Consider the following 72,089-nt stretch of genomic DNA (forward strand, 5'->3'; position numbering starts at 1 on the left):
TAGCTGAAAATTCTTTCCCAGTCTGTAGGTGGTCTTTTTACTCTTTTGGTGAAGTCTTTAGATGAGCATAGGTGTTTGATTTTTAGGAGCTCCCAGTTATCTGGTTTCTCTTCATCATTTTTGTTAATGTTTTGTATTCTGTTTATGCCCTGTATTAGGGCTCCTAAGGTAGATCCTATTTTTTCTTCCATGATTTTTATCGTTTTAGTCTTTATGTTTAGGTCTTTGATCCACTTGGAGTTAGTTTTTGTGCATGGAGTGAGGTATGGGTCCTGTTTCATTCTTTTGCAAATGGATATCCAGGTATGCCAGCACCATTTGTTAAAAAGACTATTATTTCCCCAATTGACTGACACTGGTCCTTTGTCAAATATCAGCTGCTCATACATGGATGGATTTATATCTGGATTCTCAATTCTGTTCCATTGGTCTATGTGCCTGTTGTTGTACCAGTACCAGGCTGTTTTGAATACTGTAGCTATATAATAGGTTCTGAAATCAGGTAGGGTGAGGCCTCCCACTTTCTTCTTCTTTTTCAGTAATGTTTTGCTTATCCGGGGGTTCTTTCCTTTCCATATGAAATTAGTGATTTGTTTCTCTATTCCCTTAAAGTATGACAATGGTATTTGGATTGGAAGTGCGTTGTATGTATAAATGGCTTTTGGTAGAATAGACATTCTTACTATGTTAAGTCTTCCTATCCATGAGCAGGGTATGTTTTTCCATTTAAGTGTGTCCTTTTGAGTTTCTTGTAGCAGAGTTTTATAGTTTTCTTTGTATAGGTCTTTTACATCCTTGGTAAGATTTATTCCTAAGTATTTTATCTTCTTGGGGGCTACTGTGAATGGTATTGATTTGGTTATTTCCTCTTCGGTGTTCTTTTTGTTGATGTAGAGGAATCCAAGTGATTTTTGTATGTTTATTTTATATCCTGAGACTCTTCCAAACTCTTCTATTAGTTTCAGTAGTTTTCTGGAGGATTTCTTAGGGTTTTCCATGTATACTATCATGTCATCTGCAAATAGTGATAGCTTTACTTCCTCCTTACCAATCTGGATACCCTTTATTTCTTTGTCTAGCCTAATTGCCCTGGCTAGGACTTCAAGTACGATGTTGAATAAGAGCGGTGATAAAGGGCATCCTTGTCTGGTTCCCGTTCTCAAGGGAAATGCTTTCAGGTTCTCTCCATTTAGAGTGATATTGGCCGTTGGCTTTGCATATATGCCCTTTATTATGTTGAGGAGTTTTCCTTCAATTCCTATTTTGGTGAGAGTTTTTATCATAAATGGGTGTTGGACTTTGTCAAATGCCTTTTCTGCATCACTTGATAAGATCATGTGGTTTTTGTCTTTTGTTTTATTTATGTGATGGATTACATTAATGGTTTTTCTGATATTAAACCAGCCTTGCATACCTGGTATAAATCCCACTTGATCAGGGTGAATTATTTTTTTGATGTGTTGTTGGATTCTATTGGCTAGAATTTTATTGAGGATTTTTGCATCTATGTTCATGAGGGATATAGGTCTATAATTTTCTTTTTTTGTAATGTCTTTACCTGGTTTTGGTATCAGGGAGATGGTAGCTTCATAGAATGAGTTGGGTAGTAATCCGTCTTTTTCTATACTTTGAAATACCTTCAATAGTAATGGTGTTAAGTCTTCTCTGAAGGTTTGGTAGAACTCTGCAGTGAAGCCATCTGGGCCAGGACTTTTTTTTGTTGGGAGTTTTTTGATTACCGTTTCAATCTCTTTTTTTGTTATGGGTCTATTTAGTTGTTCTACTTCTGAATGTGTTAGTTTAGGTAAGTAGTATTGTTCCAAGAATTTATCCATTTCTTCTAGGTTTTCAAATTTGTTAGAGTACAATTTTATGTAGTAATCTGATATGATTCTTTTGATTTCATTTGGTTCTGTTGTGATGTGGTCCTTCTCGTTTCTTATTCGGGTTATTTGTTTCCTTTCCTGTTTTTCTTTAGTCAGTCTAGCCGATGGTTCATCAATTTTGTTAATTTTTTCAAAGAACCAGCTTTTGGCTTTGTTAATTCTTTCGATTGTTTTTCTGTTCTCTAATTCATTTAGTTCAGCTCTAATTTTTATTATTTGTTTTCTTCGGGTGCCTGATGGATTCTTTTGTTGCTCACTTTCTATTTGTTCAAGTTGTAGGGACAGTTCTCTGATTTGGGCTCTTTCTTCTTTTTGTATGTGTGCATTTATCGATATAAATTGGCCTCTGAGCACTGCTTTTGCTGTGTCCCAGAGGTTTTGATAGGAAGTATTTTCATTCTCGTTGCTTTCTAAGAATTTCCTTATTCCCTCCTTGATGTCTTCTATAACCCAGTCTTTTTTCAGGAGGGTATTGTTCATTTTCCAAGTATTTGATTTCTTTTCCCTAGTTTTTCTGTTATTGATTTCTAGCTTCATTGCCTTGTGGTCTGAGAAGATGCATTGTAATATTTCGATGTTTCGGATTCTGGAAAGATTTGTTTTATGCCCTAATATGTGGTCTATTCTAGAGAATGTTCCATGTGCGCTAGAAAAAAAAGTATATTTTGCAGCAGTTGGGTGGAGAGTTCTGTATAAGTCAATGAGGTCAAGTTGGTTGATTGTTGTAAGTAGGTCTTCCGTGTCTCTATTGAGCTTCTTACTGGATGTCCTGTCCTTCTCCGAAAGTGGTGTGTTGAAGTCTCCTACTATATATGTGGAGGTGTCTATCTCACTTTTCAATTCTGTTAAAATTTGATTTATGTATCTTGCAGCCCTGTCATTAGGTGCGTAAATATTTAATATGGTTATGTCTTCCTGATCAATTGTCCCTTTTATCATTACATAGTGTCCTTCTTTATCCTTTGTGGCGGATTTAAGTCTAAAGTCTATTTTGTCAGAAATTAATATTGCTACTCCTCTTCTTTTTTGCTTATTGTTTGCTTGATATATTTTTTTCCATCCTTTGAGTTTTAGTTTGTTTGTGTCTCTAAGTCTAACGTGTGTCTCTTGTAGGCAGCATATAGATGGATCGTGTTTTTTTATCCAGTCCGTGACTCTCTGTCTCTTTATTGGTGCATTTAGTCCATTTACATTCAGCGTAATTATAGATAAGTAAGTTTTTAGTGCTGTCATTTTGATGCCTTTTCATGTGTGTTGTTGGCCATTTCATTTTTCCACATGCTTTTTTGTGCTGAGACGTTTTTCTTAGTAGCTTGTGAGATCCTCATTTTCTTAATGTTTAACTTTGTGTTTATTGAGTCGTTACGTTTTTCTTGGCTTTTTTCTTGAGTTATGGAATTGATATTCCTTTTTGTGGTTACTTTTTTATTTACCCCTATTTTTCTAAGTAAAAACCTAACTTGTATCCTTCTATTTCACCTTGTATCACTCTCCATCTGGCAGTTCAATGCCTCCTATATTTAGTCCCTCTTTTTGATTATTTTGATCGTTTATCTATTGATTTCCACGATTTCCTGTTGTGTGTATTATTTTGTTTATTTATTTATTTTTTAGAATTAGTCTTAATTTGTTTGTTTTTGTGCTTTCCCTGTTTGAGTTGCGTTGATATCAGGACTTTCTGTTTTGTGACCTTGTATTGTGCTGGTACCTGATATTATTGGTCATCTGGCCAAACAATCTCCTTTAGCATTTCTTGCAGTCTTGGTTTAGTTTTTGCAAATTCTCTAAACTTGTGTTTATCTGTAAATATCTTAATTTCTCCTTCATATTTCAGAGAGAGTTTTGCTGGATATATGATCCTTGGTTGGCAGTTTTTCTCCTTCGGTGTTCTGTATATGTCGTCCCATTCCCTTCTTGCCTGCATGGTTTCTGCTGAGTAGTCTGAACTTATTCTTATTGATTCTCCCTTGAAGGAAACCTTTCTTTTCTCCCTGGCTGCTTTTAAAATTTTCTGTTTGTCTTTGGTTTTGGCAAGTTTGATGATGATATGTCTTGGTGTTTTTCTTTTTGGATCAATCTTAAATGGGGTTCGATGAGCATCTTGGATAGATATCCTTTCTTCTTTCATGATGTCAGGGAAGTTTTGTGTCAGGAGTTCTTCAACTATTTTCTCTGTGTTTTCTGTCCCCCCTCCCTGTTCTGGGACTCCAATCACTCGCAAGTTATCCTTCTTGATAGAGTCCCACATAATTCTTAGGGTTTCTTCATTTTTTTTAATTCTTTTATCTGATTTTTTTTCAGCTATGTTGGTGTTGTTTCCCTGGTCCTCCAGAAGTCCCAGTCTACATTCTAATTGCTCGAGTCTGCTCCTCTGACTTTCTATTGCGTTGTCTAATTCTGTAATTTTATTGTTAATCTTTTGGATTTCTACATGCTGTCTCTCTATGGATTCTTGCAACTTGTTAATGTTTCCACTGTGTTCTTGAATAATCTTTTTGAGTTCTTCAACAGTTTTATCAGTGTGTTCCTTGGCTTTTTCTGCATTTATCCTAATTTCATTTGTGATATCTTTAAGCATTCTGTAAATTAGTTTTTTATATTCTGTATCTGATAATTCCAGGATTGTATCTTCATTTGGGAAAGATTTTGATTCTTTTGTTTGGGGGGTTGGAGAAGCTGTCATGGTCTGTTTCTTTATGTGGTTTGATATGGACTGCTGTCTCCGAGCCATCACTGGGAAACTAGATTTTCCAAGTAGTCAGCTAAAAAAAAATGCAGTCAGATCCCTATCTGAATTCTCTCTCTGGCTCCGGGTATTCGGATGTTAATGGGGTCGCCTGGGGAGGGTGGGGGAGGGATCTGAGAGCTAGGAGTGTAGCACCACAGAATATAGAGCTGAACACCACGTTCACGCTCCGCCCCCGTTCGCCAAAATCCGGGCTGGACGGGTCCCTGGCTAGGACACTGCTTTCCTTGCTCGGAAACCAGTCACTTCCTCCTGGGGACTTCCTCCGGTGCGCGGCACCGCTCGTGGGCACTGGCTGGGCATTTCCCGCACGAACGGGTGGGCCCGCCCCCAGGGTCTATTCAGGCGATTATAATTAGGTCCTGCGGTCACGCCCCACCTGTGCGCGTGCCCAAATCCCAGCGGGATGACTTCCGGGTTGAGACCCTGCTTTCCTTGTTCGGGCACCAGTCACTTCCTCCCCGGGACTTCTCCTTCCGGAGCGCCACACCTCTCGCGCAAACTGGTTTGGCGTCACCTGCACGGCCAGGTGGGCCTGCCCCCTGGGTCAATTCAGGGCAATAAAAATGGACTCCGCGCTCACGCCCCGCTCGTGCATGCGCCCAAGCCCCGGCAGGACGGCACCCCGTCTGGGACGCTACTTTCTGCGCTTCGGGACCAATCAGTTCCTCCCGGGGACTTCTCCTTCCGGTGTGCCACACCTCTCGCGCAAACTGGGAGGGCGTCAGTCGCACGACCAGGTGGTCCCGCCCCCTGGGTCAATTCAGGGTGATAAAAATGGACCCCGTGCTCATGCCCCGCCCACGCGCGTGCGCGCACGCCCAGATCCCAGCGGAATGGCTCCCCGTCTGGGATGCTGCTTTCCCTGTTTTGAGACCAGACACTTCCGGGGATTTCTCCCTCTGGTGTGCCGTGCCACACGCGCGGACTGGGTGTGTGTCCTCCCGCACGAACGTGTGGGCCCCGCCCTGGGGTCACTTTAGGGAAATATAGTTGACCCCCCCCCGCTCGCGCCCCGTCGGCTTCTCGCCTGACTCCCGGCGGGATGGCACCCCAGCTGGGACGCTGTTCTCCCCCCTCCCAGATCAGTCACTGCCTCCCGGGTGCTTCTCCCTCCGGCTGCACCCCTACGCCGCCCGCGTCAACCTGCTAGACTTCCTCCCGGGATGGGTTCGGGGGGGAAGGGGTGGGCCCCCTTTCTGTGCCATCTGCCCCCCTGGGCTCTGCCCCAGATCGAGCTCCGAAGGTCACCTGCCTGGTGCGCTGGCTCCTAGTTCTGAAAACAGTCGCTGTCTGCCCGTATTTGTTTGTTTTCCATCTCTAAGTCTGTGCTTGTTGTTCAGAGTTCGTAGATTGTTATGTATGTGATCGATTCCCTTGTTTTTCCGAGTCTTTGTTGCAAGAGGGATCCGCGGTAGCATCCACCTAGTCCGCCATCTTGGCCCCCGACTCCATCTTTTGATTTCTTGACTGCTGCTTCCATGGCTGTTGATTGTGGATCCAAGTAAAATGAAATCCTTGACAACTTCAATCTTTTCTCCGTTTATCATGATGTTACTCATTGGTCCAGTTGTGAGGATTTTTGTTTTCTTTATGTTGAGGTGCAATCCATACTGAAGGCTGTGGTCTTTGATCTTCATTAGTAAGCACTTCAAGTCCTTTTCACTTTCAGCAAGCAAGGTTGTGTCATCTGCATAACGCAGGTTATTAATGAGTCTTCCTCCAATCCTGATACCCCGTTCTTCTTCATATAGCCCAGCTTCTCCTATTATTTGCTCAGCATACGGATTGGATAGGTATGGTGAAAGAATACAACCCTGACACACACCCTTCCTGACTTTAAAACAATCAGTAACCTCTTCTTCTGTCTGACCAAGCCTCTTGATCTATGTAAAGGTTCCCCATGAGCATAATTAAGTGTTCTGGAATTCCCATTCTTCGCAATGTTATCCATAGTTTGTTATGATCCATACAGTCAAATGCCTTTGCATAGTCAATAAAACACAGGTAAACATCTTTCTGGTATTCTCTGCTTTCAGCCATCTGGCACCAATGATGATATTCCTTCTTCTACATCCTTTTCTGAATCCAGCTTGAACTTCTGGCAATCAGAATTACACTGAATTACACTGCAACCGGGGGTAGTGAATTCACATACATTTTCGAATGATATTTTTGAAATGTTTGTTGGTTTTCCGTACATATTTTCTTATAATTTTTTTGATCTCCTTCCAGGTAACGTCTTTCATAAATTGCCTCACGGTTTTATAAGAAAAACAGTAAAAGAGGCATTGAATTTTCAAAGGCCTATGTTTTTGATTTTCAAAGATTTAGGGAGTGTAAAAAAAAATGTTTTTGATTTTCAAAGACTTAGGGAGTGTTAGGGAGTGTAAGTAATACTAATTCTTGGGGAAAAATGATGTTTTAAGAATGTTGTCTGCACTTAATATTAGATAAAGAATCACCGATTGTTGTCATAAAAGGAGGTACAGAGGGGAATTTAAAAGGAAGAAATTTGGATTATACATTGGTATGACCCTGAGAACAGGAAGTAGGAAGTAGCATGGTATGACCCTGAGAACAGGAAGTAGCATCTTTCCACATTGCGTTGCTTATACCCCTGAGTTTGCAGACTTGTGTTACTCTTATAAACATAATTATGATCATGTAATCTTTAAAACCATCAATTATAAAATGTTTGGATTAAAAAAAAAACATAATTCTTATCATGACCTACAATGCATTCGTAATATGGCATCTGGTTCCTTCTACAGTCTAATTTTGTCCTAATATATCCCTGACCTCAGGGGCCCTAGCCAGACTCCCTTCATGGTACAAATGGTTAATGCCCTCTGCTACTAACTGAAAGGCTGGAAGCTCATGTCTACCCAGAGGCTCCTTGAAAGAAAGGTCTGGCAATCCACTTTGGAAAAATGAGCCATTGAAAACCCAATGGAGTAGCGTTCTACTCTGACACGTACAGTCTCACCATGAGTCAGAATCAATTCTGTGTGTATCCTTGGCCTCGATGTTCCAGAGTGTAACATGAGAGTAATTTCTTTGGCTGGCCCAGATCTGAATAACCTCTCAGAAGCTTCTAATAATAAGCAAATTCTCAAAAATTTTGTCTAAATTTTTTATTTGTGGATTTAGCAGAGTATTTTCCCTTGAGAGAAATTGACTTAACATTTTTCTCCAATCCATTCCTTCCTTAAGTGTACATTTGTGAAATCGTGATACTCTTTAGATTTACTCATTATGTTTAAATTTCATTACTTCAACTCTTAGTTTTTTGTTTTTCTTGCCCATTAGTTAGATGCCCTTGAGTCAGTTATGACTCATAGTGATTCTATGTACTACAGATAGAAACAATGCCCAGTCCCATGTCATACTCACAGTGCTTGCTGTGTTTGAACCCATCATTTCAACAACTGTGTCAATCCATCTCGTGGAGGGTCTTCCTTTTTTTTATTGACCCTCTACTTTACCAAGCATCATGTGCTTTTCCAGGAACTTGTTCCTCCTGATAACATGTCCAAAGTACGTGAGATGAAGTCTCACCATCCACTCTTCTAATGAGCAGCCTGATTTTACTTCCTCCCAGACAGATTTATTTGCTCTTCTCACAGTCAATGGTATATTTAATATTCTTCACCAACACCTTGATTCAAAAGTAACAATTCTTCTTTGAACTTCCTTATTCATTGCCCAGCTTTCCCATGCGTATGAGGTGATTGAAAATGTCGTGGCTTGGGTCAAGCACACATTAGTCTTCCAAGTGATATCTTTGCTTTTTAATACTTTAAAGAGGTATTTTGCACCAGATTTGCCCAAAGAAATACCTCATTTGAATTCTTGACTGCTGCTTCCATGAGTGGTGACTGTGGATCTAAGTAAAATGAAATCCTTGACAAATTCAAACTTTTCTCCATTTTTCAGGATATCGCTTATTGGTCCAGTTGTGAGAATTTTTGTATTTTCTTTTTTTTTATGCTGAGGTGTAAATCATACTGAAGGCTGTGGTCTTTGATCTTCATCAGTAAGTGCTTCACGTCTTCACTTTCAGCAAGCAAGGTTGAGTCAGGTGCATATCACAGGTTGTTAATGAGTCTCCAATCCTGATGCTGAGTTCTTCATATATTCCAGCTTCTAGGTTTATTTGCTCAGTATGCAGATTGAATAAGGATGGTGGAAGAATACAAACTCTATGCAAACCTTTCCTGATTTTAAACCACGCAGTATCCTCTTGTTCTCTTTGAATGACTGCCTCTTTGTCTATGTACAGTTTCCTCAGGAGCACAATTAAGTGTTCTGGAATTCTCATTCTTTGTAACGTTACCCATAATTTGTTATGATCTACACAGTCGAATGTCTTTGCATAGCCAATTGAACACAGGTAAACATCTTTCTGGTATTCTCTGCTTTCAGCCATCTGACACCAATGATGATATCCCTTCTTCTACATCCTTTTCTGAATTCAGCTTGAACTTCTGGCAATCAGTGTATTGCTGCAACCACTTTTGAATGTTCTCAAAATTTTACTTGCACGGGGTATTAATGATACTGTTAGATAATTTCTTCATTCTGTTGAATCACCTTTCTTTGGAGTGGGCAAAAATATTGATCTCTGTCAGTTGAGAAGGTAGCTGTCTTTCAAATTTCTTGGCAGAGATGAGTGAGGACCTCCAGCGCTGCATCTGTTTGTCGAAACATCTCATTTGGTATTCTGCCTTTTTCTTTGCCAAAGCCTTTAAGGAAGGTTGGATTTCTTCCTTCAACACCTCCAGAAATGGTTGAATGTCAACCAGTTCTTTTTGGTACAGTGACTTTGTGTATTCTTTCCACATTCTTTTGATGCTTCCTTCATCGTTCAATATTTTGCTCATAGAACCCTTCCATATTGCATCTTAAGGCTTTAATTTTTTCTTCGGTTCTTTCAGCTTGAGAAATGCCGAGCCTGTTCTTCCCATATATATTTCTAACTCCAGGTTTTGTACATTCTCACTATAATACTTTACTTTGTATCCTCAAGCTTCCTTTTGAAATCTTCTATTCAGCTCTCTTAGGCCATCATTTCTTCCATTCACTTAAGCTGCTGTACATTACAGAGCAAATTTCAGAGTCTCGTTCATTTTGGTCATCCATCTTAGTCTTTCCTTTCTTTCCTATCATGTTAATGACCTTTTGTTTTCTTCACATGTAATGTCCTTGATGTCATCTCTCAACTCAGCTGGACTTCAGACATCAGTGGTCAGTGTCTCAAATTTGTTTTTGAGGTGGTTTCCAATCAGGTGGGATACACTCAAGTTTGTATATTGGGTCTCATGGACGTGTTTTAATTTTCTTCAGCTTCAACATGAACTTGAATATGAGCGATTGATGGCCTGTTCCACAGTCAGCCCTGGCCTTGTTCTTACTGATATTGAGTTTCTCTACCATCTCTTTCCACAGAAGTAGTCAATTTGATTCCTGTGTATTCCATCCAGCAAGGCCCATGTGTATAGTAGCCGTTTAGTCGTTGAAAAAAGGTATTTGTTATGAATAAGTCTTTAGTCTTGCAATGTTCCATCATGTAGTCTCCAGTATTGTTTCTATTTTCAAGGCCATATTTTCCAGCTACTGATCCTGCATCTCTGATTTCAACTTTGACATTCCAATCACCAGTCATTTTTTCAATGCCTCTTTATTGCAAGTTGGATCAATTTCAGACTGCAGAAGTTGGTAAAAATCTTCAATTTCTTCATCTTTGACATTAGTGGTTGGTGTGTAAATTTGAATAATAGTTGTATTAACTGCTTGTCCTTGTAGGAATATGGATATTGTCTTATCACTGACAGTGCTGTTCTTTAGGATAGATTTTGAATTTTTTTTTTTGACAGTAAATGTGACTCCATTCCTCTTCAATTTGTGATTCCTGGCATAGTAGACCATAGGATTGTTCCATTCAAAATGACCTATGTCAGTACACCTCAGCTCAGTAATTCCTAGGATATTGATCTTTATGTGTTTCCTTTCCTTTTTGATGACTTCCAGTATTCCTAGATTTCAACTTTGTACATTCCACATTCCAGTTATTAATGGATGTTTGCAGCTGTTTCTCCTCATTTTGAGTTGTGCCACATCAGCAAATGAAGACCCCGAAAGATTTACTCTTTCATTCATTAAGGTTGACTCTAATTTGAGGATGCTACTTTTTTCCAGTCCATTTCTGAGTGCCTTCAACCTGAGGGGCTCATCCTCTGGCACTGTATCAGACAATATTCTGATGCTTTCGTAAGGTTTTAACTGGCCAGTTTTTTCAGAAGTAGACCACCCCATCTTTCTTCTTACTCTGTGTTAGTCTGGAAGGTCCAGTGAAACCTGTCCAAATACCAGTAGCATAATTTCCAGCACTGCAAAAACATGCAAGGCACTATAGTATGACAAACTGACAGACAAGTGGTGGCTTGATGGTGTTCCAGGTGAAGAGCTCCATATGCATATAAGGAGGCCATTTTGATTTCAGAAAAAGCAAATGGCTAGAAGATGCTATGCACAATGAGGCTTATAAAGAGAAGAGGAAGCAGAAATACCAAAGATCGACCACTGAATAATCTTAACATGAATGATGTAACCCTGCTGTCTCTCTTTACTGAGATCTATTGGTATCAGTTTACTTCTGGCCTGGCTGCTAATAATTTTGCCCTCTATCCTCCAGTAGCCAAGACATTTTGAGATTTAAATTAGGAGGTAATGGTTTATTGACTATTCTTTTCTAGCAAGATAAGTTTACATTGCTGTAGAGCAGTTTCTAGGATGCTTTTTATGGGTAGTATTTAGTTTCATGGATACGGAAAAACCTTAAAACCATGGTAAGATGCTTGTTATTAATTTTCCTCTTAAGCAGGGGTTAGTATTCCAGCACATATTTTTGTAGGACACAATTCAATCCATAGCAAGTATTCATTTTAAATAACCTATAAAATGAATTTCCTTTTAGTTTTATCTTCTTTATTATTTTTATTTTTCCTCAGCATTTAAGTGAATAAACAAGCAAAATCTCATTTTGTGCTTAGAGTAAGAAATTAAAAGGATAAAAACACGGCATTAAGATGTAAATTTATTTTCTTCTCCTTTGGGGGCAAATTACATGGGATGCTAATTGTAGAAGTGTTATGCCAGTGACCTTTGCGGGTCTTCCAACACCCGCTCTTTTTATCAGGAAAAACAATATATCAATTCTGCAGCTTTCCACTTTCTATTCAAATGCTAACATTAATCAATCATGTCAATTTGAACACATTCAAATTATACTGAGAATGAACAGCATTTGAATTTCAAATGATATCAGTGGCACACACAGAAAATGGAATTTATTTTGATTTCAACTGATAGTAGGGTCAGGATCAAACATTCTGCCAGGAAGGAATAGGATCTTCAGTTTTATGAAATCCTCTGTATTTTTTAGTGTATGGGGGACTCATTTACTTCTGGAAGGGATTGAATATACAGCCTTTTGCAATGGTTGAAAGGAGCCCTGTTTATACAGTGGTTAGCGGTTTGAAATCACCCAGCATCTCTGTTGGAGAAAGATGTGGCGATCTGCTTCTGTAAAGATTACAGCATTGGAAACCCTATGGAGCATTTCTACTCTGTCTTATACGGTCCTTACAAGTGGGAATCAACTCAATGGCAAGGGATTTTCTTAATGGTTGGAGTTTGTGGTTGCAAATCCCTGTCTTCTATAACTTTGATGGGACATACTGAATTGTAAATATTGCATTACATTTTTAAAATTCAACAGAATAAATGTGTCTGAAAACAAAAGATGTAAGCACAACTTTCAGCAGCGCTTCTTAAAAATGGCTTGTAGTGCCAAACAGATTTAAGCACAGCAGCTGGTTCCTGGGCAGGATCCCATTATTTCCCTATGGATATGTCTGTGCCCAGTGGTTATCAGAGCTCCCTTGTATTGTTTCTGACAACCATAGCAGTCTGGTCACAGGTGTGAAAAGCAGTTTTTTGTTTTTTAAAAAGGAAAGTAAGAAATATCCAAATTTTGGCTGTCATTTTGATTATATTTTCATAGACACTAGGTTACATCCAATTGAAACTACAATTAAAGAAATAGGAGATACCTGAAAACATTCTGTACATTGTCATCAGTGGGAAATCTGCATTTTATATTTGCTGTGGTTCCATTGGAGCCCTGGCTACACAGGGATTAAGTGATTGGCTGCTAATCAAAAGATCTGCAGTTTGAATCCACCAGCTACTCCTTTGAATCCCTATGGGGAAGTTCTATCCTGTGGTATAGGGTCAATGTGGGTTAGAATCGACTCAACGGCTATGGGTTTCATTTGGGTTTTTGGTGGTTCCACTGGCTATGTTCTACACAACATTATCACATGCATTAAAAGGGATTGATGAATTGTTCTTGCTTTTATACTTATTTATTTAATTCATTGCAAACACCTCATCCAGGACATTGCATACTAGGCAAAAATGAGATACCCAATGATATAACACTTAACACATATAGAAGACCTATATCTATTCTGGGGACTGGGACAGTATGACTCTTCAAAAGTTCTTCCAAATTCATGGTTTATGCACAGATTCCTTAAGGACCTAATTTCAAAATGTAAGGTTACTTCATTCTCTGTGTTCTGCTGTATAAATCCTTTTCTGGAACGATAAGAACAGCTGTGGACTCTGGATAAATAAAAACAGAGGAAGAAATAAAATGTGGTCCACAGACCCTTGGGAAGTCCCTGAGACATTTTCATGGGGTCTATGAGGTCTGAGAAAGAGAAAAGCAGCCCCTGACATCTGGGAGCTTGTCTGGTACTATCAACCAAGCCTCAATGTTGTTATGAGCTGGTCAAAAACAAACAGGTAAGCCCCGATGTTCTGCTACTGAACATAAACAATGTCACAGAACACCAACAATAGGCAAGACAATTCTGTAACCATATTGGGTCAAGACAAAAACAAGTCCCCTCTGTAATCATGTCTAAACACAGGCAATACATGGCCATGGTCCAAGCCACAAAAATGATCAAGCATCTCCAGATCCTGGATGATATGAGTGATGGCTGCTTCTTTATGAATTACAGCTTTTGCCTTGCTCTCATCGTCTCTTTTGAAAGATAAGATTTATTCAGCTACCCAATCATAGAATTATCCCCACTTCCTGACAGTATCCAGCTGAGAGCAAAATGCCCTTCCTTAAATCCTCTCTAAAATCATCAGACATAAGCCCAAGCCCTTTATTAAATCCCTTATAACACTCTTTTACTACTGAGACATCTCACAGTGACCCATGACATGTTTTCCCCACACCACTGTAACCTGTAACCCATTGCCGTCGAGTCGATTCCAATCCCCACCCCACAGTGAATAATAAACCCAACATGTTGGATCACAAGTGTGTTTCAGACGATCTTTAGTTAGTCAAAACTATTTGCCTTAAAAAAAAAAAAAAAGTTGCCTTTGAGTCATTTCCTACTCATGACGACCTCGTGTGTGTCAGTGTTGAACCGTGCTCCATGGAGTATTCAATGGCTGATTTTTTCAAAAGTTGATTGGTCATCAGGCCTTGCTTCTGGGGGGCCTCTGGGTGGACTTGAACTGTCCACTTTTCAGTTAGTCATCAAGTGTGTTAACCTTTTGCACCACGCAAGGAGTATCCATAATAATACTAAGGTATAATTTGAATTTTCCTGTGTTCTGGCATTAACACTAATGGTACAAAATCAGCAGCAGACAAAACTACTGGGCTTTTCAGCAAAACTTAAGGCAATCACTTGACTGACCACTTTCTGACTGCAACTACATTAGTAGTCAATATATACTTCAACAGTACACACTTGTAGAAAAGAAGTAAAATTGATTTTACTTTTTCATATTCTGTGTGATGGAAGTACAGGTAAGGCACTTCTGCCTCCTGAAGGATGATGATTGTCTTGAGGGAAAGTCTCCAAGGGATTGTTTGAGCTGTGAGCTGAACTGGCCACATTTTTTTTTTTTTTTAAGAACACCACTTTTACTTGAAAGAATGACTGACAAACTATGGTTACTCAACGTAGGTATTTGGCAGACTTTTTTTTTTTTTTAAACAATGGACAAAGTGAACTTGGCAGTTAAAAAAAAGTTGACCTTATTTGTTTTCAATGATAAAAGTGATCCTTGCCAGTGAAATAAAAAGTTTTGAAAATGTATAACTGCCACCACAAGCTTAACATCTTCTGACACTTCCAGACAGATATGTTTGTCTGTGGTGATATTCTCCCTTAAAAAACTTCTATAAGGAAATAGATCAACTTTGGAAGATGTACATACTCACTGAACTGATATTTTTTCAAACAGCTAAAGCACAATAATTATATACAGGTTAAAGTTTCATTCAAAGTGAAGATAGTCCAATAAATTTTAATACAACAAAGTATGAAAAGGTTATTTATAGAATTTCCAAATTTCATATTCCAAATTGCAACTAACATTTGAAAAACTGTCATATGCAAAATTTTGCTGCAGTACCAAAGACTAATATCCACAATTATCTGAAAATGCAATTTCGAATAACACTCTGTTTCCAAATACATATCTGGGTAAGGCTGAATTTTCTTCATATGCTTAAAAAAGTCTGGCAATAGGACGAAAGCAGAAGCATCTGCCTGTATTAAACTAGATATTAAAGAGATTTGTAAAAATGTCAAAATGCCTCTCTTGCCTTTTTTTCTTTAAAAAAATATAGTTTCCACAAAAAATGTTATGTTAATATGCAGTGTCTTTATTCTGGGTATGTAAAAATATTAGTAAATAAAATAAAATATAAGTACATATTTAAACATGAATCAGTTCTAATTTCTAGAAGAGTGAATTCTGGTATCTATTTCATAAATACATATTCCATAAAAGCAAAGGCTCTTCAGGGAACTCAGTCATATTTTTAGTAGGTAAAGCCAACCTGAGAGAAAAGTTTGAGAGCTTCTGGCTTAATATATTAAAACTATTTCCCATTACAGGGACAAGTAATTAATGCAGAAATCTCTTTTCTTCCTTTTTGGATGCTGACTACATATGCATAATGCAGATAGCAGAGTGGAAGCCTTAGATTAGTTCTAAGGATGGTCAACATACTAGGAAGAACAAAAAAATTAAATATTGCTTCCTAATACTCTGATTTCCAAGGTGATTTTATTTACCTGACAGCCTAACCAAGATTTATTTTTAAACGGCCTTTGATTTCTGATATGATTTGGATTCAAATTCTTAAATGTTTTTATATTTTCTAGCAGTATACATTTTTATCTTATAAACTGAAAGACCAGGCACTTTAAAATCACATTTTTATTTGAGAGTGGACAAAAGTCTTGTAGCCAATTTTATAATAATAGAAATGCGAGACAAAATGGGCATGGCAATAGCATTTTAACTGTTCCTGTTTGGAGAATTGGGGGCTCTGGCTTATCCCTGATTAGTAAGAATAGATTATATTAGTTTATTATCACTGATATTCATCTTTCATCAGAAATTTTACATGTTACTTTCTTTGGATTCTTGGAATAAAATAAGGTTCTCCTCTTCCTGCAGGTAGTTCTATCTCTGCATGGATAACCTTATTGGGCTTAAAGCAGAAATTCAACAGCTAAGCATACGAGTCAATAGCTGTTCAACTGCCACTTCAATGTTGTTTACACTCATAAGGCTACTGGCCATGGTGTTGGAAATCCATTTTGAAAAGACAAAATTGTCAGATCAAGTGGTTTTGCAGAAAAATGTTCAGCAAGAATGAAAGGGTGAGTACTTAAACTGCCGACAGTATGACCTTCTGCACTTTAGACTTGTCAGCTGGATGCTCTTGGTTTCCTGGAGTGTTTTCATCTGCTTTAGGCAAATGAAATTGTTTAACAAGAGCTGGCTTTTGGAGAGCAGGCAACATGTTAACAGAATAATTATTATTGGATGAACTTATCAAAGGGCTTGAGAGAGAAAATGTGATTGCTCAAAGTTGAAAATACATTTCAAAATTAAATATGGGATGAAGGGTATCTTCAGAGTATATTTGTCTATTCTTTACTATGTGATTTCAGTTTTTCATTTTCCATTCACTCCTCTCTTTGTCTACTGTTACATGATTTCCAGTCCAGAACTTCAGAGGAATTTCTCTGACTACCATAGTGCTCCTCCCATACGTTGATCCCGACCTCTCTCTATAGGGCTTGACACTTTTGACTAACTACCACCAATTGGTATGCCATCTCTTAGCCTCTGTGTGTGACAACAAAACTTCTTGAGATTCGTCCTAACTCTAGGCTGCACCTTCTCAGTTTCCATAATGAAATAATATGCTTTATTCATTCCTGAAGTCAAAGTCAAGTATCTGAATGATCATTTCATCTGTCGAATCAGTATTATGGATAGAAAAGTCAACCAAGGACTTGTGTAAACCCAAACGTATTTCACAAGGACTATAGCCTAACTGGAAAGTATATGCTCACACTCTTGTTTCTCTGTGAGTGCCATATTTTGCATAAGAAAAAGTATGCGAGTTTCAAAAAGTTATGATGAAGAATACTGAATGTACCAAGAACAAACAAACCAGCCTTAGAAGAAATATAACCAGAATGTTCTATAGAAACAAGGATGGAGAGACTTTGGCTTGTTTACTTTTGACACATCATCAGGAAAGATCAATAGCTAGAAAAAGACATCATTTTTGGTAAAGTAAAGGGTCAATGAAAATGAGGGATACCCTCAATTAGGTAGGTTGACACAACAACCACAATAATAAACTCAAACATACCTACAATCATGAAGATGGTACAGGACTAGGCAGTGTTTTTTCTTTTTATTCTGTTATACATAAGCTCACCATGATGTGGCACTGACTCAGAAGCAACTAACAACAACAAAGGCCTACTTACCTCAGTTTCTATAGCCTAGGGCTCTCTGGAGGCACAATGGTTAAGTGCTTGGCTCTAACCAAAAGATTAATGGTTCAAACCCATCATGAAGATAGATGTGGCAGCCTGCTTCCATAAAAATCATAGACTTGGAAATCCTATGGGGCAGTTCTACTCTGTCCTACAGGGTCACTATGAATTGGAATTGACTCAGTGGCAAAGAATTTATAATGGAAAAAAAGTAGACAACATGAAATAGCAGACAGTTGTAAGCAGAGAGCTCCTAACTCTAAAAAAGATCCAAAATGAAAAGCTAAATATCAAAAACAATGTTAGAAAAATGATGAATAGCTTTGAAGTTGTCATCAAGCCAAAGAAAGAATCAGTGAAAATGAAGATCTGCTAATAGAAGCCTCCTAAACTAAAATGTAAAGATAAAAAGTGGGTGGAAAAAAGTCAAAATAAACAAACACACAAACAAGCAAAAAACAAGAACCAGTTTATCTAAGACTATTTTTTTTTTAAATATTTCAATTTCATAAAAGGAATAAGTGACTTCAAATGGTATAACCTTCAGGTAACTGGAATACCAGAAGGAGAAAAGAGAATGAACAGAAGAAATAATAGAAATAGCAAAGCCGATAATTTTTCAAAGTTAATGACATGCTCTAAATCATAGATCTAGGAAGCTAAGAGAACACCAAGGAGGATAAATAAGAGATAAAACTACAACTTTGCATATCACATTCAAATTGTAGAAAACTAAAGACAAAGAGAAAATCATGACAGAAGCCCAGGGATGGGGAAAGCATTTAACCTATAGAGGAACAAGACAGAGAGTTACAGCAAATTTCTCATCAAAAACCATGCAAGCAAATATAAAATGGAGTGAAACATTAAAAAAGTTGAAAGAAAAAAAATAACGATTATAGAATGCTATATTATGAAAAGCATCCTTTAAAATTGATGAGGGAATATTTTCTCAGACAAACAGAACTTCAAGGAATTCATTACCTGCAGACCTGCATGATATGACGAAAATAGTTTTTCAGGGAGAATGAAAATTATGTAGGTCAGAAAAAGAGATGCACTTAAATAAGAGGTGTGTCATAGAAGGAATAAAAATATTAAAATAAATATAATATTTCTTATGCTTTATGGGCCTAAAATAAATATTTGTTATAAGTAATGTCTTAGCATGGGTTCTCTAGTGAAACAAAACCAGTAAAGTGTATAAATACATACATACATAAAAAAAAAAATACATAGAGAGATTTATATCAAGGAAAGGGCTCACTCGGTTGTAGGCTGGAATATTCCAAGTCTGTGGGCCAGGATAGAGGCTTCTCTTGATTCATGTAGCCGAAGGGGTTGGCAAACCCAAGATTGGCAGGTCAGACAGCAGTGCTCTTGCTCACAGACTGTGAAGATCAATGAATCTCAAGACAGACAGGCAAGACAGTGGGAAAGCTGCTAACTCAAGTTTCAAGAACTGGAGGTCAGAGCAACAGCAGACAGCTGCAGGATCCAGAGCAAGCAAAAGCTCTGAAGCCTTGCCAGAATGTCCACTTACATTCAATGCAGCCCACACTCCCAAGGAAACTGCCTTTTTACTGATTGGAGGCTCACAGCAGATCTCATCATGAAGGTGCTTGCATTGTATCAAATCTTATCATGGAAGTGATCACATCATCATACGACTACCAAACTACATCTTAACTGCTAAATCACTGAGAATCATGATCCAGCCAGGTTGACAGGAAACCTTAATGATCACAATCCACCCCTTGTCAACTTGGCAACAGTACACAACTCCTTAAACCATACATAATCTCTGAATAAAGAAAACTCTAAAGACATACTTGCACCTAACATGATACAATTAAAACACATACAACCAAAAACACACCAGCCCTGTTTGCATCTTATATTTTATAAGTGAAGAAAGTAAAAATATTTGATGCATACATATAAGGCAGAAATATTCAAAACAATTACAGTCCTCATCTCTGCAACTGAGCATGTGGTTGTAACTGGTATTTAGAATTATCTTCTTCAACCACACATTCTGTATTCCCTTAGACCTCAAAAAACACCTAAGCTGGTCATGGTTCTTTGCCTGGTGAAGTGACCTAAACCTTTATTCCTGAAGGGTCTGGGCTGTTAGTAGTCGCAGTGTTGGAATTGTATTGACTCTGAAACTTGATCTTGTAGGTTGAGTAGCTAAAGCAAAAGGCAGAAATAATGAAGTAAAATAGCTGAACAGAAGATTTCCAAAGAAGGCATGAGGAGAAAAAGTAAAGTATTATAATGACATGTGCAAAAACCTGGAGTTAGAAAACAAAAAGGGCAGAACACGCTCGGCATTTCTCAAGCTGAAAGAACTGAAGAAAATAACTTCATGCCTTGAGTTGCAATATTGAAAGGTTCTACTGGAAAAATATTAAACAAACTAGAAAGCCTCAAAAGAAGATGGAAGGAATACACAGAGTCACTATACCGAAAAGAATTGGTCACCGTTCAACTGTTTCAGGGGATACCATACTGTCAGGAACCGATGATACTGAAGGAACTAGTCCAAGCTGCACTGGAGGCACTGGTGAAAAACAAGGCTCTAGGAACTGACAGAATACCTGTTGAGATGTTTCAACAAATGGATGCAGCACTGGAAGTACTCACTTGTTTATGCCAAGAAATATGGAAGAGGGTTACCAGGCCAACTGACTGGAAGAGATCCATACCTATGCCTATTCCCAAGAAAGATGATCCCACTGAATGTGGAAATTATAGAACAATTTCACTAGTATCACATACGAGTAAAATTTTGCTAAAGATCATTCCAAAGCGATTGCAGCAGTACATCGACAGGGAACGGACAGAAATTAAAACCTGTTTCAGAAGAGAACGTGCACTCAGGGATATCATCACTGATGTCAGATGGATACTGGCTGAAAGCAGAGAAAAACATAAAGATGTTTACCTGTGTTTTATTGACTATGCCAAAGCATTCAAATATTTGGATCCTAAAAAATTACAGATAACATTGTGAAGAATGATGAGAATTCCATAACATTTAAACTTCTCCTGAGGAACCTGTATATAGATCAAGAGGAAGTCTTTCAAAAAGAACAAGGGGACACTGCATGGTTTAAAGTCAGGAAAGGTGTGTCAGTGTTGTATCTTTTCACCATACCTATTCAATTTGTATGCTGAGCAAATAATCTGAGGAACTGGAGTATATGAAGAAGAATGGGGCATTGGAGTTGGAGGAACACTCATTAATAACCTGCATTATGCAGATGACACAACCTTGCTTGCTGAAGTTGAAGAGGACGTGAAGCACTTACTGATGAAGATCACAGCCTTCAGTAAGGATTACAACTTAACATAAAACAAAAATCCTCACAATTGGACCATTAATCAACATCATGATAAATAGAGAAAAGATTGAAGTTGTCAAGGATTTCATTTTACTTGGATCCACAATCAACACACATGGAAGCAGCAGACAAGAAATCAAATGATGCATTGCATTAGGCAAATCTGATGCAAAAGCCCTCTTCAAAGTGTTAAAAAGGGAGGGGGCGGAGCCAAGATGGCGGACTAGGCAGACGTTACCTCGGATCCCTCTTACAACAAAGACACGGAAAAACAAGTGAATCGATCACATACATAACAATCTACGAACCCTGAACAACAAACACAGATTTAGAGACGGAGAAGGAACTAATACGGGGAAGCAGCGATAGTTTCCAGAGCCTGGAGCCAGAGTACCAGTCAGGTACGGCACAAGCACAGAGACCTGCTCCACCCCCCTGAACTAACCCCGGGAGGGGGACCAGCCGGGTCGCGCGGGCGGCGTGGGACGCAGCCGGTAGAAGAAGTCCCCGGGAGGCAGCGACTGGTATTGGAGTGGGGAGAACAGCGTTCCAGCCAGGACACTCGGTCGCGGCACAAGCACAGGGAGCTACTCCACCCATCTGAACTAACCCCGGGAGGGGGCCCACCTAGTTCACGGGGGCGGCACGGCCACGCGGCTGGAGAGACGAGAAGTCCCCGGGAGGCAGCGACTGATTTTGGAGTTGAGAGTGCACCGTCCCAGTAGGGGAGCCTTGACGCTGGGCGTGGGGCTGGAAGCGGAGGATCTGACCGTGACTCCAGCGGGCCAGACCCCCTGGGGGCAATCTCCACACAGCCAGCACACATAGGCGACGCGCCCGCGGGAATCTCAGATATAACAGTCATTCCAAGCAAGACAAGCAACTCTAGCTATATTCTGAGGTGCTACTCTCCTATCTCTCTGTTCCCTCCCCCACCCTTCCCAGGCAGCTTCATTAACATCTGAATAGCCTGAGCCAAAGGGAGAACTCTGATAGGGATCTGACTGCAGTTTTTTTTTTTTAGCGGATTTTCTGGAAAAACTAGTTTCCCAGTGATGGCTCGGAGACAACAATCCATATCAAACCACTTAAAGAAGCAGACCGGGACAGCTTCTCCAACCCCCCAAACAAAAGAATCAAAATCTTTCCCAAATGAAGATACAATTTTGGAATTATCAGATACAGAATATAAAAAACTAATTTACAGAATGCTTAATGATATCACAAATGAAATTAGGATATCTGCAGAAAAAGCCAAGGAACACACTGATAAAACTGTTGAAGAACTCAAAAAGATTATTCAAGAACATACTGGAAAAATTAATAAGTTGCAAGAATCCATAGAGAGACAACATGTAGAAATCCAAAAGATTAACAATAAAATAACAGAATTAGACAACGTAATAGGAAGTCAGAGGAGCAGACTCGAGCAATTAGAATGCAGACTGGGACATCTGGAGGACCAGGGAATCAACACCAACATAGCTGAAAAAAAATCAGATAAAAGAATTAAAAAAAATGAAGAAACCCTAAGAATTATGTGGGACTCTATCAAGAAGGATAACCTGCGGGTGATTGGAGTCCCAGAACAGGGAGGGGGGACAGAAAACACAGAGAAAATAGTTGAAGAACTTCTGACAGAAAACTTCCCTGACATCATGAAAGACGAAAGGATATCTATCCAAGATGCTCATCGAACCCCATTTAAGATTGATCCAAAAAGAAAAACACCAAGACATATTATCATCAAACTCACCAAAACCAAAGATAAACAGAAAATTTTAAAAGCAGCCAGGGAGAAAAGAAAGGTTTCCTTCAAGGGAGAATCAATAAGAATATGTTCTGACTACTCAGCAGAAACCATGCAGGCAAGAAGGGAATGGGACGACATATACAGAACACTGAAGGAGAAAAACTGCCAGCCAAGGATCATATATCCAGCAAAACTCTCTCTGAAATATGAAGGCGAAATTAAGATATTTACAGACAAACACAAGTTTAGAGAATTTGCAAAAACGAAACCAAAGCTACAAGAAATACTAAAGGATATTGTTTGGTCAGAGAACCAATAATATCAGATATCAGCACAACACAAGGTCACAAAACAGAACGTCCTGATATCAACTCAAATAGGGAAATCACAAAAACAAACAAATTAAGATTAATTAAAAAAAAAAATACACATAACAGGGAATCATGGAAGTCAATAGGTAAAAGATCACAATAATCAAAAAGAGGGACTAAATACAGGAGGCATTGAACTGCCATATGGAGAGTGATACAAGGCGATATAGAACAATACAAGTTAGGTTTTTACTTAGAAAAATAGGGGTATATAATGAGGTAACCACAAAAAGGTATAACAACTCTATAACTCAAGACAAAAACCAAGAAAAACGTAACGACTCAACTAACATAAAGTCAAACACTATGAAAATGAGGATCTCACAATTTACTAAGAAAAACGCCTCAGCACAAAAAAGTATGTGGAAAAATGAAATTGTCAACAACACACATAAAAAGGCATCAAAATGACAGCACTAAAAACTTATTTATCTATAATTACCCTGAATGTAAATGGACTAAATGCACCAATAAAGAGACAGAGAGTCACAGACTGGATAAAGAAACACGATCCATCTATATGCTGCCTACAAGAGACACACCTTAGACTTAGAGACTCAAACAAACTAAAACTCAAAGGATGGAAAAAAGTATATCAAGCAAACAATAAGCAAAAAAGAAGAGTAGCAATATTAATTTCTGACAAAATAGACTTTAGACTTAAATCCACCACAAAGGATAAAGAAGGACACTATATAATGATAAAAGGGACAATTGATCAGGAAGACATAACCATATTAAATATTTACGCACCCAATGACAGGGCTGCAAGATACATAAATCAAATTTTAACAGAACTGAAAAACGAGATAGATACCTCCACAATTATAGTAGGAGACTTCAACACACCACTTTCGGAGAAGGACAGGACATCCAGTAAGAAGCTCAACAGAGACACGGAAGATCTAATTACAACAATCAACCAACTTGACCTCATTGACTTATACAGAACTCTCCACCCAACTGCTGCAAAATATACTTTTTTTTCCAGCGCACATGGAACATTCTCTAGAATAGACCACATATTAGGTCATAAAACAAACCTTTGCAGAGTCCAAAACATCGAAATATTACAAAGCATCTTCTCAGATCACAAGGCAATAAAACTAGAGATCAATAACAGAAAAACGAGGGAAAAGAAATCAAATACTTGGAAAATGAACAATACCCTCCTGAAAAAAGACTGGGTTATAGAAGACATCAAGGAGGGAATAAGGAAATTCATAGAAAGCAACGAGAATGAAAATACTTCCTATCAAAACCTCTGGGACACAGCAAAAGCAATGCTCAGAGGCCAATTTATATCAATAAATGCACACATACAAAAAGAAGAAAGAGCCCAAATCAGAGAACTGTCCCTACAACTTGAACAAATAGAAAGTGAGCAACAAAAGAATCCATCAGGCACCCGAAGAAAACAAATAATAAAAATTAGAGCTGAACTAAATGAATTAGAGAACAGAAAAACAATTGAAAGAATTAACAAAGCCAAAAGCTGGTTCTTTGAAAAAATTAACAAAATTGATAAACCATTGGCTAGACTGACTAAAGAAATACAGGAAAGGAAACAAATAACCCGAATAAGAAATGAGAAGGACCACATCACAACAGAACCAAATGAAATTAAAAGAATCATTTCAGATTATTATGAAAAATTGTACTCTAACAAATTTGAAAACCTAGAAGAAATGGATGAATTCCTGGAAAAACACTATCTACCTAAACTAACACATTCAGAAGTAGAACAACTAAATAGACCCATAACAAAAAAAGAGATTGAAACGGTAATCAAAAAACTCCCAACAAAAAAAAGTCCTGGCCCGGACGGCTTCACTGCAGAGTTCTACCAAATTTTCAGAGAAGAGTTAACACCACTACTACTAAAGGTATTCCAAAGCATAGAAAATGACGGAATACTACCCAACTCATTCTATGAAGCCACCATCTCCCTGATACCAAAACCAGGTAAAGACATTACAAAAAAAGAAAATTATAGACCTATATCCCTCATGAACATTGATGCAAAAATCCTCAACAAAATTCTAGCCAATAGAATCCAACAACACATCAAAAAAATAATTCACCCTGATCAAGTGGGATTTATACCAGGTATGCAAGGCTGGTTTAATATCAGAAAAACCATTAATGTAATCCATCACATAAATAAAACAAAAGACAAAAACCACATGATCTTATCAATTGATGCAGAAAAGGCATTTGACAAAGTCCAACACCCATTCATGATAAAAACTCTTACCAAAATAGGAATTGAAGGCAAATTCCTCAACATAATAAAGGGCATCTATGCAAAGCCAACAGCCAATGTCACTCTAAATGGAGAGAACCTGAAAGCATTTCTCTTGAGAACGGGAACCAGACAAGGATGCCCTTTATCACCGCTCTTATTCAACATCGTGTTGGAAGTCTTAGCCAGGGCAATCAGGCTAGACAAAGAAATAAAAGGTATCCGGATTGGCAAGGAAGAAGTAAAGTTATCACTATTTGCAGATGACATGATTATATACACAGAAAACCCTAAGGAATCCTCCAGAAAACTACTGAAACTAATAGAAGAGTTTGGCAGAGTCTCAGGTTATAAAATAAACATACAAAAATCACTTGGATTCCTCTACATCAACAAAAAGAACACCGAAGAGGAAATAACCAAATCAATACCATTCACAATAGCCCCCAAGAAGATAAGATACTTAGGAATAAATCTTACCAAGGATGTAAAAGACCTATACAAAGAAAACTACAAAGCTCTACTACAAGAAATTCAAAAGGACATACTTAAGTGGAAAAACATACCTTGCTCATGGATAGGAAGACTTAACATAGTAAAAATGTCTATTCTACCAAAAGCCATCTATACATTTAACGCACTTCCGATCCGAATTCCAATGTCATATTTTAAGGGGATAGAGAAACAAATCACCAATTTCATATGGAACGGAAAGAAGCCCCGGATAAGCAAAGCACTACTGAAAAAGAAGAAGAAAGTGGGAGGCCTCACCTTACCTGACTTCAGAAACTATTATACAGCCACAGTAGTCAAAACAGCCTGGTATTGGTACAACAACAGACACATAGACCAATGGAACAGAATTGAGAACCCAGACATAGATCCATCCACGTATGAGCAGCTGATATTTGACAAAGGACCAGTGTCAATTAACTGGGGAAAAGATAGCCTTTTTAACAAACGGTGCTGGCATAACTGGATATCCATTTGCAAAAAAATGAAACAGGACCCATACCTCACACCATGCACAAAAACTAACTCCAAGTGGATCAAAGACCTAAACATAAAGACTAAAACGATAAAGATCATGGAAGAAAAAATTGGGACAACCCTAGGAGCCCTAATACAAGGTATAAACAGAATACAAAACATTACCAAAAATGATGAAGAGAAACCCGATAACTGGGAGCTCCTAAAAATCAAACACCTATGCTCATCTAAAGACTTCACCAAAAGAGTAAAAAGACCACCTACAGACTGGGAAAGAATTTTCAGCTATGACATCTCCGACCAGCGCCTGATCTCTAAAATCTACATGATTCTGTCAAAACTCAACCACAAAAAGACAAACAACCCAATCAAGAAGTGGGCAAAGGATATGAACACACATTTCTCTAAAGAAGATATTCAGGCAGCCAACAGATACATGAGAAAATGCTCTCGATCATTAGCCATTAGAGAAATGCAAATTAAAACTACGATGAGATTCCATCTCACACCAGCAAGGCTGGCATTAATCCAAAAAACACAAAATAATAAATGTTGGAGAGGCTGCGGAGAGATTGGAACTCTCATACACTGCTGGTGGGAATGTAAAATGGTACAACCACTTTGGAAATCTATCTGGCGTTATCTTAAACAGTTAGAAATAGAACTACCATACAACCCAGAAATCCCACTCCTAGGAATATACCCTAGAGATACAAGAGCCTTCATACAAACAGATATATGCACACCCATGTTTATTGCAGCTCTGTTTACAATAGCAAAAAGTTGAAAGCAACCAAGGTGTCCATCAACGGATGAATGGGTAAATAAATTGTGGTATATTCACTCAATGGAATACTACGCATCGATAAAGAACAGTGACGAATCTCTGAAACATTTCATAACATGGAGGAACCTGGAAGGCATCATGCTGAGCGAAATGAGTCAGAGGCAAAAGGACAAATATTGTATAAGACCACTATTATAAGATCTTGAGAAATAGTAAACCTGAGAAGAACACATACTTTTGTGGTTACGAGGGGGGGAGGGAGGGAGGGTGGGAGAGGGTTTTTTATTGATTAATCAGTAGATAAGAACTGCTTTAGGTGAAGGGAAAGACAACACTCAATACATGGAAGGTCAGCTCAATTGGACTGGACCAAAAGCAAAGAAGTTTCCGGGATAAAATGAATGCTTCAAAGGTCAGCGGAGCAAGCGCGGGGGTCTGGGGAACATGGTTTGCGGAGACTTCTAAGTCAATTGGCAAAATAATTCTATTATGAAATCATTCTGCATCCCACTTTGAAATGTGGTGTCTGGGGTCTTAAATGCTAACAAGCAGCCATCTAAGATGCAGCAATTGGTCTCAACCCACCTGGAGCAAAGGAAAATGAAGAACACCAAGCCCACATGACAACTAAGAGCCCAAGAGACAGAAAGGGCCACATGAACCAGAGACCTACATCATCCTGAGACCAGAAGAACTAGTTGGTGCCCGGCCACAATCGATGACTGCTCTGACAGGGAGCACAGCAGAGGACCCCTGAGGGAGCAGGAGATCAGTGGGATACAGACCCCAAATTCTCATAAAAAGACCAAACTTAATGGTCTGACTGAGACTAGAGGAATCCCGGCGGCCATGCTCCCCAGACCTTCTGTTGGCACAGAACAGGAACCATCCTCGAAGACAACTCATCAGACATGAAAGGGACTGGTCAGCGGGTGGGAGAGAGACGCTGATGAAGAGTGAGCTAATTATATCAGGTGGACACTTGAGAGTGTGTTGGCAACTCTTGCCTGGAGGGGGGATGGGAGGATAGAGAGAGAGGGAAGCCGGCAAAATTGTCAAGAAAGGAGAGACTGAAAGGGCTGACTCAAGACGGGGAGAGTAAGTGGGAGTAGGGAGTGAGATGTATGTAAACTTATATGTGACAGACAGATTGGATTTGTAAACGTTCACTTGAAGCTTAATAAAAGTTATTATAAAAAAAAAAAAAAGTGTTAAAAAGGAAAGATGTCACTTTAAGGACTAAGGTGCACCTGACACAAGCAATGTCATTTTCAGTTGCCTCATATGAATGTGAAAGTTGTATGATGAATAAAGTAGACTGAAGAAGAATTGACAGCTTTGAACTGCGGTGTTGGCAAAGAATATTGAATATATCCTGGACTGCCAAAAGACCAAGAAAATCTGTCTTGGAAGAAGCACAACCAGAATTCTCCTTAGAAACAAAAATGGTGAGACTATGTCTTACTTACTTTGGACATATTATCAGGAAGGATCAGTCCCTGGAGAAGGACATCATGATTGGTAAAGTAAATGTTCGTTGAAAAAGAAGACCGCCAATGAGATGGATTGACACAGTGGCTGCAACAATCGACTCAAGCATAACAATGATGATGAGAATGCCACAGGACCAGGCAGTGCTTTGTTTCATTGTACATAGGGTCCACATGAGTTGGAACTGACTGGATGGCACCTTATCAACAACAAAAATGTTTTTCCATTAACTTTAATTACAGGGCACAGTGGTAATAAGAGGTGCCCTAGGAAATCTCTTGCATTCCAGACATACTCTTCTATGCCTGCATTGTGTAATATAAATCAGACTTCCTCTTGGTTATCAGGATAAATCACACCAGCCTATATGGTAACTCCCCTCCTTGCCTGTTGATCCAGATGCAGAAGGAGTCCAAAGTGGCCAGATGGCATTCTTATTTTCCAGTTCAGTGGAATCAGTGATGTGTCTCCAGGTAGGAACATTCTTCGCTTTGCAACTAAGACCTCTAGACCTGCAGAGCATAGGGTCACGGGGATAGGAATCACAAATTTTGTGAGTGGGTCACAATGGTAATAGTGAGTTGTGCCACTCGCATTTCCACCCCTTGATTCCTGGATTTGTGAATACTGGCTATGGGAGAAAGAGCCCCATATATTGGATGCTGGTTAGAGCATATACGGTGTCCTGGAGAACATTGCCCCAATCCTGCAAGGTATTGCCACCTAGCTGGCACAATAAATGTGTCATTAAAAGGCCATTCCATCATTCTATCAAGCCAGCTGCTTCAGGATGATGGGGAACATGGTAAGACCATTGAATTCCATGAGCAGAGGTTCATTGTCTCACTTCATTTGCTGTGAAGTTAGTCTCTTGATGGAGGTAATGCTGTTTGGGATACTATTATGTTGCATAAAGCATTCTGTAAGTCCAAGGATGGTAGTTTTGGCAGAAGCATTGCATGCCAGGAAGGTAAATCCAGATCCAGAGCAAATGTTTATTCCAATAAGGACAAAATGCTGCCCTTTCCTTGATGGAAGCCATCCAGTGTAATCAACCTGTCACTAGGTTGCTGGCTGAATATCTTGAGGAATGGTGCCATATCGGGGACTCAGTGTTGGTCTCTGCTGCTGGCAGATTGGGCACTCAGCAGTGGCTGTAGGCAAGTCGCCTTTGGTGAGTGGAAATCAATGTTGCTAAGCCCATGCATAGCCTCTATCTCTGCCACCATGGACACTTTGTTCATAAGCCCATTGGGCAACGATGGGAGTGGCATCATCCTATCCACTTTATTGTTAAAATCCTACTCTGCTGAGGTCACTCTTTGGTGAGAATTCATATGAGACACAAATATCTTCACTTCTTTGACCCATTCAGAGAAGCCTATTCACATAACTCTTCCCCATATCTCCTAGTTTCCAATTTTCCAATCATGTTCTGTCCAAGTCCCTGACCAGATAGCCAAACCATTGGCTCAGCCCATGAATCAAAATGTAATTGCATATCTGGCCTTTATTCCTTCCAAACAGAGTGAACGACCAGGTGTACTGCTTGAAATTCTGCCCACTATTGGATTTCCTTCACTATTGCCCTTCATGGAGGTCCTAGAAAAGGGCCATAGTGCTGCTGCTGTCCACTTCCAAGTGGGGCTTGCATATCATGCAGAACCATCTATAAACCAGGCAGAGTTTCTCTTCATCAGTCATCTGATCATAAGAAACTCCCCATGATGCCATAGTTGGAGACTGGGAAATGGAAGGTAATGTGACAGAAGTGGAGACCATGGGCATTTAAGCCACTTTTTCATGCAACTTACATGTGCCATAAGGTCCTGCTGGCCCCTATCTTGTATATACCACTTCCATTTAATGGTGGAGTGCTGTTGTGCATGTCCAACTTTATGGCTCTGTGGATCAGACAACACTCAGTTCATGATGGGCAGGTCAGGCCAAATGGTGACTTGGTGGCCCATAGTTAAACATTCAGTCTCTATTAAGTCCCAGTAACAAGCCAAAAGCTGTCTCTCAAAAGGAGTGTGTTTATCTGCAGAGGATGACAGGGCTTTGCTTCAAAATCCTAGTAATTCACCAAAAGGGCCTGCCATAGACTCCAAATAGTATCTCTCTCTACCATTGACACTTCAAGCACCATTGTATCAGCTGGGTCATATGGCTCAAGTCACAGAGTCACTTGCATGGCAGCCTGAACCTGTTGCAGAGCCTTCTCTTAGTCTGGGCCCCACTCAAAACTAGCAGCTTTTCAAGTCACTTGATAAATAGGCCAACCCAAATGAGGGCTATGTTACCTGTAAAATCTAAAGGGGTCCACAAGGCATTGTGCCTCTTTTTTAGTTGTGGGAGGGGCCAGATGCAATAACTTATCCTTTGCTCTAGTAGGAATATCTCTAGATGCCACACACCACTGAACCCCCAGAAATATCACTGAGGTGGAAGGCATCTGAATTTTTGTCAGATTAATTTCCCACACTGTAGCACACAAATGTTTTACCAATAAGTCCAGAGTCATTGACACTTCTTCCTTACTAGGTCCAATCAGCATAATGTCATCAATGCAATGGATGAATGCAACATCTTGTGGAAGGGAAATGAGATCGAGGACCTGCAGAGTAAATTACGACACAGGGCTGGAGAGTTGATATGGGCCTGATGTCGGACACTGAAGTTGCATTGTTGGCCTTGCAAGCTGGAGGCAAACTGCTTCTGGTGGTCCTTTGAAACAGGTATGGAGAAAAAGTCATTAGCAGGATCAACAGCTGCATACCAGGTACCAGGAAGCGTATTAATTAGCTCAAGCAATGAAACTATATCTGGAACAGCAGCTGCAGTTGGAGTCACCACCTGATTAAGTTTTTGATAATCCACTGTCATTCTTCTAGATCTATCTGTTTTTGCAAACAGGTAGGTTGAATGGGGATGTGGTGGGAATCACCATTTCTGCATACTTCAAGTCCTTGATGGTGGTAGTAATGTCTGCAATCCCTCCAGGAATGTGGTATTGCTTTTGGTTTACCATTTTTCTAGGTAGGGGCAGTTCTGGAAGCTCTGGTTGCTTAATGGTTAAGGTTGGCAGCTCAAATCCACAAAGTGCTCCTTGGAAGCTCTATAGGACAGTTCTACTCTGTGGTATAGGGTGGCTATGAGTCAGGATAAAGAATCTGTATTAGCAACCCATATCAATAAAGTCACATTGATCCATTTTTATGTTCCTTGCACCATTATCCCACACTCTTAATAGCCAATTCCACACATATTCCCAAGGTTTCTGTTTGTATATGTCAGAAATGTCAAGCAGTTACATTGGAGTATAATATACCATCTCCTGGGTCACACTTTGTACTTCACTTTTTGGGGTTCACTAGCACTTACGTCTGGTTTTAAGTCTAGAAGCCAAAATTTGTGGTGGGGATATGTTATGAGAGCATTCAGCATTGTCTTGTAAGACCTCAGGTGATGCCCCAGCCAATGACTCAGACAAAGACTCTTCAGGAACAGCTAGGTTAATCTCTCTCAGCAGATGAGGGTGGAGGGGATAATTGTTTTACTGGGGAAGGTGGCTTAACAAACAAAGATGGAGTAATCTCTTCGGATGGGAGTGAAAGGGATGGTTTTGTTGGCAGGAGTGTTTTAACTGAATATAGGGTCTCACTGTCCTCAACTTCCCGATTATCTGCCCATATGTACCCATCCCAAGTTTCAGAATCACATTTCTTCCCAATCAATGCCCTCACTTTAACTGCAGGCACTACTCTAAATTGGGAATTGAGTTGGCATTGTAATTCAGTCACTCTTTCGATAAGACTCTGGGTTTGGTTTTCAGCAATATCAGCTTTGTTTCTACTAGAAATAATGCTTCCTTTCAAGGCACAAGTGGAAACTTTGAGGCCATTTGTGTGGTGCTTGAACTCTAACTCTGAAGCCCTGAGCTCATCTCTTTCTTTCACCATTTCATCTAGTGAAAGTAGGACCCACCAACCAGCTTCCTTATACTTCTCATTATGACAAAATTGTGGAAAGGTATCCTCTCACCAATACCTGATATACTGGTGGTGATATTTTGTGTGTTAGTATTGCTACCTCACGCCATGGATTAGCAGTGCCCTCTTTACTACTGGAAGCAGAGTCATCAACATCTTTAAGAATAGCAAGACTTAAGAACCAATTTAGAAAACTTATTCTTACAATTTTGTTTCTCTAGAACCACTAGAGGCTTCTACTGATTCACGTAGCCACATGAGCTTGTGAACCTTTAGAGCCCTGGTGGCACAGTGGTTAAGAGCTCAGCTGCTAATCAAAGTGTCAGCAGTTCAAATCCACCAGCCACTCCTTGGAAACCCTATAGGGCATTTCTACTCTGTACTATAGGCTTGCTATGAATTGGAATCCACTTGATGGCAACGGATTTGTTTTTTTGATTTGACTTAACCATTGCACCACAAGGGTTCCTTACAATGGAATTGTACCCAATAACTAAAGGAATGAATTACCGACACATGCAAAAAATGGATGAAGCTCAATTGCATTGTGTTTAGGGAAAGAAGATAAACTCAAAAGACTACCTAGTATGTTTTCACTTGGGGAAGATCAGTGGTTGCCATGTGCAGGGGTATCTAAGAAGGATTTCACAAATAAGAAGAAGGGGAACTTTTGAAGTATTGGAACTACATTTAGTTTGTAGTAGTAATTATATGACTATACATTTTTTAAAAAACTCAGGTAACTGTATATTGAAAGGGTGGATTTTATTATGTATAAATTGTACCTTAAAAATGGAAAGAAAATAATTATGAGTCACAATGTATAGTGCTACATTAAAAAGTATATGATACAATAATAATCCTTTAGATGATATTGTGAAAAAGCTAAAGTGCTATCGTTCAAAGTCTTCAGGAACATTACCAAGAGGGTATAGGCATGAAAACTATGGGCCAGTAAGTGTATGGGGGGAAAATCTGGGATTTCTAATTGAAGACATTGAGACAAGACAGGAATAGAGAATTGACATCTGTAGGGCAAACTCTCTCAGTGTATTCTGTTAACGTATTTCCCAAGGTGAGGATAGAGTGTATTAGTGAGGTCACATGAAGGGATCTACAGACCTCGCTTTTTACATTGATGCTGAGAACAAAGCACTAAATAAGAACATTAGGAATAAGACAGAGTCACAGAAAACAAAGATATAGTAACAGAGTTGTGAGTCTGACAATTTGTCATGGCTACCCTCAAAATAGCAACACTGTTCATGAAAAGGATGAAGTGCTCCAATTTGACTTCCCTACATAAGCTCAATTTTCGTCAGAGTAAATGAACAGTTCTTTTCAATATTCCTTATTAAGATCTATAAGAATATTGCCCCAATCTAAGGCTATGTTACGCTTTGCTTTCAGGTAATTGACACCTATTTCCTGTCATGAGCAAAAGAATAAATAGTATTCATTAATTTAAAAATATATCAGAGAACTATAAAAAAAAAGCACTTGAAAATTAAGACACGCAATCAAGGTAAAAATATTTAATAATGGTTTGTTAATTAGGCTTGGAAGCACCCATACTTTGTTAAGTCACAATAGCATGTGAAATAAAAAATGAAACTCAGTCAAAATAAGGCACAGATATAAAGTATTATTTAAAATGTAAAGGCATTTTGAAGTGCCAGTAGTCGTATAGAGCGGAATACATTATAAGGTTTTCTTTAAAGGAATATAAACTCAAATATGGTTATTACTACAAGAAAAATGAGAAAAGTTAAGATCCTGACCCTGAGAGATTAATAATTTATAATCCCAACCACATATGAAATTAATTCATTTATTAGATAAAAATCTAAAAATTTTGATTAGAACTTGAATTAAAAAATATTTAAAATTAAAATGGAATAATTGAAGAGAAACAAAGAAGATTAATTAGAATTAGAATACCAAGTCACTAATTATTATTATTCACTTAAAAATTCATGTGTGGCAAGAGCAATATTGCCAGTTAAAATGGTATCTTAGCATCAGTTAGCATATTAACATGCCAGGCATTTATTAGGAATTTATATGTTCTGACTCATTTAATCACCAAAGCAATAAAAATGAAGTAGATTCTATTATAATTATCCCAATTTTGTAGATGTAAATACCAATCCATTATGTCTCTATATGAATGCTGATGTCTTGAAATGTTACATTTTATATCCCTTTACATAGTAGAGCACTGTATCATTCAAAGCTAATTGCCTCCATGAACAACTGCCTCCTTTGTCACAAAACAAGGAGAACTGGATGGCGCTTGGCTGCCATTACTGAACATTTTAATCAAAGGTTCCATACAAGAATCCTGATCAAAAGGGGGAAAATGCAGAAAATAATTTAAAATTTTCATGGACTCTAGATTTTCTGGAGCTAAGGAGGATGGATGAATCCCTGAAACCATTGCCCTGAGATAATCTTTAAACCTTAAACCAAAAATATCCCCTGAAGTCTTCTTAAAACCAAACAATACTTTAGATTAGCTAGTAAAATATGCATGCCTTGAGGATTATGCTCTTTTAAGATCTACCTATATTTGATGAAATTGACAACAGCAACTTGGAAGACCAGATAGGAACATTAACGGGCAGTGAGTTTATGTTAATGTGAGTGAAACAACTCAGAAAATGGTTGCACAACTCAAAGAATATAATCGATATGACTAAATTGTACATGTAGAAACTATTCAATTGTATGTTTTGCTGTGTACGTTCCCAGCAACAACAAAATAAAATAAAATTTATTTTAAAAAATATGCATATTGAATCTCTGTAGCAGATTTTAACCCTAGTTGGCTTGGGGCAGTTCTACTCTGACCTGTAGGGCCCTATGAGTCTGAATCGACTCAAAGGCAATGAATTTGGTTTGATTTTATGGCTTGGAGTACCCACCCAGAAACCCAGTGCCATTGATGAAATTAGCATCCTGACTAGTCATCTTGGCTGGATATTTTAGTCATCTTTTCAAAGAACAAACTTCAGCTATTTGATTCTGTTTTAATATTACTGTTAATCTGTTTCATTATTTTTTTCTTAAATCTCCATTTCAGAGTGTACAAAATATTGTTTAAGAAGACAGCTTCTAAAATTAGCTTGGATTTACAAGTGTGATAATAAAAAGACCCACCATTAATTCTAAAGAAAGGTGATACAACGGAATGTGGAAATTATTGAACAATATCATTAATACAATGGGTAAGTAAAACTGTGCTGAAAATCATTCAAAAGTGGTCATAGCAGTACATCAACAGGGAACTGCCAGAAATTCAAGCTGGATTCAGAGGATATGGAACAAGTGATATTGCTGATGTCAGATGGGTCCAGGCTGAAAGCTTAGAATATGTTTACCAGTGTTTTACTGACTATACAAAGGCATTGGACTATGTGGATCATAACAAATTATGAATAACATTGCAAAGAATGGAAATTCCAGATCACTTAATTGTGCTCCTGAGGAACCTGCACTTAGACCAAGAGGCGGTTGTTCGATGAGAACAAGGGCATACTGTGTGTTTTAAAATCAAGAAAGGTGTGTGCCAGGGTTGTATCATTTCATCATATTTATTCAATCTGGATGCTGAACAAATAATCTGAGAATCTGGACTATATGAAGAAGGGAGCATCAAGATAGGAGGAAGATACATTAACAAACTGCAATATGCAGATGACACAACCTTGGTTGTTGAAAACAAAGAGGACTTGAAGCACTTACTGGTGAAGATCAAAGACTACAGCCTTCAGTGTGGATTACACCTCAACATAAAACAAAAACCCTCAAACCTTCACAACTGATGAATAAGCAACATCCTGATAAACAGAGGAAAGTTTGAAATCGCCAAGGATTTCATTTTACTTGGATCCACAATCAGCCTCCGTGGAAGCAGCCATCAAGAAATCAAAGGATGCATTTTATCAGGCAAATTTGCTGGAAAAGACCTCTTCAAAGTGTCAAAAAGCAAAGATGTCACATTAAGGACTAAGGTGTGCCTGACCTAAGCCATGGTCTTTTCGATCACCTCATATGCATGTGAAAGCTGGACAAAGAAGAAGAAAGACCAAGAAGAATTGACACTTTTGAATTGCTGTGTTGGTAAAGAATATTGAATATACCATGGACTGCCAAAAGAACTAGCAAATCTGTCTTGGAAGAAGTACAACCAGAAAAAGCAAGGATGGCGAGATTATGTCTCACATACTTTGGGCGTGTTATCAGGAGAAATCAGTCCCTGGAAAAGGACATCATGCTTGGTAAAGCAGAGCATCAGCGGAAAAGAGGAAGACCCTCAAAGTGGATGGACTGACACAGTGGCTGCAACAATAGGCTTAAGCATATCAAAGATTGTGAGAATGGCACAATACAGGGCAGTATTTTGTTTTGTTGCACATAGGGTCACTTTGTGTCTGAACTGACTCAATGGCACCAAACAACAACAACTGGGAGCCCTGTTGCAGCAGTGGTTAAGTTCTTGGCTGCTACCCAAAAGGTGGGCAGTTCAAATCCACCAGCAGCTCCTTGGAAATCCTATGGGGCAGTTCTACTCTTTCCTACAGCATCACTATGAGTTGGAATCACCTCGACAGCGTTGAGGTTTTTTTTTGATACTGGCAAGCTACTATGCAATAGTAAACAATAGATGTCTTACCCATTGAAGAGAAAACGTGTTTTTTTTTTTTTTTTCTTTTCTTTTTTTAATTCAGTTCAGGGCATATGAGAACGTCTCTGGTAACATGCCTGCCCCAGCTCACCTATAGGTCTCAATCTCTGCTTTTTTTTTTTTTTTTAATTATGCTTTAAGTGAGCGTTTACGACTCAAGATAATATCTCATACAAAAATTTATACACCTATTGTTATGTGACACTAGTTGAAATCCCTATAATGTGACAGCACACTCCCCCTTTCCACCCTTAGTTTCCATGTCCATCTAACCAATTCCTGTCCATTCCTGCCTTCTCATCCTGCCTCCGGACCACAGCCACCCATTTGGTTTCCTGTATCTGATTGAATGAAGAAGCACACTCTTCACAAGTATTATTTTAAGTTTTATAGTCCTCTAATCTTTATCTGAAGAGTGGACTTCAGGAATGGTTTTAGTTCTGGGTTAACAGAGCAGCCAGGAGCCATGACTTAGAGGGTTCCTCCAGTCTCAGTAAGACCATTAAGTCTGGTCTTTTCACTCGAATTTGAGTTCTGCTCCCCATGTTTCTCCTGCTCCATCAGGGACTCTCTGTTGTGTTCTCTGTTAGGGCGGTCATTGGTGGTAATTTGGGCATAGTTCTGGTCTCAGGCTGATTGAGTCTCTGGTTTATGTGACCCTTTCTGTCTCTTGGGCTAATATTTTCCTTGTGTCTTTGATGTTCTTCATTCTCCTTTGCTCCAAGTGGGTTGGAACCAATTGAGACACATTAGATGTCCACTGATGGGCTCTTAAGACCCCAGACACGACTCACCAAAGTGGGATTCAGAACATTTTCTTAATAAGCTTTGTTATGTCATTGACCTAGGGGTCTCCTGAAACCATGGTCCCCAGATCCCAGCCCCTGCTACTCTGTCTCTGGAAGTATTTGGTTGTGTTCAGGAACTTCATAGCTTTTGGTTTAGTCCAGTTGTACTGACTTCCCCTGTATTGTGTGTTGATTTTCCCTTCACAAAAGATGATTCTTATCTATGATCTAGTTAGGGAATTCCCCTCTCTTCCCCTCCCCACCCTTAAAATCACTAAAGAATATTTTATTCCGTGTTTAAACCTTTTGTTGATTTCTTATAATAGTGGTCTCATACAATATCTGTCCTTTTGGAACTGACTAATTTCACTAAGCATAATGCCCTCCAGATTTATCTATGTTGTGAGATGTTTCCCAGATTCATCATTGATCTTCATTGTTGTGTAGAGGTCCATTGTATGTGTGTACCATAATTTGTTTATCCATTTGTTTGTTGATGGGTACCTAGGTTGTTTCCATCTTTTTGCTATTGTGAACAGTACTGCAATGAACATGGGTGTGGATATATCTATTTGTGTGATGGCTCTTATTTTTCTAGGACCTATTCCAAGGAGTGGGATTGCTGGGTTGTACGGTACTTCTATTTCTAGCTTTTTAAGGAAGTGCTAAATCGCCTTCAGTATGGATTTTACCTCAACATAAAGGAAACAAAAATCCTCACAACTGGACCAATAACCAACACCATGATATATGGAGAAAAGATTAAGGTTGTCAAGGATTTCATTTTAATTGGATCCACAATCAACCTCCATTGAAGCAGCAGTCAAGAAATCAAAAGATGCATTGCTCTGGGCAAATCTGCTGCAAAATACCTCTTTAAAGTGTTGAAAAGCAAAGATATCACCTTGAAAACAAAGGTGCACCTGACCCAAGCGAATGTGTTTTCAATCACCTCATATACATGTGAAAGCTGACAATGAATAAGGGAGAACAAAGAGGAACTGACGCCTTTGAATCTGGTGTTGGAGAAGAATATTGAATATACCACATACTGCCAAAAAAACAAACAAATCTGTCTTGGAAGAAGTGCAACCAGAATACTCTTTGAAAGCAAGGGTGGCAAGGCCACGTCTCACACACTGTAGACATATTGTTAGGAGGGAGAAGGACATCATGGTTGGTAAAGTGGAGGGTCAGCGAAAAAGAGGAAAACCCTTAAAGAAATGGATTGGTACAGTGGCTGCAACAATGGGCTTAAACATGACAGCAATTGTGAGGATGGCCTAAGACCTGGCAGTGTTTTGTTCTGTTGTACATAGTGTCACTATGAGTTGGAAGCAAATTGAAGGCATCTAACAACAACAAATTGATTTCCAAAGTTATTGTATCATTTTACATTCCCACCAGCAGTGCATAAGTATTCCAGCCTCTCCACAATCTCTCCAAAATTTATTATTTTGTGTTTTTTGGATTAGTTCTAGCCTTGTTGGGGTAAGATAGTATCTCATTGTAATTTCAATTGGCATTTTTCTAATGGCTAATGATCATGAGCATTTCCTCTTGTATCTATTAGCCACCTGAATGTCTTCTTTGGTGAAATGTCTGTTCAAATCCTTTGCCCATTTTTTTTAATAGCATTATTAGTCTTTTTGTTGTAGAGGTTTTGCAGTATCTTGTAGATTTTAGAGATTAGACCCTGATTATACATGTGTCAAAGCCATTTTTTTCCCCCAGTCTGTAGGTTGTCTTTTTACTCTTCTGATGAAGTCTTTGGATGAGCATAAGTGCGTGATTTTTAGCAGCTCCCAGGTATGTAGTTTCCCTTCTGGTGTTTTTGCATTGTTATTTATGGTTTATATTCTGTTTGTGCCGTGTATTAGGGTCCTAGCTTTGTCCCTATTTTTTCTTCCATAATTTTTATTGTTTTAGGTTTTATATTTAAGCCTTTGATCCATTTTGAGTTAGTTTTTGTGCATGGTGTGAGGTATGGGTCTTGTTTCATTTTTTTGCAGATGGATATCCAGTTTTGTCAGCACCATGGATTAAAGAGACTGTCTTTTCCCAATTTAATGGACTTTGGGCCTTTACCGAATATCAGCTGCTCAAAGGTGGATGAATTTATCTGTGGATTCTCAATTCTGTTCCATTTGGCTATATATCTGTTGCCGTACCATTTACCAACCTGTTTTGACTACTGTGGTGGTATAACAGGTTCTCAAATCAGGTAGTGTGAGGCCTCCTACTTTTTACTTTTTCATTAATGCTTTACTTGTCCAGGGCCTCTTGCCTTTCCATATAAAGTTGATGATTTGTTTCTCCATGTTCAAAAATGCTGTTGGAATTTGGGTCGGGATTGCATTGTATCTGTAGATCGCTTTGGGTAGAATTGATATTTTCAGAATGTTTAGTCTTTCTATCCATGAGCATGGTATGTTTTTCTACTTACGTAGGTCTCTTTTGGTTTCTTGCAGTAGTGTCTTGTAGTTTTCTTTGTATAGGTCTTTTACATCTCTAGTTAGATTTATTCCTGAGCATTTTATCTTCTCGGGGCTATTGTAAATGGTATCGATTTGGTGATTTTTTGTTCGAGGTTCTCTTTGTTGGTGTAGAGGAATCCAACTAATTTTTGTGTGTTTATCTCATATCTTGATACTTTGCTGTAATCTTCTATTAATTCCAATAGCTTTCTTGTGGATTCTTTGGGGTTTTCTGTGTATAAGATATGTCATCTGCAAATAGGGATGCTTTTACTTCTTCTTTACCAATTTGGATGTCCTTTATTTCTTTTTCTTGCCTTATTGCTGTGGCTAGAACCTCCAGCGCAATGTTCAATAAGACTGGTGATACAACGGCATCCTTGTCTGGTTCCCGTTCTCAAGAGGAATGCTTTCAGAGTCTCTCCATTTAGGGTGATATTAGCTGTTGGCTTTGTATAAACACCCTGTATTATGTTAAGGGATTTACCAACTGTTCCTATTTTGCTGAGAGTTTTTATCATGAATGGGTGTTGGACTTTGTCAAATGCCTTTTCTGCATCAATTGATAAGAACGTGTGGTTCTTGTCTTTTGTTTTATTTATGTGATGGATTACAACGATTGTTTTTCCAAGGTTGATCCATCTCTGCATGGCTGTTATGAACCCCACTTGGTCATGATGAATTATTTTTTTGATAAATTCTTGAATTCTGTTGGCTAGAATTTTGTTGAGAATGTTCTCATCTATGTTCACAAGGGATATTGGTCTGCAATTTTCTTTTTTTCTTGTGGTGTCTTTATCTGATTTTGTTATTAGGATTATGCTGTTTTCATAGAATGAGTTTGAGAGTATTTCATCCTTTTTTATGCTCTGCAATACTGTTAGTAGTAGTGGTGTTAACGCTTCTCTGAAAATTTCATAGAATTCTCCAGTGAAGCCAGCCATTAGGGCCAGGGATTTTTTTGGTTGAGAGTTTTTAAATTACCTCTTCAATCTGTTCTTATGTTATAGGTTTGTTTAGTTTTTCTAACTCAGTTTGTGTTAATTTAAAAAAAAAAGGTAATATGTTTCTAGAAATTTATCCATTTCCTCTAGGTTATTGAATTTGTTGGAGTACAATTTTTCACAGCATTTTTGTGATTCTTTTAATTTCATTTGGGTTTGTTTTTCTATCACCCATTTCATTTCTTATTCACCCATCTTATTTCTTCCTCTCCTGTTTTCGTTTTGACAGTTTGGCCAATGGTTCATGGATTTTTTTTTGTCTTTTCAAAGAACCAGCTTTTGGTCTTCTTGACTCTTTCAATTGTTTTTCTATTCTCTATTTTGTTCATTTCAGCTCTGATTTTTATTATTTCCTTTCTTCTGGTGCTCAAGGCCTTCTTTTACTGATCTCTTTCTACTTGTTTAAGTTGTAGGGTTAATGTTTTTATTTTGGCCTTTTCTTCTTTCTGGATGTGTGCATTTATTACTATAAATTGACCTCTGAGGCTACTTTTGCTGTGTCCCAAAGGGTCTGGCAGGATGTGTCTTCATTTGATTCTAGGAATTTCTTTATTCTGTCCTTGATTTCTTTTGTAACTCAGTAGTTTTTGAGCAAGGTCTTGTTCAGTTTCCATGTATTTGATTTTTTTCCTTGATTTTTCTGTTATTGATTTCTAGTTTTAAGGTCAGAAAAGATGCTCTGTAGTATTTCAATGTTTTGGATTCTGTTAAGGCTTGCTTTGTGGCCTAATATGTGGCCTATTCTGGAGAATGTTCCATGAGTGTTGGAAAAGGTATACTTAGCTGCTGTTGGATGGAGTGTTCTGTACATGTCTACAGGATCAAGTTTGTTGATTGTGGCATTTAGATCTTCCGTGTCTTAACTGGGCTTCTATCTAGATGTTCTGTCTTTTACTGAAAGTGGTGTGTTGAAATCTCTAACTACTATCGTGGAGCTGCCTATTACTCTTTTCAATGCTGTTAGTTTGTTTTCTGTATTTTGGAGCCCCGTTGTTGGGTATGTAAATATTTATTATGGCTATGTCCTCCTGGTGTATTGACCCTTTAATTATTACATAGTGCCCTTCCTTATCCTTTGTAGTGGATTTTTCTTTAAAGTCTATTTTGTCAGAGATTAATATTGTCTCTCCTGCTCTTTTTTGGTTGTTGTTTGCTTGGTATATATTTTTTCCATCCTTTGAATTTGAGTTTGTGTCTTTTAGTCTAATGTGTGTTCTTGTAGGCAGCATATAGATGGATCGTGTTTTTTATCCATTATACCACTTTCTGTCTACTTGTGCATTTAGTCCATTTACATTCAGTGTAATTATTGATAAGTGTGAGTTTTTTTTTTTTTTATGAGGTTAGTCCTTGTGTTAATCATCTAGTGCTGCCATTACAGAAATACCACAAGTGGACGGCTTTAACAAAAATAAATTTATTTTCTCACAGACTAGTAGGTTACTAGTCCAAATTCAGGGCATTGGCACCAGGGGAAGGCTTTCTTTCTCTGTCGGCTCTGGAGGAAGGTCTTTGTCCTCAATCTTCCCATGGTTGCAGAGCTTCTCAGGCAGAGGGACCCCATATCCAAAGGACATGCTCTGCTCCTGGTGCTGCTTTCCTGGTTCTATGAGGTCCCCTTCTCTCTGCTTGCTTCCCTTTCCTTTTATCTCTTGAGAGATAAAAGGTGGTACAAGGCCACACCCCAGGGAAACTCCCTTTACCTTGGATCAGGAATGTGACCTGGTAAGGGTGTTACAATCCCACCCTAATCTTTTTAACATAAAATTACAGTCATAAAATGGAGGACAACCACACAATACTGGGAATCATGGCCTAAGTCCATACACATATCTTTTGGGGGACATAATTCAATCCACGACAGTTCTGTCATTTTGATGGTTTTTTTGTGTGTGTGTGGCGTTCACAATTTCGTTATTCCACTTAATTTTCTGTGCTGGGTTGTTTTTCTTGGTGTATTTTCTTTTCACCTTTTTCTGAGTCTTTATATCTTTTTCTTCTTTTTTATTTTGATGTGTAGGTTTGTTGGTTTCCTCTGTGGTTACCTTAATATTTACCCCTGTTTTTCTAAGCTTAAACTAATCTTCTATTTCTTTATATAGTCTTGACTTCTCTCCATATGAAATTCTGTGACTATACTATATAGTCCTTCTTTTTCGTTTTAATGTTGTCATCTTTTACATATTGAAGCCTCTGTAACCCTTTTTTCAGTGTGTTAGTTTTGATTTATTTTTATGACTTCCCTACCTGGGTTGATATCTGGTTGTTCTGTCCTGTGTTCTAGTTATGGGTTGTTATCCTATATTATTGATTCTCTAGCCAAATAACTCCCTTTAGCATTTCTTGTAATTTTGATTTGGTTTTTACAAATTCCCTTAACTTCTGTTTATCTGGAAATGCCCTAAACTTCCCATCATATTTCAGAGACAGTTTTGCTGGATATATAATTCTTGGCTGGCAATTTTTTTCCTTCAAGGCTTTATATACGTCATCCCATTACTTTCTTGCCTGCATGGATTCTGCTGAGTAGTCTGAGCTTAGCCTTATTGACTCTCCTTTGTAGGTGACTTTTCATTTATCCCTAGCTACTATTAAAATTCTCTCTTTATTTTTCATTTTTTCAAATTTGATCATAGCATGTCTTGGTGACTTTCTTTTGGGAACCACCCTGTGTGTGGTTCGATGAGCTTCTTGGATACATATCTTCTCATCTTTCACAATATCAGGGAAGTTTTCTGCCAACAAATCTTCAACAATTCTCTCTGTATTTTCTGTTATCCCCCCTGTTCTGGGACTCTAATCACTCGTAGTTTGTTCTTCACTTTTTTACATTCTTTTATCTGATTTTTCCTCAAATAAATTGGTGTCAAGTGCTTTATTTTCATTCTTACTAATTCTAATATCCATTGCCTCAGTTTTGCTCCTATGACTTTCTACTGAGTTTTCTAATTCTGAAATTTATTGTTAATCTTTTGGATTTCCCTTTGCTATCACTTTTTTATCTCTCTACGGATTCTAGAAGCCTGTTAAATCTGTCATTTTGCTCTTGCATGGCTTTCCTAAATTCTTCTGTTGCTTTGTCTCTGTGTTCCTTGGCTTGTTCTGAGTTTTGCTGATCCCCTTCCTGATCTCTTGAAGAGATCTGTATATTAATATTTTGAATTCTTCTCCTGGTAATCCAAGACCTTCTCTTCCTCCAGGTTGTTTCCTGGGTCTTTGTTTTGGTTTCTTGCTGGAGCCATCATGGTTTGTCTGTGTGTGATATGATATTGACTGTTGTCTCTGAGACATCAATAAGTTATTATAATTATTTATTTTATGTTTGCTTACTCTGTCCAAGCTTCTTGCTTTGTTTTGTTTTGAGCTACTTCAATTATTAGTGTCTTTGAAGCTCTCATGTCCTGTCACCAGGTGATTAGAGCTACTACTAGGTGTGTGAGTTCATGAGTCCTTGATTTTTCTTGTGTGGATTCAGCTCAGGCGTCCAGGTTGTTGGTCACTGAGTGTGTGGTACACAGTCTCACCTTCAGCCCTAGATGGGTAGCACTATGTAGGGGTGATTGGAGCCAGCACCAGTATCTGGCCGCAATGGGGGCTATGTGCTAAGCAAGGTAGGTGGGTGATGGCTGCCCCTGATTGCCTAAGTGGAAGGTGTATCCCTGTCCTTTAGAGTGCATAGGTAGCTGGGTTCTGCAGAGGGATTATGGACATCCAATGGTCTCCGTTGTAAGGACTGGGAGGCACCATTTATTCTCAGACCTCTGTCATGGGTGGCTATGTGGAGTGGGTAGAGCCACCAGTTCTCAGGCTCCTGATGTCAGTAGGTAAGGACTCTGCTTAATGGGCAGGGTTTGTCAAATATCATGAATTTGAGGAGGTGGAGCCAAGATAGCAGAAAAGACATGATTCCGGCGAGACCTCTTTACAACAAAGACCCAAAAAAAATCAAAGGCAAGCTTAGACAATGAACTGAGGGGCAGGGAGAGGAAGAGACTGTTCTGAAGTGGAGAGGAGTTACCATACCTGAATCGTGGGGAGCCCTCAGACACCATTCCCGCAGCATTGGGGGCTGCCAGCTGGTCCTAGCATTGGGCCGCAATTTCCTCAGGGAGAAGCAGCCAGCCACACAGCCTACTCACACCTCTGGAATCTGAGAAGAGCGGCACTCTTGGTAAAAGCTAAGTACTTGTGTATATTTTACTGCGCCCCCCCCCCCACCCCCAAGCCAGCTTCAGCGGCTGAATCCTTGGGCCTGACATAGGCCCTGTTGAGCACCCAGAGCCATCCTCCTGGTCTTGGCGAAGGAAAAAATTGGCAACTGGGGGAAAAGATAATTTGCGAGCTCCATTAACCAGGGGAGCTCAGGACAGAAGTGGCTCCTGTCCAGGCATAAACTATCCATGGACCTTGAGCATCTTTCCCTTCTGCATGGACCTGTGTGGGCCTATTTTGGAAGAATAGGCCCTTGTTGGCAGAGTCCAACCACTTCAGCTGTGAGGTAGAGAGGTGGGTGTTTGACTTTTGACATTGCTTTTCATATTAAACAAGGTCCTCACCTACCCACAACAGGGACCTAAGGACTGGTAGCTCCACCCAGGTCACCCAGCCACCTGCAACAGGGGTCCAAAGATAACTGGTACCTCCCAGTTCTTACAACCAAAAACTTGGGGTGCCCATGGTCCCTCTGCAGAACCCACCCACCTGCACTCTCTAGGGAACAAGGAAGTGTTTTCCTCAGAGACACTTGGGGGTCAGTTCTCAGCTGCTTGCCTTGTTCAGAGCATGACCCCCTGCTGCAATCAGATACCGGTATGTACGCCAATCACCCCTGCCCCTCCAAGACTGTACGACAGAGCCTGTACCTCACTCTTGATGATCAGCTACCTGGAAACCTGAGCTGAATTCATACAAGAAAACTGAATGGACTCCTAGACTGATATATCGGATAACAGCTCTAGCCAGCTGGGACAGGACGTCAGAGCTCCAAAGACGAAAATAATCAAGTTAGCTCACTCAAGCAACCCATAGGGGTATACCAAAACAAAACAAAGCAAGCAGCTATGACACAATAAGCAAGCATAAACTAATACAATAACTTATAGATGGCTCAGAGACAACAGTCGATATCAAGTCATATAAAGAAACAGACCATGATCATCTCAACAGGCTCTCAAAACAAAGAATCCAGGGCTCTTCAAGATGAAAGTGCATTCCTGGAATTACCAGATGCAGAATACAAAAGTTTAATATACAGAACCCTTCAAGACATCAGGAAGGAAATGAGGCAATACACAGAACAACCCAAGGAACACACAGATAAAGCAACTGAAGAAATTAGAAAGATAATTCAGGAACATAATGAAAAGTTTAATAAGCTGAAGAAATCCATAGACAGACAGCAATCAGAAATTCAGAAGATTAACAATAAAATTACAGAATTAGATAACTCAATAGAAAGTCAGTGGAGCAGAATTGAGCCAGTAGAAGCTAGAATTTCTGAACTCGAAGATAAATCACTTGGCACTAATACATTTGAAGAAAAATCAGATAAAAGAATTGAAAAAAAATGAAGAAAACTAAAGATTCATGTAGGACCCTATGAAGAGAAATAACCTACGAGTGGTTGGAGTACCAGAACAGGGAGGGATAACAGAAAATACAGAGAGAATTGTTGAAGATTTGTTGGCAGAAAACTTCCCTGATATTGTGAAAGATGAGAAGATATCTATCCAAGATACTCTTCAAACTCCACACAAAGTAGATCCGAAAAGAAAGTCACCAAGACATATTATAATCAAACTTGCCAAAACCAAAGATAAAGAGAGAATTATAAGAGCAGAAAGGGATAAATGAAAAGTCAGCTACAAAGGAGAGCCAATAAGAATAAGCTTGGACTACTCAGGAGAAACCATCCAGGCAAGAAGGCAATGGGATGACATATTTAAAAAAACAAACGAAAAAAATTGCCTGCCAAGAATCATATATCCAGCAAAACTGTCTCTCAAACATGAAGGTGAAATTAAGACATTTCCAGATAAACACAAGTTGAGGGAATTCTTAAAAACCAAACCGAAACTACAAGAAATACTAAACGGAGTTCTTTGGTTAGAAAATCAATAATATCAGGTATCGACCCAAGACTAGAACACTGGGCAAAGCAACCAGAGTCAACCCAGACAGGGAAATACAAAAAAAAAAAAAAAAACCAGGCAAGATTATAAAAAAAAAAGCTCAAAAAGGGTAACAGCAATGTTATTATATAAAAGAAGACAAAATGAAAATAATAAAGAGGGACTAAGAAATGTAATCACACACCTTCCATATGGAGAGGAAGACACGGCAATAAAAAGAAATAAAATTTAGGTTTAAATTTAGAAAAATAGGGATAAATAATAAGGTAACCAAAAAGGAGACAATCTGTCCTAAACCAAAACCAAAAGCCCAGTGCTGTCAAGTCGATTCCGACTCATAACAACCATATAGGACAGAGTAGAACTGCCCCACAGAGTTTCCAAGGAGAGCCTGGCGGATTCAAACTGCCCACTCTGTGGTTAACAGCCGTAGGACTTAACCACTACACCACCAGGGTTTCCAACAAACTATCCTACTCATCAAAATAAAATACAAGGGAAAAATACAGACTCAGCAGAAGCAAAATCAACAACAACAAATATGAGGAAAGGACAATATATAAAGAAAATCTACTCAGCACATAAAATCAAGTGGGAAAAAGAAACTGTCAACAACACATAAAAAAAGACATCAAAATGACAGCACTAAATTCATACCTATCCATAACTACCCTGAATGTAAATGTATTAATGCACCAATAAAGACCCAGAGAGTGGCAGAATGGATTAAAAAACAAAATCCATCTATATGGTCTCTACAAGAGACACACCTTAGACTTAAAGACACAAGCAAACTAAAACTCAAAGGATGGAAAAAAATATATATATCAAACAAACAACAATCAAAAAGAGCTGGAGTGGCAATACTAATTTCTGACAAATTAGACAGAAGTTAAATCCAACATAAAGGATAAGGAAGGACTCTACATAAAGATTAAAGGGACAATACACCAAGAAGATATAACCATATTAAATACTTATGGACCCAATGACAGGGCTGCAAGATACATAAAACAAACTCTATCAGCATTGAAAAGTGAGATAGACAGCTCCACAATAATAGTAGGAAACTTCAACACACCACTTTCAGTAAAGGACAGACATCCAGAAGGAAACTCAATAAAGACATGGAAGATCTAAATGCCACAATCAACCAACTTGACCTCATAGACATGTACAGAAAACTCTATCCAAGAGCAACCAAGTATACTTTCTTTTCTAGTGCACATGGAACATTCTCTAGAATAGACCACATATTAGTTAGGTCATAAAGCAAGCTTTTGCAGAATCCAAAACACTGAAATATTACAAAGCATCTTCTCTGACCATAAGGCCATAAAAGTGGAAATCAATAACAGGGAAAAGAAATCAAACACTTGGAAACTGAACAATACCCTGCTTTAAAAAGACTGGATTATAGAAGACATTAAGGATGGCATAAAGAAACTCAGAGAATCCAATGAGAATGAAAACACTTCCTAACAGAACCTTTGGGACACAGCAAAAAAGCGGTGCTCAGAGGCCAATTTATATCAATAAATGCACACATCCAAAAAGAAGAAAGGGCCAAAATCAAAGAATTATCCCTAAAACTTGAACAAATAGGAGGAGAGCAACAAAAGTAACCCACAGGCACCAGAAGAAAACAAATAATAAAAATTAGAGCTGAATTAAATGAAATAGAAAACAGAAAAACAATTCAAAGAATTGACAAGACCAAAAGCTGGCTTTTTGAAAAAATCAACAAAATTGATAAACCACTGGTCACACTGACAAAAGAAAAAAGGAGAGGAAGCAAATAAACAGAATAAGAAATGAGATGGGCAATGTTACAACAGACACAAATGAAATTAAAAGAATCATATCACATTACTATGAAAAACTGTACTTAAACAGATTTGAAAACCTAGAAGAAATGGATGAATTCCTAGAAACACACTACCTACCTAAACTAACACAAACAGAGGTAGAACAACTAAATAGACCCATAATGAGAAAAGAGATTGAAAAGGTAATCAAAAAACTCCCAACAATAACAAAAAAAAGCCCTGGTCTGGACGGCTTCACTGCAGAGTTCTACCAAACTTTTAGAGAAGAGTTAACACCACAACTACTAAAGGTATTTCAGAACATAGAAAAGGATGAAATACTACCAAACTCATGCTATGAAGCCACCCTATCCCTGATACCAAAACGAGGTAAAGACACCCCCAAAAAAGATAATTATAGACCTATATCCCTCAAGAATGTAGATGCAAAAATCCTCAACAAAATTCTAGCCAATAGAATTCAACAACATATCAAAAAAATAATTCACCATGACCAACTGGGATTCATAACAGCTATGCAGGGATGGTTCAACATTAGAAAAACAATTAATGTAATCCACCTCATAAATAAAACAAGAGACAAGAGTCACATGATTTTATCAATTGATGCAGAAAAGGCATTTAACAAAGTTCAACACTCATTCATGATAAAAACCCTCAGCAAAATAGGAATAGAAGGAAAATTTCTCAACATAATAAAGGGCATTTATACAAAGCCAACAGCCAACATCACCCTAAATGGAGAGAACCTGAAAACATTCCCACTGAGATCGGGAACCAGACAAGGATGCCCTTTATCACCACTCTTATTCAACATTGTGCTGGAGATCCTAGCCAGAGCAATTAGGCTAGATAAAGAAATAAAGGGTAACCGGATTGGCAAGGAAGAAGTAAAGTTATCACTATTTGCAGATGACATGATCTTATACACAGAAAACCCTAAGGAATCCTCCAGAAAACTACTGAAACTAATAGAAGAGTTCAGCAGAGGATCACGATACAAGATAAATATACAAAAATCAGTTGGATTCCTCTACACCAACAAAAAGAACACAGAAGAGGAATTCACCAAATCAATGCCATTTACAGTAGCCCCAAGAAGATAAAATATTTAGGAATAAATTTTACCAGAGATGTAAAAGACTTATACAAAGAAAACTACAGTACACTTCTGCAAGAAACCAAAAGAGACATAAGTGGAAAAACGTACCTTGCTCATAAATAGGAAGACTTAACATTATAAAAACATCTATTCTACCAAAAGCTATCTACACATTTAATGCAATTCTGATCCAAATCCCAACGACATTCTTAAACGCGATGGAGAAACATATCAACTACACGTGGAAGGGAAAGAGGCTCTCGATAAATAATGCATTACTGAAAAAGAAGAACAAAGTGGGAGGCCTTACTTTACCTGATTTTAGAATCTATTATACTCCCACAGTAGTTAAAACAGCTTGGTACTGGTACAATAACAGATACATGGACCAATGGAACAGAATTGAGAATCCAGACATAAATCCATCTACATATGAGCAGTTGATATTTGAGAAAGGCCCCAAAACAGTTAAATGGGGAAAAGACAGTCTTTTTAACAAATGGTGCTGGCATAACTCGATGTCCATCTGCAAAAAAATGAAACAAGACCCATACCTCTCTCCAAGCACAAAAACTAACTCAAAATGGATCAAACACCTAAATATAAAATCTAAAACAATAAAGATCATGGAAGAAAAAATGGGGACAACGTTAGGAGCCCTAATACATGGCATAAACAGTATGGAAAACATTACTAACAATGCAGAAGAAAAACTAGATAACTGGGATCTCCTAAGAATCAAACACCTATGCTCATCCAAAGACTTCACCAAAAGAGTAAAAAGACTACCTACACACTGGGAGAAAGTTTTTAGCTATGACATTTCTGATTAGCCCCTGATCTTAAAATCTATATGTTGCTGCAAAAACTCAACTACAAAAACACAAATAATCCAATTAAAGAATGAGCAAAAGGTATGGATATACACTTCACTAAAGAAGACATTCAGGTAGCTAACAGATACATGAGGAAATGTGCACGATCATTAGCCATTAGAGAAATGCAGATCAAAACTTCAATGAGATTTCACCGCACTCCAACAAGGCTGGCATTAATCCACAAAACACAAAAGAATAAATGTTGGAGAGGCTGTGGAGAGATTGGAACACTTATACACTGCTGGTGGGAATGTCAAATGGTACAACCACTTTGGAAATCAATTTGGGGCTTCCTCAAAAAGCTAGAAATAGAACTACCACATGATCGAGCAATCCCACTCCTTGGAACATATCCTAGAGAAATAAAAGCCTTTACACAAACAGATATATGCACACCCATGTTTATTGTAGCACTGTTTACAACAGCAAAAACATGGAAGCAACCAAGGTGCCCATTCAACAGATGAATGGATAAATAAATTATGGTATATTCACACAATGGAATACTACACATAGATAAAGAACAGTGAGGAATCTGTAAAACATTTCATTACATGGAGGAACCTGGAAGGCATTATGCTGAGTGAAATTAGTCAGTTGCAAAAGGACAAATATTGTATAACACCAATAGTATAAGAACTTGAGAAATAGTTTAAACTGAGAAGAAAACATTCTTTTGTGGTTACGAGGTGGGGGGAAGGGATGGTGGGAGAGGGGTATTCACTAATTAGATAGTAGATAAGACTACCTTAGGTGAAGGGAAAGACAACACACAGTACAGGGGAGGTCAGCATAACTGGAGTAAACCAAAAGCAAAGAAGTTTCCTGAATAAACCGAATGCTTTGAAGGCCAGCATAGCAGGGGCATGGGTCTGGGGATCATGGTTTCAGGGGACATCTAAGTCAATTGGCATAATAAAATCTATTAAGAAAACATTCTGCATCCCACTTTGAAGAGTGGCGTCTGGGGTCTTTAAGGCTAGCAAGCAGCCATCTAAGATGCATCAAATGGTCTCAACCCACCTGGATCAAAGGAGAATGAAGAACACCAAGGACACAAGGTGATTACGGACCAAGAGACAGAAAGGGCCACATGAACCAGAGACTACATCATCCTGAGACCAGAAGAACTAGATGGTGCCCAGCTACAACCAATGGCTGTCCTGACAGGGAACACAACAGGGAAACGCTGAGGGAGCAGGAGAGCAGTGGGATGCAGATCCCAAACTCTCATGAGACCAGACTTAATGGTCTGACTGAGACTAGAAGGACCCTGGTGGTCATGGCCCCCTGAACCTTCTGTTGCCCCAGGACAGGAACCATTCCCAAAGCCAACTCTTTAGACATGGGTTGGACTGGACAATGGGTTGGAGAGGGATGCTGGTGAGGAGTGAGCTTCTTGGATCAGGTGGACACTTGAGACTATGTTGGCATCTCCTGCCTGGAGAGGAGATGAGAGGGTGGAGGGGGTTAGAAGCTGGTGAAATGGACATGGAAAGAGAGAGTGGAGGGAGAGAGTGGGCTGTCTCATTAGGGGGAGAGTATTTGGGAGTGTGTAGCAAGGTGTATATGGGTTTTTGTGAGAGAGACTGACTTGATTTGTAAACTTTCACCTAAAGCACAATAAAAATTGTAAAAAAAAAATCATGAATTTGCCACTTCCCCTTTGCTTTTGCAGTTAAAAATAGACTTCAGGTATACACCATGTTGTACTATGTTAATGATTGCCTATGCTGTTGAATGGGCCCACACAGGCCTAGGCAGGGGTGAAAGGCATGTGAAGTCCATGGATGCCTTATGCCTGTGCCTAGGCAAAGTGTCAGTGCCTGCCCCGAGTTCCCAGCTTAGGGGGCATAGCGATTTTTTTTTAAAGCCAGGAGACTGGTTTAGGAGAGGTTAGCCCTAAACTTCCATCTTAGGGGAGCTGGCAGTTTCTTTTTTCCTGTTTGTTCCTTTGTTCCTTACCCAAAGCTGAGAGACTGACTGGGAAGCAAAGCATCCCACTTCTGGCCTAGGGGGCATGCAACTACTGAACACAGCAGAACCAGGACCAGAGTAGAGCATGGAGGGGGCAGGTGAGGGGCAGAGAGGCACTTCCCGGGGGAAAAGTGTTATTTTGATCCCTCACAGTTGGTTAGATACTTGCACTTAACTTTCACAGATTCAGCACCACTTCCCCCTGGTTCTGGAGGCTTGTGCAGACTCTGAGCAGCTCAGTTTTTCCCAACTTGGAAAATGCGTCCTGAGTGCTACTGCTTGTCTCAGTCCGTGTGCTCCAGCCTGTAGGGTGCCAGTCAGGTCAGGCCTGGCACTTCCTTGATGCTTTTAAACTGTCTCTCCTTCCTCCTGCCTCTCAGTGTGACTCCTCAAATCTGTCTTTGATGTTCAGGGCTCCTAGATTGTCATATATAATCAATTCACTTGTTTTTTAGGATCTTTGTTGTAAAAAGGACCACAGGAAGCGTCTGACTATTCCGCCATCTTGTCCCAGGCTAGAATTGATTTTTTTTTAAATCTCAATCTACAACAAAAAAAGTTCCTCCCAAATCTAATCAAAGGGACATCAAAGAATCATAAAATCATGAAAGAAATTTTGAAAGAGAAGGCCTTCAGTGGCCTCATTAACTCTCTATATACCATCAGGATTCATTGGTACCAATTTTAGTTGTTGAGTTTCTTGTTAGAATAGCTCCAAATGTTTGTGAGTATTGATATTTTAAAGCTTTCATTCTTTGCTAGACATCACTAGAAGAACAAAGATAAAATTTTCTTTGTTTAAAAAATAGAATAATACTCATTTTATTTTGCAATTACTGTTCGGATTCACTAACCCTTTTTATAAATCTTAGTGCTTTATGCGATCCTGGTGACATTATTTGCCTATATTTTGAAACAATATTTCATTATCATTCATCATTACTCAATTCTTTCTAACTATAATACAAAAGACTAAAACAATAACGACAAGGAAGAAGAATTGAATAACCCAGTGGGATGATGAAATAGTAAAATATTACATCAACTGTCAGGATGGTATCAAGCAAAGTTGTAGACAATGTTTTGTAGTCGACTTTCATATTCTGTTGTACACGGTTGAACGTCAGAATATTTCATGTTCTGCATATAATGGTAAAGAAAAAAAATTGGCACTGGGAAACCAATACCATTACTAGATGAATCAGTAGATGAATACAAAGAGACAGAGAACAGTCCTTTATATTCTAATGATGATGGTTAAATGAATCATATCCATGAGTCATCAGAAAGAATATTCTGATGATAATATCTTAAATGAATTTTTCCAAACTCAGAAATTAGGGAATATATTCTACATTTCCAAAGGCCAAAATACAGCATTCTCATCCAGTTAGATTGGGCTTTGTCTTGCTTCAGGTACACTTAAGATAATAATTGTCTTAGAGAAACTTGTTAAAATATCCAAATGCTTCTGTTAGACAGTAAATGTCAGGAGATTCCTCAATCTAGTTAATTTCTAATAACCCAATACTGAGTTTATGAGATGATTTCAAAATGCAGAAACTTCATGATAATCTGCAGAATTCACATCGGAAGGATAGAAAACTACCATTTGCCACTTTTGAAACTGATATTTTTCTTATTCATTAAAGTTTTTCTCTTTATTAAAGCAGCCAATCTCTTTGTGCAGTGAAATAGAAAGCAACACATAATTTCAGCTACTAATGTAATATATAAATATATCATATTTTCACAGAAGAATTTAAACTCCAATGAACTTCTGTTCTTTGAAGCCCACAAAGTAAATATTAGAGGTATGTAACTGTCTTAGTTATCTAGTGCTGCCATAACAGAAATACAAGTGGATGGCTTTAACAAAGAGAAATTTACCTCCTCACTGTAAAGAAGGCTAAAAGTCCAAATTCAAGGCTTCAGCTGCAGGGGAAGGCTTTCTCTGTCGGCCCTGGAAGAAGGTCCTCGTCCTCAATCGTCCCATGGTCGAGGAGCTCCTCAGGTGTAGGGACCCCGGGTCCAAAGGACACTCTCTGCTCCTGGTGCTGCTTTCTTGGTGATATGAGGTCCCCAACTCTCTTCTTGCTTCCCTTTCCTTTTATCTCTTGGGAGATAAAAGATGGTGCAGGCCACACCCCAGGGAAACTCCCTTTACTTTGGATCAGGGAGGTGACCTGAGTAAGGGTGCTGTTACAATTCCAAGGTGTATTGATAATTACTGGTGACTGCAGTGCAAAAGTTGGAAACAAAGAAAGATCTGTACTTGGAAAATATGGCCTTGGTTATAGAAACAAGGCTAGAAATCAAATGATAGAATTTTGCAAGACCAAAGACTTCCTCACTACAAACACCTTTTATCAACTACATAAATGGTATCTATAGATGTGGCCCTCACAGGATGGAAAATACAGGAGTCAAATCAACTGTTGTTGTTAGATGCCATTGAGTGAGGTCCAACTCATAGAAACCCTAGGTACAACAGAATGAAACATTGCCAAGTCCTGCTCCATCGTCATAATCCTTGTTACGCTTAAGCCCATTGTTGTAGCCACTGTGGCAACCCATCTCATTGAGGGTCTTCCTCTTTTTGCTGACTGTCTACTTTACCAAGTGTCATGGATTGAATTATGCGACCCCCAAAATGTGTATCAATTTGGCTGGGCCATGATTCCCAGTATTGTGTTGTTGTCCTCCATTATGTGATTGTAATTTTATGTTAAAGGGGATTAGGGTGGGATTGTAATACCCTTACTAAGGTCACATCCCTGATTCAATGTAAAGGGAGTTTCCCTGGAATGTGGTCTGCACCACCTTTTACCATATGAGAGATAAAAGAAAAGGGAAAGATGCAGAGAGTGAAGACCACACACCACCAAGAAGGCAGTGCCAGGAGCAGAGAGAGATTCCTGCGCTGAGATACTCGCAGACCAAGGGAAGGTTGATGACAAGTACCTTCCTCCAGAGCAAAAAGAGGGAGAAAGCCTTCCCCTGGAGCTGACATCCTGAATTTGGACTTGCAGCCTACTAGACTGTGAGAAAATAAATTTCTCTTTGTTACAGTCATCCACTTGTGGGATTTCTGTTATAGCAGCACTAGATGACTAAGACACCAAGAATCACATCCTTCTCCAGGGGCTGGTCCCTCCTGATAACATGTCCAAAATAATGTGAGACAAAGTCTCACCATCCTTGCTTCTAAGCTGTGCTTTGTAATCTTCTGCATTGCTAATTACTGGTGATTGGAATGTGAAAGTTGGAAACAAATAAGGATCTGCAGTTGAAAATATGGACTTGGTGATAGAAATGACTCCAGAGATCTCATGATAGAATTTTGCAAGACCAATGACTTCTTCATTGCAAATAGCTTTTTCGACAACATAAACTGCAGCTATACACATGACCTCACCAGATGGAATATACAGGATTCAAATTAACTACATCTGTGGAAAGAAACAATGGGAAAGCTCAATATCTTCAGTCAGAACAAGGGCATGGGCAGACTGTGGAACAGACAATCAATTGTTCATATGCAAGTTCAACTTGAAGCTGAAGAAAATTAGAACAAGTCCATGAGAGCCAAAGTGAGCCTTAAGTATATACCACCTTTATTTCGAGACGGTCTCAAGAATGCATCTGAGATGTAGAACATGAATGGCTAAAGACCAGACAAGTTTCAGGATGACATCATATATGAAGAGAGCAAAAGGTCATTAAAAAGACAGGAAAGAAAGAAAAGACCAAAATGTTTGTCAGAAAAGACTGAAGAAAAGACTGAAACTTGCTCTTGAAAGTAGAGCAGCTGTAGTGAATGGAAAAGATTTCAAAGGGCAATTTGAGAAGACAAAGCAAAGTACTATAATGAAATATGCAAAGACCTGGAGTTAGAAAACCAAAAGTGAAGAACATGTTTGGTATTTCTCAAGCTGAAAGTACTGAAGAAAAAATTCAAGCTTCAAGTTGCAAAAAATTGAACTATGTAGGGAGCATCAAAAGAAGATGGAAGGAATACACAGAGTCACTGTACCAAAAATAATTGGTTAACATTCAACCACTTCAGGAGGCAGTATCTGATCAAGAAGTGATGGGACTGAAAGAAGACGTTCAAGCTGCACTGAAGTCATTAGTGAGAAAAAAGGCTTCAGGAATTAACAGAATTTCACTTGAGATGTTTCAACATATGTATGCAGCCCTGGAAGTGCTTACTTATCTATGCCAAGAAATTTGGAAGACAGCTACCTGGCCAATCAACTGGAAGAGATCCTTATTTGTGCCCATTCCAAAGAAAAGTATAGGATGCAGAAATTAGTGAACAATACTATTAATATCACATTTACAAAAAGTTTTGCTGAAGAAAATTAAAAAATGGTTGCAGCAGTACTTTCATATGGAATTGCTAGAAATTCAAACCAGATTCACAAGAGGACATGGGACAAGGAATATCATTTCCGATGTCAGATGGATCTTGACTGACAGCAGAGAGTACTAGAAAGATGTTTACCCGTGTTTTATTGACTATGCAAAGCATTTGACTGTGTGGATCATAACAAATTATGGATAACACTGTGAAGAATGGGAATTCCAGGACACTTAATTGTGTTCATGGGAAACCCGTACATAGATCAAAGGCAGTTGTCTGAACAGAGCAAGGGGATGCCGAGTGGTTTAATATCAGGAAAGGTGTGTGCCAGGGTTGTATCCTTTCACCATACATGCTCAGTCTGTGTGCTGAACAAATAATTTGAGAATCTGGACTATATGGAGAATGTGGCATCAGGTTTGGTGAAAGACTCATTAACAACCTACAATATGCAGATGACACAACCTTGCTTGCTGAAAATGAAGAGGATTTGCAGCACTTACTGATGAAGATCAAAGACTACAATCTTCAGTATGGATTATACCGCAACATAAAGAACACAGAAAATCCTCACAACTAGAACAATATACAACATCATGATAAAAGGAGAAAAGTTTAAAGTTGTCAAACCAAAACCCAAACCAAACCCACTGCCTTCAAGCTGATTCTGACTCACAATGATCCTATAGGACAGAGTAGAACTGCCCCCATAGAGTTTCCAAGGAGCGACTGATGGATTTGAACTGCCGACCTATTGGTTAACATCCGTAGGACTTAACCACTACACAGCCAGGGTTTCCTGAGGTTTTCAAGGGTTTTATTTTACTTGAATCCACCATCTACATCCATGGGAGCAGCAGTCAAGAAATCAAAAGATGCATTGCTTTGAGCAAATCTGCTCCAAAAGACTTCTTTAAAGTGTTGAAAAACAAAGATGTCACTTTGAAGACCAAGGTTTGCCTAACTGGAGCAGAATATTTTCAGTTGCATCACAGACATGTAAAAGTTGGAAAATGAATAACTAAGACCAATGAAGAATTAATGCCTTTTAATTTTGGTGAAAGAAAAATGAACATGTCTGTCTTGGAAGAAGTACAGACAATACCCCTTGGAAGCTGGATGGCAAGACTTCATCTCATGTACTTTGGACATGTTACCAGGAGGGACCAGTCCCTGGGGAAGGACTTCCTGCTTGGTAAAGTTAGAGGGTCAGTCAAAAAGAGGAAGACCCTGGATGGGTTGGATTATCACAGTGGCTGCAAAAATGGGTTCAAATATAGCAATGATTTTTAGTATGGCACAGAACCAGGCAGTGTTTGGTTCTGTTGTACATAGGGTTGCTATGAGTCAGGACCCATTTGACGGCAACTAATATTCCCATATTCCCATATGATACTCTTGAATGAATCCTTTCAGTAGAGCTAAGATTGTGTCCAGAGGATTGTAGTTCTAGTTTACCATTCTTGTCTGATCGATTATGTTGCCAAATTCCTGAATGTGGCCTGATGACCTCTTCATTTCCTGTATTCAACAGTAATTTATTGAGATAGTTCTGTACCAGGGCTCATGCTAGCATACTATCTTCTTTCAAAGACCTCTAAGCGTAATTCAACAATTCTGCATCTTGCCTACATATGCCAAATGCCTCAAAAATAGATTACTTGTACTTATACCCAGACATTTTAATTCTATAAATCAAGGGAGGTAGATGGGAAGTATATTGAAAAAAAAAAAAAGTGACTCCTAGTAATTCTAATGCCCATCTATGTGTTGGCATAGATAGGTGTAACAACAATGACGGAAATTAATATAAGCCTTAAGATAGCTTACCCAGGGTAATGTAGAGGCATTAGAGGATGCAGGGTGCTCTAAATTAGCGTTGTCCTCTGTCTTTCCCAGGTTTTAGCATGAGTTGGATTTGCCTAGCTTCAGCTGTGCCTCTAAACCTACCAGGATACCGAGAGGGTGCACCCAGGAATAGTTAAAAGCTTGGTCTCTGGAATCAGCCTTCCCAAGGTGAGTGAACCAAGCGTTTCCAGGTGGATGAACACCTACCAGCCACTAAATTTGTGAGTTTTATTTTCTCATCTATAAAATGGCTAATAATTGTACCTACCTTCTATAAATGTTGGGATATTTAAATACAATCATGTATGTGCCATGCTTAAAATAGTGTACAGTGAACAACAAAAAAATAAATGCAAGCTACAAAATTTTTTTTCTAACAGATATTTGTCAGGTGGTTTAAAAATACCTGAAAGGTTATTTCTTAAAGCAAGAAAACCTTTTATATTGTAATTTAAAATTTTTTGCATGCCTTTTTGACTTATAGATCAGAATAAGTGACTACGGTTTACCTTGTCTTCAAGGATTAGATTAAAGTCATCTTTATGGTCATTGATTGTAAATACCTTAAATGAATAAGGACCTCAGAATTCATTCATACATGGGTTTTTTCCCTATAGGAAAGATATTCAGATTGAATTGATTTTTTATAAATTAATCTTGTTCCCTTATATTCAGTAGCCTTTTTTTTTTTAATTTTCCTGAGGACACTGAATTCAACATATTTCGCCTGTTAAGGGACAGCAGAAGAAGGATCTCAAAGGAGCTAGTTAAAAATATATATATATATTCCAAAAACTGTACAAACTTAAGTGGGCTTAGATTCCTGCAAAATAAAAAACTTGTTTCCAGCCATTCTTGAAAGCTCATTTGGTTTAATGCTTTAGTTTGTACTGCGGGTTTAAGTAATTGCAATTCTGTTTAATAACTAAGAAATTATTTTTTAGTCTGAGATATAAATACTCCAAACCAATATGACTTTTGGTTTGTACTATGCCAAATGTAAAGATGTTACACAATAACTACCCTTGAGCTTTTACAGATGGGGTCGGAGTATCAGTCAGAGCCCTATCAGAAAAACAGAAACCACGTCAGATACTTCAGTACAGCAAAATAGTTGAAAAGGAATTAAAAGTTGAAAAGGTAAGGTCTGAATTTTCTGAGATGGTGAATTAGTCTAGCGATAAGGAATAGCACGAAGCTATTTCTAGCTTTGGGAAAGAGGTGGGGTTGCCCAAGCCTTGAGTCCAAGGCTTATGGTGGATACAAGTATCATAGATGAGACCCAGCTACTTCTATAAATGCCACCTTAAGCAGACAAGGACATGGGTGTTTCTTCCATCTGTTTACCCTACAATTTTCTTTCAGGGCCTTTCTTTGGCCAATTGGCAAAAAGTTGTTAGTCAAGAGAGAAAAAGTCATCTGAGAACAAACATGCAGAGTTCAATAAAGTAACAGTTTAAGGAAACAAATTACATCGATAGTGACTTCCTGAGGCTCTCTCTCTTTTTTTTTTTTTTTTTGAGGCTCTCTTATGTGACAGTTGAGAAGTGTGTAACCAAATATGTCCAGAGGCATGTTATTTGTTAACACCCCAAAATTAATGTCCCATAATCACCAGGCCCAAGGTTTTCTCATTTTCTTCAAGTACTGTTGCTATAAATAAATAACATAATTAAATTTTAAAAGCTTGATTATGCTCATTAAAAATCAACATTGTATTTAATTTGAAAGTAAAATCAAATCTTACCCAAAAAATTCAGTTAAAGCCAAATGTGAAAAAACAAAAGAAACGAAAACCACAACTCAGCAACTTCTATTTATACAGTAAGTATATTTTGTTGATTTTAGGCAGTAGTATGATAGAACATCTTGGTGCCTCATGTCCTCATACTTTCTAAGGAAGGTAGATAACAAAAACCAATAGACACTTAAAGCACAATAAAAATTAAAACAACAACAACAACAAAAAAATAGATATCTTTTAAACTCTAAGAAAGGTAGAAAACAACAATCCATATATGTTTTCAACTCCAAGAAAGTTGGACAGCAGTAATCAATATATATTTTTTCAAAGTATTCTCTTTGCACAGGCTAAGACACAAAAAGGTACTCAAACAACAACAGTAGTTAATAGTCAAAAAATATATACAAAAATACATTGTAGTCTAATTTATTCAGATTGGTCATTTTCTCAAACTATGCTATGTTTCAAGTGTTTGACACTTACACACTACTGGAAGCAAAGATATTGTTGGTGCACTCCACCAGCTAAGGGAATCATTAAGGTCTTGTTGAAAGAGCTGGGAGAATTTCTCTCTTACTTGTCGGTGAGACAGTTTTGGAAATTCATTAAATGCCTCTGAATATAGCTTTGCCTTTGAAATATGGGGGAAAAAGTAACTAGAAGCACTTATCAGGAAGGGCCGTTGTCTTATTAGAAATATATTTAAGAGATGTCACTAAACACAACAATACTGTGAGGATGTTAACTATCCAATTTCACGGGGTTGTAAGGAAGCCAAGGCCCGGAGAGATCCAACAGTAACAGAAGAGCAGTAAGAATCCATATACCATAAATAACAATGCAAAACCACAATTTGGGGAAGACCTCTGCCCTACATCATATTATGGTTAATATTAAGGTGCCAGATACAGTTGTGAAGAACTTTAGATAAATTAAATCATCAAGTACTCAAAAATGCTATGAGTATGATACAGACAAAGAGGCACAGCGTGGGTAAATTATTTGTTGAAGGTCACACAATGTGTAAGCAGACGTAGTTTGACCTCAGACTCTGAATTTTTAAACAATGTTATGTTACCCCTTGACATGCTATATAGGGATGCTGTGTAGATCATCTTTTTTGTTGGGTGCCGCCGAGTCAATTCCAACTCTATATGACAGAGAAGAACTGCCCCAGAAGGTTCCCTAGGCTGTAATCTTTGTGGAATCAGATCTCCTGGACTTTTCTCCCATGGATGGGCTGGTGAGTCAAACCACTGACCTTTTGGCCAGCAGCCAAGCACTTTACCACTACACCACCAGGGCTCCTGTGTAGATCATGTGCAGTGATATATTTGAAAATATCCATGAAATATAAAATGCTATACATACACAAATCACCATTGTGATTCCTAGCTAGGAAGAAAAACACAGAAAAATAATAAAGTTTTCTCCATTCCTTTTCATCAACCAGAAAGTATCTAACAAATATTATTTGGGATATAATGATGAAATTTAAATTCAATGATTTTTTGTCTTTGGAAAATAATATTACAGCGTAGATGCAGCCGAGGCATGCTGCTCATCTGAGTAAAGAAGAGTGTAGCTTTTCATTGGACTTAGAATAATTTCTGAACTTTTACTTGGATCTACACATCCCTACATAAATTGCTCCCAGCTACCTCTTCAACCTCACATTTTATTACCCTTTCCTGGCCAACTGCTTCTAGAGGAAACGAGTCTTTGTGCTATTCCTTTAAAATCCAAGCTCAATCCTGCCTTACCTCTTGTCTCTGCTTACAGGACATCCCAGTCTACAGTAGCCACTCAGTCAAGCTCTAGCCCATCGCCTTGTTTTCATTCTCTACAGAGCAAGTATCTATGTCTCACTTTTGTGTATTTGTTTACAGTTAAAAACTTTCACGTCCAATCAAAAGCAATCTCCATTATAGAAAAAAAAACTTGTCTCTTTTCTTTGACTGGCATATAGTAGATATTCGACAAATCTGGGTAAATAAATGCATGAGCGAATTATAATTAAGTGACAAAATAAATTTCGATTATTTGATTATAGAAAGTACTGTTCCACTAAGAACAATGTGATTGATTAGATCTCTAGGAGAACCAATTAGTTTTTGCAGAGTTTCTATACCGAAAATGAATCCATTGATATGAAAATTCATAGTTGCAGTCAAAATAAAATCAGATATGAGAGTAAATAAATAGACACAAATCCTCACCATTTAATGGAAATGTACCTCAGAATGAATGCCATTCTTGCTATTACTTAAAACACAGAATTAATGAAGGTATAAAATGAAAGATGCTATATGCAGCATTTTATGTGTGCAAAATAATTGAGGAATTTATTTTAAATTATAAAAAGAATTATCATGGAATTCAATAAAATAAATTCTATTAAATAAATAAATATTTTGGTGTAGTAGAAAATACTTTTTGAAATAAAAAGTAATTATTTCCAATAAATTTTACCCCAATTTCATTTGTTCGTTTTATTTTTCCCCCCAAATTACTTTGGTATTAATTCTCAGTTTTATTTCAAGTTCATTCCACCTAGGAAAATCATACAGTTTGCTTTTGCTTTATGCGTGTTCATTTATATTCAGATGAAACACTTACCTCTCTTGAGAGTTATTTTCTGTTATTTGCCTTTGTCACTATTGATGTATGAAATAAGCCTTTTAACCAGAAAAAAGGTTTGTATTGAGTAAGGATGACATTGACAATGGGGTGAATATATATGAATATATATTTTAAAGCAAAATGACTTATCCCAAGATTTACAGTAAAAATATCTTTATGTTAAGACAGCAGAGGTCATTATGTCTGACATCAAAGGCAGACTGCAGAATTTATGGTGAATTTTAACCCCTCTATTTTAGCAATAAATTCAAACCCTTATGTACCGTTTCTGTCTAGTATTTTCACAATGCCTGGTTGTATGTATGTATGTATGTATATCATTTTGGCTTAATTCTTGGTAATAAAAATGATGGATTTTTTCAAATTCATAATTACAACAAAATTTTTCTTTACATGCCACTTTTGGGGAAGGAAAAATATAATTAAAGATAAGGAGATTACCAGTTCAGTACTTAGGTTTTAGAATAAATGGTGGTTAAATTTTTAGAAATGACACTTATCATCTGCAATGACTATTCCAAATCTAGAGAAGTTTCTCTTGGAAATAATTCATTGGATTAGAGCTCCAATATTATATTTTAAGAGAGAGAAATTCTAAGGGATAATTTCAAGAGAACATGATTCCATCAGCAAATAAACCTTACAAATGCAGAGTTTTGTATCTTACCTCAGAGAGTAAATCACACTAAACAGCATATTAAAGGTTTAAAGAACTTAACTGTTGTGGTGTCTGAATATCTCATTCATAATTTAATTTGACGTTTCCAAACTCATTTTAACAGGGATGTTCTTAAAGCAACAACTTATTAATACTTTCTGAAGAACATACTTTGGCAAACAATTGCTTTGATTTTTTTTCTTTCTGAAGTAATTTAATTTATTTTTAAAGATCTCTTGTATTAAAATTATTTTATTTCTGTATTTACCAGGATATATTCTTCCCAAGAATATTCTAGATACACACATACACAAATTCAGCATAATTTTTGTGTGCCACTTATAGGTAAAAGCTTATTAATAGCTACATGTTCACACACACATGCACACACAGAAACACTGATTCCAAGCAGAGTGGATTCTCCTTATTGATTTTCTAGCCTAAAGTTTAAAGATTCCCATTCAGGGTTTAAATAACTTTGTGATATAAAGCATTGAGAGAAGCCTACATACCACTGAGTAGATGAGCAGTTTCAGTTAGAGAGATACATACGATAAATAGATTGATAGATGACAGAGAGACAGTTGATAGATAGATAAATGATAAATAGAGATGATAGATAATAAATAGATAGACTGATAGATTGATACAGAGATAATAGAGAGGGAGATGGTAGATAGAGTATTGTGCTTTGGAAAATGGTAGAATGGATATGGGGAGGGGCAGGACACACATGAATTAAATGACTATATGTAATTTGTATATGTATATTTTAGAATAGCTATTAGGTAAAAGAACTATGAATTCTAAATATATTGTATATTTATGCTTGTAAATAAAAAGTCTACATAACATTTAATTAAAAAAATTTTTTTTTTTAGTAAATATAAAATACTCAATGAATATTAAATGAACTCTATGATAGCATATTTAGTATATAGGGATCAAACTTTACGCAACCAGCAGAGAGAGAGCTTATTTTCTTTTGGGATTCAATGGTGAAGATTGAGTTGAGCTTTGAAGAGGGGAGAAATGTAGGGGAAAAAATGCACTAAAACAGAAGGAGTCATTTTGTATCAGGGGCCATATATCCATATATTCATCAGCTCAATATCATCAGTCAGAATAAGGCCACGGGCTGACTGTGGATGAGACCATCAATTGCTTATGCAAGCTCAAGCTGGAACTGAAGAAAATCAGAGCAAGTCCATGAGAGCCAAAGTACAACCTTGAGTATATCCCACCTGAATTTAGAGACAATCTCAAGAATAGATTTGATGCATTGAACACTAAACGACCGAAGACCAGACAAGTTGTGGAATGACACCAAGGACATTGTACATGAAGAAAGCAAGAGGTCACTGAAAAGACAGGAAAGAAAGAAAAGACCAAGATGGATGCCAGAGGAGACTCCGAAACTTCCTCTTGAACATCGAGCAGCTAAAGCAAAAGTAAAAAATGATGAAGTAAAGGAACTGAACAGAAGATTTCAAAGGGTGGCTTGAGTAGACAAAGTAAGGTATCATAATGAAATGTGCAAAGAGCTGGAGATGGAAAATCAAAAGGGAAGAACATGCTCGGCATTTCTCAAGCTGAAAGAACTGAAGAAAAAATTCAAGCCTAGAGTTGCAATAGTGAAGGATTCTATGGGAAATATTAAAAGATGCAGGAAGCAACAAAAAAAGATGGAAGGAATACACAGAGCCATTATACCATAAAGGATTAGTTGATGTTCAATCATTTGAAAGGGCAGCATATGCTCAGGAACCGATGGTACTGAAGGAAGAAGTCCAAGCTGCTCCGGAGGTGTTGGTGAAAAAAAGGCTCCAGGAACTGATGGAATATCAATTGAGATGTTTCAACAAATGGATGCAGCACTGGAAGTGCTCACTCGTCTGTGCCAAGAAATATGGAAGACAGGTTCCTGGCCAACTGACTGGAAGAGATCCATATTTATGCCTATTCCCAAGACAGGTGATTCAACCGAATGTGGAAATTAATGAACAATATTATTAATATCACACGCAAGCAAAATTTTGCTGAAGGTCATTCAAAAGCAACTGCAGCAGTATATCGACAGGGAACTGCCAGAAATTCAGGCTGGCTTCAGAAGAGGACGTGGTACTGGAGATATCATTGCTGATGTCAGATGGATCCTGGCTGGAAGATGTTTACTTGCATTTTATTGACAATGCTAAGGCATTTGTGTGGATCATCACAAATTATAAATGCCCTTTAAAAGAATGAGAATTCCAGAACACTCAATTGTGCTCATGAAGAACTTGTACATAGATCAAGAGGCAGTCTCTCAAACAGAACAAAGGGATGCTGCATGGTTTAAAGTCAGGAAAGGTGTATGTCAGGGTTGTATCCTCTCACCATATTTATTCAATCTGTATACTGAGCAAATACTCCTAGAAGATGGACTATATGAAGAAGAATGGGGCCTCAGGATTGGAGGAAAGCTTATTAAAAACCTGCATTATGCACATGGCACAACCTCGCTTGCTGAAAGTGAAGAGGACTTGCAGCACTTACTAGTGAAGATCAAAGACCTCAGCCTTCAGTATGGATTGCACCTCAACATAAAGAAAACAAAAAACCTCACAACTGGACCAATAAACAACATCATGATAAATGGAGAAAAGACTGAAGTCGAAGATTTCATTTTACTTGGATCCACAATCAACACCCATGGAAGTAGCAGTCAAGAAATCAAAAGACACATTGCATTGGGCAAATCCGCTGCAAAAGACCTCTTTAAAGTGTTGAAAAGCAAAGATGTCACCTTGAAGATTAAGGTGGGCCTGACCCAAGACATGGTGTTTTCAATTGCCTCATCCACATTCGAAAACTGGACAATGTGTAAGGAAGATTGAAGAAGAATTGACACCTTTTAATTGTGTTGTTGGCAAAGAATATTTAATATACCATGGACTGCCAAAAGAATGGACAAATCTGTTTTAGAAGAGGTACCACCAGGATGCTCCTTAAGAGCAAAGACAGCAAGACTATGTCTCACATCGTTTGGGCATGTTACAGAAGGAATCGGTCCCTGGAAAAGGACATCATGCTTGGTAAAGTAGAGTGTGAGGAGCAAAAAGAAGGAAGACACTCAATGAGATGGACTGACACAGTTGTTGCGACAATGGGCTCAAGCATAATGATTGTGAGAGTGGTGTATGACGGGGTAGTGTTTTGTTCTATTGTACATAGGGTTACTATGAGTCAGAACTGACTCAATGGCACCTAACAACAACAAGTCTAAATACACTATAAAAATCATCAAATATCGTTTCTATGATTGCAAACCAAAATTAGCCTAGTGCAGGTTTGCATGATTCCATGACTTCATTGACAAAAAAAAAGAAAGAGCTGACTATCATGTCTCTACTATGGACTGTTTAGAAAATAAAGTTGATTTTTCCAGAGAAAAGAAGACAATCATGGAGAGAATTTAGGTAATTTGGGAGTTTATACATTGTTGTGAGCTCAATTGTATCCTCAAATAAGATAAGCTGAAGTTGTGACCTCAATACCCGTGATTGTGATCTTATTTGGAAATATGGTCTTTGCAGATGTAAACATGTCAAGAGGATGTCATACTGCATTAGGGTGGACTCTAAATTTAAGGACTAGTGCCTGTACAATAAGAGAGAGATCTGAAGTTGCAGAAGAGACGCAGGGAAGAAGGGCATGTAAAGACAGAGGCAAAGACTAGAGTTATAACGTCATAAACCTTCAGAGGAATCATGGCCCTTGTGGACACTTTGATTGTGGACTTCTAGCCTCCAGAACTGTGATAAAATAAATTTCTGTTGTTTAAAGCCACCCATTTTGAGGTAATTTGTTACAGCAGTCCTAGAAAACTGCTACATACTAGAAGTTTAGTGACTCAGGAGATGATAGAGCAAGGTCAGAAGGAGACAACTAAAGAAAGCACAACTTTGATTATTCTACATACAAAGGAGTTGGATGAGGTAGATCATATTGGAGATAGAGATTTGTACCCAAACAAAAAGCTGTGTGTAAATGGAGAGACATGAATATAGGAAGGAGAGGCAGAGAAACAGGCAGGAGAGTGAGAGAGAGCAATGGTTAGGGAGAACATCCCTTGTTAAATGTAGATGGGCTCGGAAGAAAGATTGAGAATCACTGTGAGGAAGAGGTCAATAAAATACATAAAATGTTATAAAAGTACACTCACACTCAAACCAGAGAGTACTCACACACGCACGCACACACACACACACACACACTCAAACCAGAAAAAACAGATATTCTAAATAAAATGTTTATACTGTTTATATGAAATAATAAACTATTGTTGAATAAACAGTTCTTTAAAAAATGCTAATTGGCCAGGTTCAGAAGAGTCATAACGCAAAGGTAAACTATAAACATGGATGGTAAACATTAAGAAGATTGTCAGCCTTACTGGTTATCTACTGAGTATAAGATGTTCCTTGAGTTATGAGAATATTCGTTAATCCTCCATTTGTGTTATCTGGATAAATATAAACCCAGTAAGCCAAACTCATTTTACAGATGTTACATGTGAAAATCAATCTGATATATTTTTAAAATCAAAAGTAAAGGAGGAAATATCCACTGGTAGAATATTATTTGAAACAAATAAGAACTTGAATCTACTGAGTGTAAGAAATAATATTATATAAAACTAGTAAAACAATAAGTCTATATGAAACAGATAAAATATTAACTTTACCAATTGTAGGATTTTCCTTGAGCTTTCTGAAAGTTAAAGCCAGCTCCCCTTTCTTTTCTTGAATAAGTATAAACCAAGTCACCCAAAACTGATGTTTCACAGGGTTTTAATAATTCCTATTATAATAAGCAGTTCACAGTTTTGCCAAAGTAAAATAAGCAAATGTTTACTAGTACGATATTATTGAAACAAACAAAAACAAACAGCAATGCATTTGACCATTCTTCTTCCTAATATACAAAATCAAACTTTATGCTATCAATTTATAATACAAATATTCTATTTTGACATTCATTTATTTAATAATAATGTATATTTGTAAAGTTCATAAACTCTCCCTCTTCATTATTGATAATGTATAATTATATTGCATCTGGTTTGAATGGAATTCAATAAATGTATCCAAATTTAACAGCTGATAATTCCTGTTTGAATGAAATTGTTTTCTATTTGCTCTGTCTTCCATAACATGATGAATACACTTCATACCACTAAATTGTACATGTGAAGAAGGTTGAAACAGAAAATGTTTCATTGACTGCATATTTACCATAATAAAAAAATAAATAACCATAGCATTAAAGAGAACAACAAAGTTATCAATATTGAAGAGATGACTTCCCATAAATATTATATGTTGTATTTCCCTCCAGATAAAAGCACAGTTCATCATTTCATCTTAGAATATCAATCAAAAACACATTGAACAAGATTAATGCATTACAGTGTTTCTCCATGAAGGGAGAGGGTTGTGTGCCAATGCTTTTATATGAGATTTTATAAATATTAATTTGTTTAATTGCACACTTTATTTCTAAATATTGCCATTTAATTCATCCTTAGTATTTGTCATTTCTTATTGGAGTGCTGTGAGGGTGGAACTTAATGTCTGTGTCCTCTTGTTAGGTGCTGTTCAGTCAGTTCCCACTCATGGTGACCCTATGTACAACAGAAGGAAACACTGCCAGGCCCTGCATCATCCTACAACCACTGTTGTGTTTGCACCCATTGTTGCAGCCACCACTGAGTCATTCCATCTCATGGAGAGCCTTCTTCTTTTGCCAGACCCTCTGCTTTACCAAGCATGACATCATTCTCCAGGGAATAGTCCCTCCTCACAACATGTCCAAAGTACATAAGATAAAGTCTCATCATCCTTGCTTCTAAGGAGCATTCTGGCTGTACTTCCTTCAAGACAGATTTGTTTGTTCTTCTGGCAGCCCATGGTCTACTCAGTATTCTTCACCAACACAGTAATTCAAAAGCATCAATTCTTCTTCGGTATTCTTTATCAGTTACACAGCTTTCACAAGCATCTGAGGCAGTTGAAAATACCATGGCTTGATCAGGTTTGCAGTAGTCCTCAAAGTGACATCTTTGCTTTTTAACACCTTAAAGAGGTATTTTGCAGCACATTTGTCCAGTGATCCGTTTTTTACTAGCTGTCTTAGGGTTTTCTAGAGGAATAGAACAAGTAATATTATATACATACTCCTAGTGGTACAGTGGTTAAGAGCTTGGTTGCCAACCAAGCTGTCAGCAGTTCGAGTCCACCAGCCACTCCTTGGAAACCCTATGGGGCAATTCTACTCTGTCCTATAGAGTTGCTATGAATGAGAATCAACTCAATGGTAATGATATATATGTATATGTGGATCCCTGTTGTCACAGTGGTTAAAAGGGTTGGCTGTTAACCAAAAGGTTGGTGGTTCAAACCCACCAGCCACTCCACAGGAGAAAAATGTGGCTCTACCAACGTTACTGAAGGAAGAAGTCCAAGCCGCACTTAAGGCATTTGCAAAAAACAAGGCTCTAGGAATTGACTGAATACCAGTTGAGATGCTTCAACAAATGGATGCAACACTGGAAAGCGTCACTCATCTATGCCAAGAAATATGGAAGACAGCTATCTGGCCAAGCAACTGGAAGAAAGGTGATCCAATCGAATGTGGAAATTATCAAACAATATCATTAATATTACAAGCAAGTAAAATTTTGCCAAAGATCATTCAAAGACTCTGTAGCGATATATTGATAGAAAACTGCCAGAAATTCAAGCCAAATTAAGAAGAGGACTCAGAGCCAGGGATATCATAGCTGATGTCAGATGAATCCTGGCTGAAAGCAGAGAATACCAGAAAGATGTTTACTTATGTTTTATTGACTGTGCAAAGGCATTCAACTGTGTGGGTCATAACAATTTATAGATAACACTGGGAAGAATGGGAATTCCAGAACACTTAATTGTGCTCATGAGGAACCTAATCAAGAGGCAGTCATTCAAATAGAACAAGGGGATGCTGTGTGGTTTAAAGTCGGGAAAGGTGTTTGTCAGGGTTGGGTACTTTAAAAACACCTATTCAATTTGTATGCTGAGCAAAATAATCTGAGAAGCTAGCCTATATGAAGAAAAACAGCGCACCAGGATTTGAGGAAGGCTCATTAAAAATCTTTGTTATGCAGATGACACAACTTTGCTTGCTGAAAGTGAGGGGGACTTGAAGCACTTACTAATGAAGATTAAAGATTACACCTCAACATAAAGAAAACAAAAATCCTCACAATTGGACCAATAAGCAACATCATGATAAATGGAGGAAAGATTGAAGTTGTTAAGGATTTCATTTTACTGGAATTCCCTATCAACACCCATGGAAGCAGCCGCTGAGAAATCAAAAGATGCATTGCTTT

Source organism: Loxodonta africana, chromosome 2, assembly GCF_030014295.1.
Source record: "Loxodonta africana isolate mLoxAfr1 chromosome 2, mLoxAfr1.hap2, whole genome shotgun sequence".
Taxonomy (NCBI): Eukaryota; Metazoa; Chordata; class Mammalia; order Proboscidea; family Elephantidae; genus Loxodonta; species Loxodonta africana.